The sequence below is a fragment of the Pinus tabuliformis genome, chromosome 2_1, assembly GCF_031772625.1.
Source record: "Pinus tabuliformis cultivar Carrire ecotype Pingquan chromosome 2_1, CPIR1, whole genome shotgun sequence".
Classification (NCBI taxonomy): domain Eukaryota; kingdom Viridiplantae; phylum Streptophyta; class Pinopsida; order Pinales; family Pinaceae; genus Pinus; species Pinus tabuliformis.
This window is the reverse complement of record NC_142299.1, coordinates 710,151,239-710,223,327: the sequence shown is the minus strand read 5'-3', so window position 1 is coordinate 710,223,327 and position 72,089 is coordinate 710,151,239. Positions and strand designations below refer to the sequence as shown.

Below are 72,089 nucleotides of genomic sequence, written 5' to 3'. Positions count from 1 at the left end.
TTTACTATGTGATGAGGAGGTGTTGAAGTGGAAGGTGACCTGCATCAATTACAATACATATATCATGATATTTGATTTTACATGAATCGCTGAGGGAAGGCATACCCATGCTCAACTTATAAACTTTCATTACATGTACATGAACAGTCATCTAGAGATATAGACGCATGATCAGAATGACCATTATTGTAAAGCCATTGTACATATGATTTAGTACTCCTGAAATCGCAACCCCGATGGATGAAACTAGATTGGTGTCTTCTATCTCGTTCAATCATTTGCTCAAGTACGAGTCTAACCATGTGAATATGTGATCTGAAGTCGAAAATGGGAAGACACCATCTAATTACAAGCCAATGATGTAAGTTGTTAACAAATGCGAGAGAAATCATCGATAATGATAATGATTCTCAAGGTACTGTAGTACATTATTCATGGTGTGAATGGATGATTTGATGTCGAAAACCATACAAAGTCTTTTGGTCAAAGGCCATTGGTGTTAATCTATCACCGAAAGCGAGAAACTTGCCATTGATGCATGCAAGCCTCAAAGTACTGGAAGGGTGTTTCTAGGTCAACTTCTTGGATAATGTGCTAATGTCGACAAGAAGCGACTCATCACAAGAGGGCCTTGATGTATCCCACATCAACGACACAAAATGAGTGTAGTGATTTTAGAGATGGAATTTGACTGACGACACAAGGTTTAGGAATGGCGGTCATGAAAATGAAGGTTTATGGTATTGCAAAGGATGAATTTTGACTGAATGACTTCTCTTGAACATGTCAGTGACACTGAAATGAATTGGTAGCATTGACCCAAAAAAAAGTGATGGATGGTATGATAGACCAACGGTGTGATAACCATCAAGCTAATAACCCAACCCAAATAGTCATGGTGATGGAGTGAAAGTGTCATGTTCAAGAGCGACCTGCTACCATAAAGTGGTTTTCCCCTTTTTCCCATTTTCCCCAGTCATTGCTAACCAGTACCTCTTTATTTTTATCAAGCTTGAGGAGGATAACATATGCTTGTTGTATAATTTCACCCTTCGGGTGAATCCATCGCTATGTGATGTTTTAACGAGTTTAACGACAAATATAACTCGGTCCTTTTCATGTTTAGAGATTTTGAAAAGGGACAAAAATAAAACTCCACAAGTTCTTTTTCGTAGATTTGTCTCTCAAGCCTGAAAAAGGGTAAAACAATACGAGCTAACCTATTGACCATGTTTGGTAAACGTATTCCTTTTTCGTAAATAATCTATCTCAACTTGAAAAAGGGTTAAACTTATACTGCGTAGATGTCATTTCCAATCCATTAATGAGCTGAAAAGGATAAGTGCTCGGCAATCTTTTCATGTTTCAAGAGTCTAAGAAGAGCTTAAAGAGGACTCCACTTTGAGGAATGAGTGGTGTCTAGGATAGCGACTAGTTCCGATGATGTTGGAACTTCTCAAAACATGTTGATTTCTGTGAATATCCTGGCTAATAAGACCACTCATTGCAATTGTTCCTAAAAAACGGTAAAACAACCAAGTGAAAGCATATGATTGGCCAAAGGGATGGTGGCGATGGGAAGAAAACAACCAAGGCTCATCTGGCGGAAGAGGCTGATAGAATGGAAATCACGAGGGTTAAAATGGAGATGGGTTCATTTTTACACAAGCTTGAACCATAGGGAACTATGCTTGGATTCAGTTTCATGTTTACACAAGCTTGAAATGACAAACTATGCTTGGATTCAGTTTAATTTTTACACAAGCTTGAAACGAAAAACTATGCTTGGATTCAGTTTCATTTTTACACAAGCTTGAAATGAAGAAATATGCTTTATATTGGTTTACATGCCCCCAACATGACGAAAGGGAGAGTCACCTGTAACCAGATGGAAGTCGCTGCGGTGAAGCAGAATGGTTATCCAACACCATTTTGGCTTCGTCCAGATAGGGACAAAGGTGAATGGCATGATTCCCTTCACATAACCTATAGGGAAACTTAACTTTACCATGAGGTGCATGCCCCCAAAGCTTCATTACATTCACCTAAGTAGACTACTTGTGTCTATCAGATGGATGGAATGAGGGTTATTTTACGAGATCAAGTGAAAGACGTGACTGGGATTTTACGAGATCTAATCAAAGACTCGACTTGGAACTTGGGACCTTATTTCATTTTTTAATGAGCTTGACACAAGACAAGGAACTCTGCTCAGATTCCTTGTTTCATTTTTTAACGAGCTTGACACAAGACAAGGAACTATGCTCATACCCTTTGTTTCATTTTTTAATGAGGTTGACACAAGACCAGGAACTATCCTCATGGACCTGTTTCATTTTTTTAAAGAGGTTGACACAGTAAAAGAACTATCCTCATGGACCCATTTCATTTTTTTAATGAGGTTGACACAGTAAAAGAACAATCCTCATATCCTTTGTTTCATTTTTTAACGAGGTTGACACAAGACAAGGAACTATCCTCATGGGAGTTGTTTCATTTTTTAATGAGGTTGACACAGTAAAATAATTATCCTCATATCCTTGGTTTCATTTTTTGACGAGGTTGAAACAAGACCAGGAACTATCCTCATATGCCTATTTCATTTTTTAACGAGGTTGGCACAATAAAAGAACTATCCTCATGACCTTTGTTTCATTTTTTAACGAGGTTGACACAAGACTAGGAACTATCCTCATATACCTGTTTCATTTTTTAACGAGGTTGACACGGTAAAAGAACTATCCTCATTTTCCTCGATCACGACCCACAAGAGGTTATTACTTCCAAGAGGTTCTCATAAGATGGGAGAACAATGCTCTGGAAGGAGATATCTGGTTCCAATGCCCCTAATACATAATGTACAACGTCACTTAATTGATCATCAATTGATGTAGGCATGGAATGGGTTGCCAAATAATTAACCCATGGCAGGGATGATACCATTGGTACAAAAGGACCATTTAGGGAAGATGGTTGACTGGAAGCCATATTTTCACTAGGAAATGAAATCTGATCAATGGTGACAATGATGCCTTCATGTGGGAAACGAATCACTCGAAAGAGTGTTGAAACAATAGCTCCCATGCCATAAACATAGTCATGCCCAAGAAGTAAATAGTAATGTAAAGGGCCTGGGACTACCATCACATTCAGATAAATGATTTTTCCTCCCAAAGTAATAGGCAATTGAGGAAGGATCCCTAATGGTTGACTAGTTCCTCTATTAAAAGCCAATAGATTCTGGGTAACTGGCACAAGTGGCGGAGAACCAAGTGCTTGCCAAGCAGTGGAGGAAAGGATACTAATAGATGCACCTTCATCTATAATAGTGCCAAATACAATGATATTACAAACCTGTACTATGATTTGGAAAGGCACATAAGAAGGAAGATGGAATCCTACTAGTCGATTCCAATCAAAGGAAGTGACCAGACTACTTGGAGGGGGTACCATAGAAATGAGAGTATTAACCCCTTGAGTTATGAGAGCGGGAGGATTTTCCTCCTGTCTTGATGGAACAAGAGGATTGCCCCCAAGCTCATTGGAATCTGAAGAAATGAAAATAACCTGGGTGGTATCATATTCACTCTCTTCGGGAAAGGTACGATTAACTGAAGGTGAAATTGGGTAAACTGTTACCTCGACCTGTTGATTTGGGTCGGTATAGACTCATAGGATTCACTTTCAGAGAGAGTGGGTTTTACAAATGTTTGATTTGATTCAGTCAATTCATTAACTAGTGAAGGATTAAGGGAGAGTCTCCTGTAACCAGATGGAAGTAGCTGCAAAGAAGCAGGACGGTTATCCAACACTTTTTTCGCTTCATCCAGATAGGAAAAAAGGTGAATGGGGTGATTCCCTTCACATAAACTATGGGGAAACTTAACTTTACCCTTCTTTCCATAAACTTTATTACCACTAGTTGATGGTGTGTCACCAGCATTATCTCTTAAAGTTGATGACACTCGATGATGTGAACAGGAAGATCATTCTTCTAGGATCTGAGGAATACCAGAACAATGTCAAAGAAGATGGTCTCCCACACAAAGTTTGCATGGATATAGAAATTTGTGAGACTTTACGGATGGTTTCTCATTAGATGTTGCATGCAAAGCAATGGTTTCTTAGTTACCCCTCTACTGAATTTGCTTCTTCTTCTTCTTCTTCTTCTTCTTCCCTTTCTTCTTCTTCTTAGCCACCTGGTTACTAGTACCAATACTTTCACTAGGCGAAGAGGAAGAAGGGGAGGAAGAAAGAACCGAGGAAGAAGGTGTTGAACATGGAATCCCCCCCAAGGCATTTTTTGGGGCTCAAAGCCTAGGTTTTGACCCAATATTGTTGTAAATACTACGTGAATTTCGAGCACAGAGTGCAAAATGTATGATAGAGTCACAGGGTTGTCTGCCCTAGTTTTGTAATGTAATTGCGGTTGGATAGACCTAACCATGGTCTGTGGAACATGGGATTATATAAATAGAGTGAGGTTCTAAGTGTAAAGAGACATGGAATAGAAGAACAAGTCGAAGGGATTGAGTGGCAAAGGAAAAGTGTGTTTTTGGGTCATAGAGTAGGAGAAGGCTCTGTAGCTGAGTGCGCAGAGGCCTAGTCGTCTGCATCTGAGTGCGTGGACCCTTGCAGCTGAGTGTGCGGGGCGGAGTCGAGTCTGTAACCAAGGAGGGAATTAATAAAGAGAATTTTGTTATCAATTCGTGTATTTGTTCTTGGGTTAATGCCTGTTTGATATAAATTGCAAATATACTATTTATTTACTGCGTGCACCTATATGAATGATTTATGTTGCTAAGTATAACTTAAAGTAAGCAAGTAGGTTAAAATAATCAACTAACATTGAATACCAGTAATGACTTGGGTAATAACAACATTCGACCCCCGAGTAGGGTTGTGCGAAGGAAGTATCTCAGGCTGCGAGGTACGGTAAAGTGCGCGTAGAGACGTGCGCGCAGGGTCGAACCGCGGACCACTTGAACTCATCAGACATCTCCAGGGTGCAGAAACCTGGTTCTAAGCACCCTCCCATACTACTTCAGGTGAAACCTCAGTAACTAGGATTTGTTTGGCTAAATTAACTCTAAACCTAGGTCAGGCCCCTATAAACCAACAAATGGTCCTATTTCCGGGACCGGGATCTGCATAAGAGATGTTTGATGTCGTGTCACTGGAATCCGACAAAGAAAGAAATTGAAGAGTGGTTGGATAGGAAGATTCATGAGTTCACGATGCAAGAAAACATGAATCCATAGTTATCAAAGGAAGAGTGGTTATATTGCTACTTATATACGAAAATCCATGAAATTTTCTTTGCATCCTTCACCTTTGAGCTATATGAGTGGATCATGAAGCTAGCAAACAGTCAAGGAAGGTGTAGGCTCGACAAACCTATTGTGTGGACCCCAGATTTGGTGCACTGACTAGAAGCATCCGGATATAAGATCGCGCGTGATCTAGACCATTGGCTCGATCGAATTATAGGAGTATTTATCATCGAGTTCACGGTAGATAATTTAGTCAGCTATAGCGAGACGGAATGATGCTTCCTCAAAGGACCACGAGGTAAGTACGTTAAATCTTTGAACACTCGGATTAAGATGCTACTATGTGAAAAGCAGGTTATGCAAATAAATTGATGTTTGGGGCTACGCGAAGTGGGGGATATACAAAAACGAAGTTAGCGCAGAATTAGAGACTAGTCCCTTGATTTCACCTCCACAGGAGAGCAAAGAGGAACTCACGAAAGTTTCACCAACAAGTGAGATCAGTCTGATAAGGCAGCGAATTCTGTGCATAACACCCCCATCTACACCACCACCAGTTTCACCATCTTCACCCCCATCTTCACCCTCACCACCTCTGTCACCACCACAGTTCAATATGGCAAGCATGATAAAGTTGCCAGTGTTCAAAGGAGTAGGGAACGAAGATCCGGACAAATTTTGGTTCATGGTAAAAGCTGTATGGGAAGCACAGGGAGTCATGAACAATGATATAAAGAAAGAAACGATGGTCAGTGGCCTGTAGGATCACGCACTGATGTGGTACATTAAGAATTCCAATGAAAATCCAAATGTAGGGATCATGGATATCGAAGTTGTGCTAAACAGGGAATTTAGCATGCCAAAATCAGAGACGCAGTTGATTATTGGATTTAAGGAGATCGCAATGCTTCCAGGAAAGACCCTGTTGGAGCTAGATTAGAGACTGAAGTGTATGATTCGTGAAGCCAATATGACCTTGACAAATGGGCAACACCGTGCATGGTTTTTAGCATCGCTAATGCCGCATCTAAGGAATGCATTGTCACAGCAGAAGCTATCCACCCAGGTCGAGGCCTTGGAGATCACAATGAGACTGCATGAGACCTTGATACAATATCCTAACCTAGGAATCCAATAGATCCAAGCGCAGTTGAAAAACTTGTGCCTTGAAATGCAGAGTTTGAAACAAGGCAAGACGGCTCGCCTAGAAGCGCACAAGGAGGTATGGTGGATAAAGTGCAAAGGCCAAGGACATGCCAAGGACCATTGTCCAGTATTCGTGAACTACCTGGCGGCAGGAGGACCGATGCCATTGAGACTCAATGCACAAGCAGGGCCGAGCGCAGTGCCTACATTATGGTGTGTGATTTGTCAAATAGGAGGAAAGCATGCTACAAATAACCCCCATCTATTACAGAAGTATACGCAGAGTTCCCGGTAGTTGTTCTGTAATTTCTGCAAGTCTGTGGTCCACGATGAGCACACTTGTAGAAGTTATGAACTGATGATGGATCGGACTCCTACCTACAGAGTTTAGACTAAAACATGACCCCTCGATCAAAATGCAAGGATGGCGCTCACAGGATTTCAGGGGCGCAGACGCGTCGAGGTGGAATGGGACCAGGAAGGGGTCGTGGACACCTGATCTGTTACAATTCCGGAGGGCTAGGGAATTATGACCGTGATTGTACAAACCTGACAAGACCATCATGCTTATATTGTACCCAGTTTGATCATGAGATGGAGGACTGTCCCACGCTAATAGTAAGGTTGTGCGATAAAGGAACACTCCAACCTCCCCCGACTCAAAACTTGTAAATGATGAGGTCTGAGCCCCACGAGGAAGACTCGAATGTAAATATGATGCTCTGAAGTGGCATTACGATAGGAGATGACAAAGGCAAGAAGCCCGAGGAGAATTCCTGGGTTCACAAGGCTCCAACAAGGGAACCAGAATTTGATTTGGAGCACGCTAAGGAGACATTCATGGAAGCTAAGAAGAGCTTTGTAGAGGCCTCCACTTCAGGTAGTAAAAACAAACTGGAACTAGAAATGGACCTGTTAGCCTTGAGGTGCAGTGCTGCTATTTTAATGAAAATGTCCCATATTTTAGCTCCGATGGTCCACGTATCCTCTTTCTCCGCTTTGGCCATAAGACAGACTTCAAAAATTATACACCCACGCTCATAAATATCGGTGGGTCCACTCTCGGTTCATCTCCTTTCCGCTGTGACCTCCATTCTCCGATATCCCATCAGATCTATCTTCGCCATCCATTTCATTTGCCAATCCAATGGCTATCACGCATCGTTTAATCGCCCATCAGCGTATCACAATTCCATCGCACTGTCCGCCAACCCTTCACCTCTGCGATTAATGATCAGATCTTGACCATTGATCTGAACTCGATCTGATGGTTGTTGCTTAGCCGATCAAATCAACTTGCACGATGATCCTCAACCATCGATCTTCCTCCATCATATCCGACGGTTCACAACGATTTCGGGTGAGCAACGTGCACGAGGATTAACCACCTGAAAAGCAGTTTCCTCTCTCCTCCTCGCTGCCTACCTTTCGCTTTTAAATCCACCAATGCAATATCAATTCCTCTATCTCTACGATATGATCCTGTCCATTGATCATATCGATCCGACAGTTCTTGTGCACTCTCTCATCTATTCATCCTTGGCTCGATCTCCGCCGCCTAACCAACATCCCAACTGTCGATCCACACCATCCAACGGCCCCGTACCCCACTTCCCACCAGTCACCCGAGGAGGAAATTTGTTGGCTTTGTCAATGTTTTTGACAGTCGGACAGTTGAACTGAAATAACAGAATGCATGGCTGAAAGGGGAAGAAACAATAGCGCGATGCAGCCGAACCAACATAAATGATCATGGAACGCGCTGGCACGAGTGAACCACATGAAACACGGCAAAGTTACCAGAATTTCATTACCATGTTGGTTAGAAACAGAGCTCTCTGGTCTCATGTTTGTCGAGCTATGGCATCAGATAGTTAGAAGACAGAGGGGATAGATTAAGACATCTCAAGCCTCAGAGAGTTTGAGAGTATTGTAAAAAGCCTATAAATGGATGAAAGTTAGAGGGAATAAGGGTTCAACTTTTGGAGACTGTGGATACTCTGTTCCTTCTGTTAGAGTCGGTCTAGTAGCCCTCCATTAGCGATCAAAGCTCTTTGCATTTGCATAGGTAGGTGTCTCATCAGTGTCATTCTCTGCATTCCGTTAGGCATGCCATAACCCTGATGGAGGAGCTGGTGTCTTTGTCCCCCTCTTGGCACTGCTGGATCAGGTTGTTCTAGTCATTAAACTATTTCAAAGTTGTTTGTCTTGTCTTGAGGTCAAGGTCTTAGGTCTAGGGTTTAGGTTCAGTTTCTTTTCAAGGTCATGTCTCTGAAGGTCAATAAGTGCTCAGCAAGCCAGAGGGATGATTTTCAAGGTGTTTCTTCGAAAATTTCTATCTTGTACAGTTAATTTTTACCTTGGATTTAAAAACCCTGTTTTTAAAGCCAAGGTCATTTTTCAAAATTTTGTAAAAAATGGTAAAATTTCAAAAGGCTTCAAAGGACAGCATGCAACCCTGGCTCCCTTGCCAAGATCCCTCAGATGTTATCCCTGCAAAAAGTATCGAGCAAAAGCATCAAATTAGTCAATTTCAGGATAAAAGGAAACCAAAAACATCAAGTTTATAAAGTGTCAAAGAAAAACATTATAAAGTGGGTTTGGGCATGAAATTAATTCAAATCAAGGTTATAAAAGCCCAGTCTCCCTCCATCGAGCCTCATTGTGCATCTAAGTCACTTGCAAGAGAGATTGGGTGAGAAATTGGCCGAAGTTGAGAGCTGGACAAGCGCGCGACCCGTCAGACCAGGCGCATGACCCGTCAGAGGCACGCGACCCGTTGAGTGCCCTCCGACAGTGCAATTTTTTAACGGGCGCGACCCGTCAGTGGTGCGCGACCCGTTGGGTGAGGCGCGCGACCCGTCAGCGCCCTCCTTATCAAACTGCCTGCAAATTCATCCAAGGAACCACCAAAATTGCCGAATTGCCTAAGGTAGGCCCTCCAACTTAAAAATTGTTGCTTGTTATAGTCAAAGGAAATCGTGATTGCATTTTTAAAGATCTATATTTGCAAGAGAAAAGCTCCATGTGGCTGTGGTTTAAAATTGTAAAAAATGGCTAGGGTTTTATGCTGTTTTAAGGTATTCCCTTGTAATCATTTTTTCCCCATTCCCATTTCTTTTTTCTTGACATTCCATGTAAATTTCCCTTGCAAAATTAGTGAAAAGCCCTAAACCCTACCCCTCTTCCCTAACAAGTAAAAATCAAATCCTAACCCTACCTCTAATAATATCCATGTTAATAAGTTTGTATAATGGTATATGTGCAATGATTTTGCAATGATTTTTCCCAAAAATCCCTGTTTTCTATATTTATTCCCATTTTCCCTTTAAAATGTCCCTCCCCTAACATTCCCCTCGTGCTCCTTGTCCCCTTGAAACAACATTTTAATCAGCATTTTACCAAGCAGAAACAATAGTACATTTCAGCCACTTTGCTCCTTAAACAATGTCAGAAACCGAAACCAATTACGAGCAAAGTGATGACCAGGCATCAGCTTCTGAGTTTGAGGTACAGAGGAGGCCTCATAAGGGTGGAAAGGGTGGTCATCATAGGAGAGAGGAGCCCACTTCTTTGACAGATTTACAGGATTGTCCTATGGCAGTCTCATGTTTCCGGTATATGTCTTGTTATGAGTTTTGCGAGAGGGTCTCTCGGATTCAGCATCACAGAGAGTTGGCTCGCCTATTTGTTTTACATTTGCATGATGGACATGTCAACCTTGCCGGGGTGGACTTTACATTGACTCCTGAGATGATTGCATAGGCCACAGGGATACCTAATGTCGGAGAGGTATGGAATAAGCGCAAGGTGTTGGACAGTGTTCAGTTTGAGCCTTTCGTTAGACCCGCACTCATGAGACACTTGACAGGTGTGTTTCCCTTCAGATTTCTCAGGAGTGAGTATGCTCCCATGATGAGGCTTATCATGCTCTATTTTACCTGTGAGGGCAGATTTTCACAGGTATATTCGTACCATATTCGCCTATTGATGCACTTCACACGGGTATGGATGATGAACATCCCTGTTTTCTTCTGCCAGAACGTTGAGAGGAGGGTGCTTGTGATGCAACGGAAGAGCCCGGCACAGCAGTATAGGAGCCTCTACCATTATGGTTTGATTAAGCTTGTTGTCTTACATCAGTTGGCTCAGCAGGGCATCTCATGGGAGGAGTTCATCTCTCGTGAGTTCTTTACAGCACCACCACCACATCCAGAGATTGTTCATGAGGAGGGAGGACCATCACAGCAGCATGATATCCCCGGGACTAGCCATGTCAGCTCTCCTCCGCTTGTCACTTATCAGAGAGGCCAAAGGGCCTTATTTGCAATAGCTCGGCGAGTATTTTCTCCACATCAGGTGGAAGGGGTCTCGCCTTCTTCATCAGCTCAGCGAGTGTTATCTCCACAGCAGGTGGAAGGGGCCTCGCTTTCTTCAACAACACAGGCAACACAGAGGGGAAAGCAGCCCAAGATTGATGAGGGGCCATCAGGTGTTCTAGATATAGAGCTTATTGATCTTGATGTCAGTTCTCCTAGCCTAGAGTCGAAGGAGATCATTCAGCACCTTAGAGCTGAAAATGATGCATTGCAGAGGAGATTAAAGGGGGCACAATGGAAAATCTCATATCTAGAGCAGCGCAAAAAACAGTTGGAGGATGAGCAAGCTCTTGATGAGTTGTGGAGGATTCGTAGTGACCGCAACTTGAATCGAAGAAGACCTGGTGATCTATTGCCCGCTGAGCGAGAGTCTATGCTTATCCAGCTCAATGCTCACTTGGAGAGGTTGTTGGCTAAGGCCAACCAAGATAAGAAATTTTTGAGAAACATGAAGAACCATTATTGGGCGCGGATGCACGTGTGCAAGGCGAAGATGAAGATGTCCCAAAGGCAGTTGGCCAAGGCACAAAAAGGGAGAAAAAGGCCCGATCCCCTCCACATCTTGGCTGAGGCTTCCTTGAAGGAGCAAGGCACTAAATAGCTCAGTCACAGCACAAATCCCAAGAAATTTTGAACATTTTGGGTCAATTTTGGTTTTTTCAGGCAATTTACAGGTTTTCTCCTTTTAACGGGTCTCACCCCCCGCGCGACCCTTTCACTTGGCAACTCCATTTTGAAAAAACTCAGCATTTCCAGATTTTTCATGAAAATTTACACATACTCATCCATTTCCAAGAGATTTTATGAAGTTTTGGGCTTCCAGAAGGTCAAAAAACAAGCAAAAAATGACTTTCTGCCACATTTTTGAGACACAGAAGGCAGTCTTGGGAGATTGCAATTTTGGAGGGGCAAATGACTACCAAATTCAGAAATTCCAGTTGGGTTGGAAATTAGACTCAGAGACCTTTCTAACAAGCCTACTCTTGCCCCATTTGGACACCTGGAAGTGCCCCAAAATTGCCCTCAAAGGCGCGCGACCTATCAGGCAAGTTTCTCAAAATTTCACTGTACAACTCAGAAAAGCGCAGTTTTGACCATGTTTGACTTTTTGGAGTGGATTGCTATCCTCATTGATGTAAATAATGTAATTTTTTGACACTTTTACACTTATGTATCTCTTCTAGAAGATTCATTCATGAAATAGGTGAAAATTAAATGAATGAATTGGTTTCCTAGTTTATAGAGGCAAGTTGTTTTGACTGCCTAGTTTTCAGTGCTTAGTTTAGAAGTGGTTGAAATAGCTCCTAGGATAGTGAGCTCGACCCCTAGAGGCAGGGAAAGGTGTTAGATGATCTATATTATGTACTCTCTTTCTCATTTTCATGGTTGGACTCTTGAGGGAGAAGCTATCATTGTATTATTCACTGTATCTCTGCAATTTTTGGCTAAGGAAGACCAGGGTTTTGCAGTCCTTTTTGGGATTCTTGTGGTTACATGTATTGATGGTGTGTTTCTCTATGTACTTGTAAGTGTGTGATGTGAATCATTTCCTTTCTTTCCTTCTGCACATTAAGCAAATGAAGTGTTAAAGTAGAACTCATGACTGTCATGCTCTGCTTTTAAGTTTGTTTAATTTCAATGTTTTCTACTATTTAAGGAGAATTCAAAGTTATTGTTTGCTCTCCTTAACTCCTCATATATCATTCTTAATCATCCACCTCAATCAAAGGCATCAATATTGTCTCCTGCCTCACCCCAAAGAACCCCCTGCAGAAACTGTGTCCAATCCCCGCACCCAAAATTGCCACCTCCTCAATTTGCCACCAAAAACCCTAAAAACCCCAAATCAACCCTTTTGATCAGTTTACTAGCCTAAAATCAGTGTTACCCTATTGGTTATATCTCCTTTTGAAGATCTTTATTGAGATAGACCGGAGAGAGCCCTTTCCTGCCCCGTAGGGCTAGCTACGAGGCTAAGTGGTTTGATGTTGCCTTGAGGTTTACCTTTCTCAGCCTGAGGTGAAATTTCAAGCGCTAACATATTGGCAACCATACTGGGGAGAACATACTTGTTTGTTGATTGATGTGTTTGTTTCATAAGTCTTAGACAGAGGCTGAAGTTATGCCAGGTAGCCTTCGAAACGCTTTTCCTTTGCATTAGCGGAAGTAGATAAACGCTGCTTCAGTCAATCTCCGTGAGCTTGTGAATACGGCCACTTCGATTATATTTTACCCCAGTTCATTTGTAAACTCTGAACTTTTGGATGATAAGTTGAGAGTTTTCACAAGCTGAAATCATTCATTTGGCGACTCCTTCATTGAAAACTCCAGAGATCAATGCTTCATGGTGACTTCACTGCAGAGAGATCAGTGGCTTTGAGATTGTCAAGATGGATCGGATCGCAAGAAGATATGCTCCCTTGAGCCGAGATCACATCCCTGGTTTTCCAAATAAAATTCCAAAGGTAGATTGGTCAAGGAATCTGCCTATATTTAATGATGATGGTAAGAAGGATGCCGCTTTACATCTAGTTAGATTTCATATGCATATTCGCAAATTGAAGGTGGAATTTCCTGAAGATTGTTTGATGAAGATATTCTTGGCCACTCTAGAAGGTAAAGCTCAATCTTGGTATGAAAATTTGCCGTAGGCCTGTATTTACTGTTTAAAGGATTTTCATGCCTTGTTTATTAAAAGATATCAAGCATCTTATCCATCATTAAATTTGGTTCATGACAGTTGCAAACATGCTTCTACTTTTATTGAAAGCCTTGAGAAAGATTATGAAGATGATAATTTTATGGATGTTGAAATCATGGAGGCCCTGTACGAAAATCCATTTCAGCAGCATAAAGAAAACTTAGAGAATTCCCATCAAGATGATCAGGACATTTTGCAGCAGAATCAAGATCAGCAGGCTGAAGATGGTCATATAGTGGAAGATGATGAAAGAGAAGAGCTTGTTTCAGATATGCCCACAGAAGAAGACCAGATTGCAGAATGTGATAATGTTAGGACAACAACTTCATAACAACATTTAGATTATGATGACCAGGAATATCTTGTGCTAAAGCCCATCAAAGAGAGCTCTATTGTTGAGATCATAGACAAAGTTTTGGATTCAGATGTTCATGAACAGTAAGGTGAGATCTTTGTGCAAGTAAGTGATGAATCGCCTTTCAATAACTCAGTAATAAATGATAGTTTGAGTGCCCTATCATATGAAGATAATTATTGTTTAAGCATAAGAGAACAAAAGGCATTGTCTCCTTTTTCTGAAGAGGATCAGCTTTTGAAAGGTCTTGTTACAGCCCAAGCTACAGCAGATTTGCAATGCACACATAGTCCGGAATGTGTTGGGGAAACTTCTTCCTCTATTGAAGAACATGATTGTCTTGTAGATCAGCAAACATATAATGTTTTCCTTCACAAAGATGATAATCCGGCTGTGATATCATATGAAGATGACCTGCCATATTGTCAGACTGCATAAGATCATAGCGTACAGGATTACCTTTCATATTCTTCTTATGTCTCATGTGTTGAAATGTTTTTACAAGAGGAGATCTGCTCATCTACCTGTTCAGAGTTTTTTGAAGCCCATGAGAATACTTTTACCGAAGCACATGATGAAGGCAGATTAGAATTTGAAGCAAAAGACACCTTGTTCTTTCAGCAGGAGGTGGCAGTGGCAAAAATTTAAGTTTTTCAAGATCCAATGGCAGATCTCTTGCAGTCAACAGTGAAGGTGATTATTGCAGTATTCAGTGATGAAGGAGAATATGGTCAACTATGTTTTTGGATGCCCAGTGATAGGTTTGTACTGTTGACCAGAAGATCTGATCAGGAGAATCAATCAAGAAGGCATCTGCTTGATTGGTTGCATTGGCATTTTGATATAGTTTGATGTATATTGTCTTGTAAGAAACACAGGTGGTTGTCATCATGATTTCAAATCTTGATGGACTGCTACCATTCAATAAGCTTTGTAAGATCTTGTTTTAGTTAAGTCAGTCATGAGTCATTTGTGAGTCAGTTTTCAGTCATGTAGGTTTCATAATTGTGTCGGCTTGAATCAAGTTTCAGTCAATAAATGAGTCAAGGTCTTGTATTGTTTGTAAAATAATGACTCCATCGCCCAATGGTTGAAAGCACTGGTCTGCTCTCCCAGAGGTCTGAGGTTCTTGGCACCTCCAAGGAGCTACCATCCCCATTGGAGCCAATGTTAGAGTCGGTCTAGTAGCCCTCCATCAGCGATCAAAGCTCTTTGCATTTGCATAAGTAGGTGTCTCATCAGTGTCATTCTCTGCATTCCGTTAGGCATGCCATAACCCTGATGGAGGAGCTGGTGTCTTTGTCCCCCTCTTGGCACTGCTGGATCAGGTTGTTCTAGTCATTAAACTATTTCAAAGTTGTTTGTCTTGTCTTGAGGTCAAGGTCTTAGGTCTAGGGTTTAGGTTCAGTTTGTTTTCAAGGTCATGTCTCTGAAGGTCAATAAGTGCTCAGCAAGCCAGAGGGATGATTTTCAAGGTGTTTCTTCGAAAATTTCTATCTTGTACAGTTAATTTTTACCTTGGATTTAAAAACCCTATTTTTAAAGCCAAGGTCATTTTTCAAAATTTTGTAAAAAATGGTAAAATTTCAAAAGGCTTCAAAGGACAGCATGTAACCCTGGCTTCCTTGCCAAGATCCCTGAGATGTAATCCCTGCAAAAAGTATCGAGCAAAAGCATCAAATTAGTCAATTTCAGGATAAAAGGAAACCAAAAACATCAAGTTTATAAAGTGTCAAAGAAAAACATTATAAAGTGGGTTTGGGCATGAAATTAATTCAAATCAAGGTTATAAAAGCCCAATCTCCCTCCATCGAGCCTCATTGTGCATCTAAGTCACTTGCAAGAGAGATTGGGTGAGAAATTGGCCGAAGTTGAGAGCTGGACAGGCGCGCGACCCATCAGACCAGGCGCGCGACCCGTCAGAGGCGCGTGACCCGTTGAGTGCCCTCTGATAGTGCAATTTTTTAACGGGTGCGACCCGTCAGTGGCGCGCGACCCGTTGGGTGAGGCGCGCGACCCGTCAGCACCCTCCTTATCAAACTGCCTGCAAATTCATCCAAGGAACCACCAAAATCGCCGAATTACCTAAGGTAGGCCCTCCAACTTAAAAATTGTTGCTTGTTATGGTCAAAGGAAATCGTGATTGCATTTTTAAAGATCTATATTTGCAAGAGAAAAGCTCCATGTGGCTGTGGTTTAAAATTGTAAAAAATGGCTAGGGTTTTATGCTGTTTTAAGGTATTCCCTTGTAATCATTTTTTCCCCATTCCCATTTCTTTTTTCTTGACATTCCATGTAAATTTCCCTTGCAAAATTAGCGAAAAGACCTAAACCCTACCCCTCTTCCCTAACAAGTAAAAATCAAACCCTAACCCTACCTCTAATAATATCCATGTTAATAAGTTTGTATAATGGTATATGTGCAATGATTTTGCAATGATTTTTCCCAAAAATCCCTGTTTTATATATTTATTCCCATTTTCCCTTTAAAATTTCCCTCCCCTAACATTCCCCTCGTGCTCCTTGTCCCCTTGAAACAACATTTTAATCATCATTTTACCAAGTAGAAACAGCAGTACATTTCAGCCACTTTGCTCCTTAAACAATGTCAGAAATCGAAACCAATTACGAGCAAAGTGATGACCAGGCATCAGCTTCTGAGTTTGAGGTACAGAGGAGGCCTCATAAGGGTGGAAAGGGTGGTCATCATAGGAGAGAGGAAACCACTTCTTTGACAGATTTACAGGCTTGTCCTATGGCAGTCTCATGTTTCCGGTATATGTCTTGTTATGAGTTTTGCGAGAGGGTCTCTCGGATTCAGCATCACAGAGAGTTGGCTCGCCTATTTGTTGTACATTTGCATGATGGACATGTCAACCTTGCCGAGGTGGACTTTACATTGACACCCGAGATGATTGCATAGGCCACAGGGATACCTAATGTCGGAGAGGCATGGAATAAGCGCAAGGTGTTGGAAAGTGTTCAGTTTGAGCCTTTCGTTAGACCCGCACTCATGAGACACTTGACAGGTGTGTTTCCCTTCAGATTTCTCAGGAGTGAGTATGCTCCCATGATGAGGCTTATCATGCTCTATTTTACCTGTGAGGGTAGATTTTCACAGGTATATTCGTACCATATTCGCCTATTGATGCACTTCACACGGGTACGGATGATGAACATCCCTGTTTTCTTCTGCCAGAACATTGAGAGGATGGTGCCTGTGATGCAGCAGAAGAGCCCGACACAGCAGTATAGGAGCCTCTACCATTATGGTTTGATTCAGCTTGTGGTCTTACATCAGTTGGCTCAGCAGGGCATCTCATGGGAGAAGTTCATCTCTCGTGAGTTCTTTACAGCACCACCACCACATCCGGAGATTGTTCATGAGGAGGGAGGACCATCACAGCAGCATGATATCCCCGGGACTAGCCATGTCAGCTCTCCTCCGCTTGTCACTTATTAGAGAGGCCAAAGGGCCTTATTTACAGCAACTCGGCGAGTATTTTCTCCACATCAGGTGGAAGGGGTCTCGCCTTCTTCATCAGCTCAGCGAGTGTTATCTCCACAACAGGTGGAAGGGGCCTCGCTTTCTTCAGCAGCACAGGCAGCATAGTGGGGCAAGCAGCCCAATATTGATGAGGGGCCATCAGGTGTTCCAGATATAGAGCTTATTGATCTTGATGTCAGTTCTCCTAGCCTAGAGTCGAAGGAGATCATTCAACACCTTAGAGCTGAAAATGATGCATTGTAGAGGAGATTAGAGGGGGCACAATGGACAATCTCATATCTAGAGCAGCGCAACAAACAGTTGGAGGATGAGCAAGCTCTTGATGAGTTGTGGAGGATTCGTAGTGACCGCAACTTGAATCGAAGAAGACCCGGTGATCTATTGCCCGTTGAGCGAGAGTCAATGCTTATCTAGCTCAATGCTCACTTGGAGAGGTTGTTGGCTAAGGCCAACCAAGATAAGAAATTGTTGAGAAACATGAAGAACCATTATTGGGCGCGGATGCACGTGTGCAAGGCGAAGATGAAGATGTTCCAAAGGCGGTTGGCCAAGGCACAAAAAGGGAGAAAAAGGCCCGATCCCCTCCACATCTTGGCCGAGGCTTCCTTGAAGGAGCAAGGCACTAAATAGCTCAATCACAGCACAAATCCCAAGAAATTTTGAACATTTTGGGTCAATTTTGGTTTTTTCAGGCAATTTACAGGTTTTGTCCTTTTAACGGGTCTCACCCCCCGCGCGACCCTTTCACTTGACAACTCCATTTTGCAAAAACTCAGCATTTCCAGATTTGTCATGAAAAGTTACACATTCTCATCCATTTCCAAGAGATTTTATGAAGTTTTGGGCCTCCAGAAGGTCAAAAAACAAGCAAAAAATGACTTTCTGCCACATTTTTGAGACACAGAAATCAGTGTTGGGAGATTGCAATTTTGGAGGGGCAAATGACCACCAAATTCAGAAATTCTAGTTGGGTTGGAAAGTAGACTCGGAGACCTTTCCAACAAGCCTACTATGGCCCCATTTGGACACCTGGAAGTGCCCCAAAAGTGCCCTCAAAGGCACGTGATCCGTTAGGGAATGGCGCGCGACCTATCAGGCAAGTTTCTCAAAATTTCACTGTACAGCTCAGAAAAGCGCAGTTTTGACCATGTTTGACTTTTTGGAGTGGATTGTTATCCTCATTGATGTAAATAATGTAATTTTTTGACACTTTTACACGTATTTATCTCTTCTAGAAGATTCATTCATGAAATAGGTGAAAATTAAATGAATGAATTGGTTTCCTAGTTTATAGAGGCAAGTTGTTTTGACTGCCTAGTTTTCAGTGCTTAGTTTAGAAGTGTTTGAAACAGCTCCTAGGATAGTGAGCTCGACCCCTAGAGGCAAGGAAATGTGTTAGATGATCTATATTATGTACTCTCTTTCTCATTTTCATGGTTGGACTCTTAAGGGAGAAGCTATCATTGTATTATTAACTGTATCTCTGCAATTTTTGGCTAAGGAAGACCAGGGTTTTGCAGTCCTTTTTGGGATTCTTGTGGTTACATGTATTGATGGTGTGTTTCTCTATGTACTTGTAAGTGTGTTATGTGAATCATTTCCTTTCTTTCCTTCTGCACATTAAGCAAATGAAGTGTTAAAGTAGAACTCATGACTGTCATGCTTTGCTTTTAAGTTTGTTTAATTTCAATGTTTTCTACTGTTTAAGGAGAATTCAAAGTTATTGTTTGCTCTCCTTAACTCCTCATCTGTCATTCTTAATCATCCACCTCAATCAAAGGCATCAATACTGTCTCCTACCTCGCCCCAAAGTACCCCCTACAGAAACTGTGTCCAATCCCCGCACCCAAAGTTGCCACCTCCTCAATTTGCCACCAAAAACCCTAAAAACCCTAAATCAACCCTTTTGATCAGTTTACTAGCCTAAAATCAGTGTTACCCTATTGGTTATCTCGCCTATTGAAGATCTTTATCGAGATAGACCGGAGAGAGCCCTCTCCTGCCCCGTGGGGCTAGCTACGAGGCTAAGTGGTTTGATGTTGCCTTGAGGTTTACCTTTCTCAGCCTGAGGTGAAATTTCAAGCGCTAACACCTTCCAGCATCTCATCTTCATTCCAGTAATAAAAGATTCTTTTTTTGTTACATTTTCAATCGCCATCTTCTCATCTATTCTAATCTTGCACTTGAATAGGTTATTCATGTTTTCTTCTGTGTCTAATGCCAGATAACTGTCATCTTATCTCTACGTTGATAAATTAGATTTGCAAGCTTCATTTAGTTTCTGTATCTAGCCATTCATATGTGTTTATGTATGTATCTGCTAGTACAGTCAGGATTCTCCATCTATTCATTGAATCTATAAACTATTGAGCATTAGTGATCAAAAGCCTTGTCAAGTTGAGGGTGTTCATGCATGTATTGAATGAAAACAACGTTGAAACAGCCATCTGACTTGATCCAAACCCCAATCCATTCCAATAGTTCAGAGAGAAATATTGAATATTTATATGTTACCAGGCATCTCCAAGTTACAACCTAGGAGAGTTTCCTGGAGTGCTAACATAATTGGCGCCATTGCCGAGGAGAGGAGACTGAAGCTCAACTTCCCTGGGAGACGACACAGATCTAGCTTTTGTGATAGACAAAGTTTGGACACTATTTGGGTTGTAGTCATCTATCTGGCAACTCTACTGGAGGATGAACCTCTTGGCAACTCCACTGGGGAGTTCTGGCTTAGTTTGTGAGGCATACTCGGAGAAATCCTCAGAAGCCACAAGTTGACCCAGTACCTAACCTGAAAAAATCATCAAAGAAAGAAAGGCGTTGCAGAAAGGAGCATCAGGTTCAGGTAGATCTAAACAATATTCTATATCTCTTCAAGAAAATCCTATAATAGAACAAATACATGTTGAAAGTATAGCATCTAATACTAGCAGTGAAGAAAAAATCTCAGAGATTGATAGAGCTCCTTATTCTTTAGGTTCTCCTTTCATTGTAAGCCCAAAGGAAGCCTCTCTTCCCATCCATCATACTCCTTTAGTCATATCGGTCACTCCTCAACCCTTTGTATGGACCTCTAGTACTGCCCACTCCTTTGAATGCCATGCCTACTAGAGAATATCAGAAGCATATGCCTAAGTTCACTAGGACTGAAGGTGTCACAGCTGAGGAACATCTCGAATCATTCTATAGCTATGCTGATAACCTAGACATTAGTGAAGATGATGTATGGATGAGAGTCTATTAGATCCTAGATTTGCCTCAGGCTAAAAAGACAAGGTTCTAGGTCAACATCAAACCACGCCCAGCCTCATAGCTAGCCCTACGAGGATAGGAGAGGGCTCTCTCAGGGTCAATCTCAGCGAAAAGTGTTTCAATGGGGCTTGAGATGACTTAGAATGGGAACTGATTTTAGGCTAGTAAATAAATATGAAAGAGGTAATTTAATAAATGACTGAGTTTTCAGGGCTGTATGGGACAAAGAACAGCATGAGCTGAGAAATTAAATCAAAGACACAGAGTGTTTCATGAGGCAAGATAGGTAGGAAGTTTAGCAATCAAATTTGAAATAATATGGAGTGGAAAGACTGTTGAGAGGCTGAAAAGGGCATGTATAATGAATCCTTTTCAGACAGAAGAAGACACACAGAGGATGAATGCTTTCCAAGGCAGAGCAATAAATTGGATTCTACCTTTCTTACTTAAAAACATTCAACTAGAAATGATTATGAATGAACTATAAAACATAACAAGATACATATGAAACAGAGAAGAAACATATTGCTAAACTCACACCACAGGAATCTCATGAATCAGAGCTGCATCATTTTATTAATTTCCTGGCCAAACTGTACAGTGAAAGCACTGGGTTTTTCCTCCACCCTTTTTCAGAACTCAGACCCCTTACAAAATAACTATACAATAAATAATTTCGGAGTTGGGAAAATAAATCGCTGAAAATAGGGAGCTGTTTCAACTAAAATTATGAAAATAGAAAAAGAGTCATCCATTTATTTCTAAAGATAGAACAACGTTACATTTTAATTTCTCTGATGACCAATTAAAAGGCAAAAACTGTAGCGTGGATCCCATGAAATCATGACTGAGGACAAAATAAGAAATATGTTCCTATCTCTCTGCTGTGGTAGGTATTCTTCGTTTTAATTTTGGCTTTTGATCTTCGACTTTTGTCCTTTTACATTTGTCGTTGAATAAAAGCTAACTTTTAATAAAAATAGTTTTGAATTTTGCCTTTAATGAAAGGAACAGAATTCCGCTAATACACCCAAAACTATTTCCATAGGCAGGTTGTTTCCAAGCACACTGCGCATAGTCAGCTGGGAAATAAAGGTCCTTGGCATCTAGAGTTGGAGTACATAACTCCTTAACAAGTTCGTTATTTTTCCCAAAAAGAGATGAATCTTTATAAATTTGAACAAAGTTTATACCAAGGCGCTGCTCTGGATCCATAGAGGTGACCTTTAACATCCATGTTGCAGGATTATACGTGTCCTTAATCTTTGGCACTCCAGGAATAGCCTCAAAATAGTCAATGAGGTTCTTTGAATGGTGACCCAATGCACCAACATAAATAATTTCACCTCCCTGCTTCATTAGTAGTAACTCATCAAATGCCTCAAAAATGTCAATACTTGGCTGGTGAATATTCTGCACTGCTCGCATTACTATAGCAGCAGCACGTGCATCTAAACCTGAGGTAGGCTCAACCATGAATATGATAGAAGGATTTGTCACAAGCTCTACTACAAAGTCAATCTTTTGTGTTGCTCAGTAGATAAACCACTAACACCAGGAATGCCCACTGGAGCATCTTTCAGACCATCTAATTCGACCAGCTGCATGACTTCATATACAAAAAACTTCTTGGTTTTTAAATCTATTTCAGGTGCAAGGCACAACTATATCAGTGACGCGTGGGCAGTAACTTGTGGATAATGCATGTCATTCTGCTCACAGTAACCTGATATTCAGCAAATGTTTTTTTCACTTTTGGGAAGCCTAAAATTTGTATATCTCCCTCAGTATGGCCACCAGTCCTTTTTCCAGAGAGAACGTACATCAGTGTCGTATTTCCAAATCCACTGGTACCCATTAAAGCCGTCAAAACACCTACATACCAAGGCTGGTGTTTTGAGAAGTCAACTTTATCCAACGTGGAGCAAGGAATTCATTGACTGTAATCGCAGTTTCCCCATAATACAAAGGTGATATCCAACATCCCCATCGCCACCAGTTTGGAATTGAAAGTCGTGGAATGAGGAATCCACTGAATACTATAATAATCATTATTGCCGAAGCACCTGCAGTGTAGGAAACACCTATGCTTCGAAAAAATCCAGCCATTGCACAGAACAAAGCGGTTGCCATTTGACTCACACAAAGTAAGACAAGAAATTGACGAAAAAACCTGCAACAAAAGAATTGGATTCGTTTTGTTTTTAAATTTGATGTAGTAGTGGCACCATCCTACTTGGAGGCTATGTGCATCGCGCGCACACCCAGTGCGCCATGCTGTGTGAGTGCACCACGCTAGTTGAAAAATGAATGGTGAAATTTAGCCCAACGCGCCATGCGGCCTATGTGCGTCGTGCCTTCTCCCAATGTGCCGCGCAACACTCTAATACCCGGTTTCGGCTCCAAACTCATGATTTCATTCCTCCACATTTAAACTCGACTTCTGTGATGTCTTTGGCATGTAGATGGGTTGTAAAAACAATGGATTTACCTTACATAGTTGAGATCTTGATTTTGCTTCTTACAAACCCACTTTGTAATGTTTGACATTGGCACTTTTTCACATTTAATATAACTCTGTCTTTTGTTTCCTCTCTGATTTTCTGAGATGGCTTCTTGGTTGATTTTTGCAGGGATGGTGGCATTGAACTTCAAAAAAGGGAGACCAGAGATGCCTCTGAATTCTTCGTCACTGGAAAAACTTTTTAAAAAATTACATATTCATTACATACAATAAATTTGACGATTTCTTCTCCAAAACAGAGTTTTGGAGAAGAAACATTCTTGAGCATTATTGATCATGAAATTTCGGAATGAAAACTTACTGAAGACATCCTCATGACCTACGGGCATTACTTAACATTATAAAGACCAAACCCGACCTAGAAACTGAAAAGACTCTTTTTTTACCACAAGACCATCTATGAGTGTAAATGAATGAAATCAACTTTAATGAATTTTGATCAATTTCAACAAACCCAGCAGGTACAAACATGAGGGAAATGAGTGAAGAGACCCCTCCATCAAATAATGGCATGCTCCTAGTGGAATGCAACTAAGTGAATCAAGCGAGACGCCTAAAAATGAAATGCAACAAAAGATATTTTGATCGCTGACGAAGGGCTGAACAGACCGACTCTAACATTGGCTCCAATGGGGATGGTAGCTCCTTGGAGGTGCCAAGAACTGCAGATCTTTGGGAGAGCAGACAGTGTCTTCATCCATTGGGCTATGGAGTCCATTATTTCGAGAAATCCACACAAGACTTTCGACTTATTTATTCACTGTAACTTAATTCAAACCGACTCAATTATGAAACAAAAATGACTAAAAAAAACTGACTGAACAAACTAACTTAAAACTTAAAGCTTGATGGCAGTACGTGACCACCTGTGTTTCTTGCAAGACAATATACCATCAAACTATATCAAAATGCCAATGTAACCAATCAAGCAGATGCCTTCTTGATTGATTCTCCTGATCAGATCTTCTGGTCAACAATAAATACTGGTAACTGGGCATCCAAAAACAGAATTGACCATGATCTCCTTCATCACCGAATACTGCAATAATCACCTTCACTGCTGACTGCAACAGATTTGCCAGAGGATCTTGAAAAACATGAAGATTTACCTCCTGCTGAAGAAACAAGGTGTCTTTTTCTTTTGATTCTGATCTTCCTTCATAATGTGCTTCTGTAAAAGTATGTTCCTGGTCCTCAAATAATTCTGAACAAGTAGATGAGCAAATCTCCTCTTCAAAGAACATTTCAAAACATGAGACATATGAAAAAGAATCTGAAAGGAAGTCCTGAATGTTCTGATCTTCTGTAGTTTGAATATATTTTTGATCATCTTTGTATGATATAATAGCCAGATTATCATGTTCCTCATTAAATTCATCAATCATAAGAAAAGAAACTTCATATGGTTCTTGATACTCAAACATGACATTTCTATCATCTACCAACAATTCATCCAAGGAAACTTTTTCACTTACTTGAGCGAAGATCTCGTCTTGTTTTTCATAGAGGAAATGAACTACCTCCTCGTGAAGATGTAGTTCTGGTGAGATGAGAGCATTTAGGTCTGTAACTTTGTTTTCTGCATTTAAGGCAGCCTCAACAATACAACTCTCTTTAATGATATCTGGAACAACATGTTTTTCCATTACAATTTATCTATTGATATGGTCTATCGTCATCACTATCTGAGATTGGAACATCAATTTCCTACGTGTCATCCTTTATTTCAACCAGATCTGAAATAAAACTTCTTCTTTCATCATTTTCAGCCATATGGGAATCTTCAACCTGTTGATCTTGATAAGTGTCCTCTAAGATTTCTATGTGTTGCTGAAACAGATTTTCATACAGGACTTCCATGATCTCTTCATCCATGAAATTATCATCTTCATAATATTGTTCAAGGCTTTAAATAAAACCATAAGCATGCTTGCAATAGTCCTGGACTAAATTTAATGATGGATAAGATTTTTTATATCTTTCAATGAACATGGCATGAAAATCCTTTAAACAGTAAATACAAGTAGGCAGCAAACTTTCATACCAAGATTGGGCTTCACCTTTTAGAGTGGCCAGGAATATCTTCATCAAGAAATCTTCAGGAAAATCAACCTTCAACTTGCGAATATGCATGTGAAATCTAACCAAATGTAAAACAACATCCTTCCTACCATCATCTTTAAACGTAGGCAAATTCCTTGACCAATCTACCTTTGGAATTTTATTTCGAAAGCCTGGAATGTGATCTCGGCTCATGGGAGCGTATCTTATTGCAACCTGTTCCATCTTGAAAATATCAAAGCTACTAATCTCTTTGCAGTGGAGTCACCATGAAGCATTTATCTTTGGATTTTTCAGTGAATGAAGTCGCCAGGTGAATGATTTCAGCCTTCTGATGTCTGATCGTTGTCCACCATCAACAATCAGATCTGAACTTGATACATGTACTGGCGAAATTAACAAGTTAGATGTCACGTTTACAAGCTAGACCAGAGATTGACTAAAGCAGCGTTTATCTACTTCCGCTAATGTAAAGCAAGAGCGTTTCGAAGGCTACCTGGCTAATCTTCAGGTTCCGTCTGTAGTCTACAAAGCCAAACAATGAAAATAAACTTTCTTCCCCAGTATGGTCACCACTATGTTAGAGCCTAGATTTGCCTCAGGCTGAAAAGACAAGGTTCTAGGTCCACATCAAACCACGCTCAACCTCGTAGCTAGCCCTACGAGGACGGGAGAGGCTCTCTCCGGGTCAATCTCAGCGAAAAGTGTTTCAATGGGGCTTGAGATGACTTAGAATGGGAACTAATTTTAGGCTAGTAAATAAATATGAAAGAGGTAATTTAATAAATGACTGAGTTTTCAGGGTTGTATGGGACAAGGAACAGCATGAGCTAAGAAATTAAATAAAAAACACAGATTGTTTCATGAGGCAAGATAGGCAGGAAGTTTAGCCATCAAATTTGAAATAATATGGAGTGGAAAGACTGTTTGAGAGGCTAAAAAGGGCATGTATAATGAATCCTTTTCAGACAAAAGAAGACACACAGAGGATGAATGCCTTCCAAGGTAGAGAAATAAACTGGATTCTACCTTTCTCACTTAAAAACATTCGACTGGAAATGATTATGAATGAACTGTAAAACATATCAAGATACATATGAAACAGAGAAGAAACATATTGCTAAACTCACACCACAGGAATCTCATGAATCAAAGCTGCATCATTTTATTAATTTCCTGGTCAAACTGTACAGTGAAAGCGCTGGGTTTTTCCTCCACCCTTTTTCAGAACTCAGACCCCTTACAAAATAACTATACAATAAATAATTTCAGAGTTGGGAAAACAGATCGCTGAAAATAGGGAGTTGTTTCAACTGAAATTATGAAAATAGAAAAATATTCATCCATCTATTTCTAAAGATAGAACAACGTTACATTTTAATTTCTCTGATGACCAATTAAAAGGCAAAAACTGTAGTGTGGATCCCATGAAATCGTGACTGAGGACAAAATAAGCAATATGTTCCTATCTCTCTGTTGTGGTAGGTATTATTCGTTTTAATTTTGGCTTTTGATCTTTGACTTTTTTCCTTTTACATTTGCCGTTGAATAAAAGCTAACTTTTAATAAAAATAGTTTTGAATTTTGCCTTTAATGAAAGGAATGGAATTCCGCAAATACGCCCAAAATTGTTTCCATAGGCTGGTTGTTTTGCAAGCACACTGCGCATAGTCAACTGGGAAATAAAGGTCCTTGGCATTTGGAGCTGGAGTACAGAACTCCTTAACAAGTTCGTTATTTTGCCCAAAAAGAGTTGACTCTTTATAAATCTGAATAAAGTTTATACCAAGGCACTACTCTGCATCCATAGAGGTGACCTTTAACATCCATGTTGCAGGATTATACGTGTCCTTAATCTTTGGCACTCTAGGAATAGCCTCAAAATAGTCAATGAGGTTCTTTGAATGGCGACCCAATGCACCAGCATAAATAATTTCACCTCCCTGCTTCATTAGTAGTAACTCATCAAATGCCTCAAAAATGTCAATACTTGGCTGGTGAATATTCCGCACTACTCGCGTTACTATAGTAGCAGCACGTGCATCTAAACCTGAGGTAGGCTCATCCATGAATATGATAGAAGGATTTGTCACAAGCTCTACTGCAATAGTCAATCTTTTGCGTTGCTCAGTAGATAAACCACTAACACCAGGAATGCCCACTAGAGCATCTTTCAGACCATCTAATTCGACCAGCTGCATGACTTCACATACAAAAAGCTTCTTGGTTTTTGAATCTATTTCAGGTGCAAGGCGCAACCAACATGAAAATATCAGTGACTCGTGGACAGTAACTTGTGGAGAATGTATGTCATTCTGCTCACAGTAACCTGATATTCGGGCAAATGTTTTTTGCACTTTTGGGAAGCCTGAAATTCGTATATCTCCCTCAGTATGGCCACAAGTCTTTCTTCCAGAGAGAACGTCCATCAGTGTCGTCTTTCCAGCTCCACTGACACCCATTAAAGCCATCAAAACACCTGCGTACCAAGGCTGGTGTTTTGAAAAGTCAACTTTCTCCAACGTGGAGCAAGGAATTCATTGACTGTAATCTCAGTTTCCCCATAATGCAAAGGTGATATCCAGCATCCCCATCGCCACCAGTTTGGAATTGAAAGTCGTGGAATGAGGAATCCACTGAATACTATAATAACCAATATTGCCGAAGCACCTCCAGTGTAGGCAACACCTATGCTTTGACAAACTCCAACCATTGCACAGAACAAAGCGGTCGCCATTTGACTCACACAAAATAAGACAAGAAATTGACGAAAAAACCTGCAGCAAAAAAAATTGGATTCGTTTTTTTTTTTTAATTTGATGTAGTAGTGGCACCATCCTGCTTGGAGGCTATGTGCATCGCGCGCACACCCAGTGCGCCACGCTGTGTGAGTGCACTGCGCCAATTGAAAAATTTAAGGTGATATTTAGCCCAATGCGTCGCACGGCCTATGTGCGTCGCGCCTTCTCCCAATGCACCGCGCAACACTCTAATACCAAGTTTCGGCTCCAAACTCATGATTTCATTCCTCCAAATTTAAACTCGACTTCTGTGATGTCTTTGGCATGTAGATGGGTTGTAAAAACAATGGATTTACCTTACATAGTTGAGATCTTGATTTTGCTTCTTACAAACCCACTTTGTAATGTTTGACATTGGCACTTTTTCACATTTAATATAACTCTGTCTTTTGTTTCCTCTCTGATTTTCTGAGCTTGAATGATGGCTTCTTGGTTGAGTTTTGCAGGGATGGTGGCATTGAACTTCCGCAAAGGGAGACCAGAGCTGCCTCTGAATTCTTCGTGACTGAAAAACCTTTTTAAAAAATTACATATTCATTACATACAATAAATTTGATGATTTCTTCTCCAAAACAGAGTTTTGGAGAAGAAACATTCTTGAGCATTATTGATGATGAAATTTCGGAATGAAAACTTATTGAAGACATCCTCATGACCTGCAGGCATTACTTGACATTCTAAAGACCAAACCCGACCTAGAAACTGAAAAGACTCTTTTTTTACCACAAGACCATCTATGACTGTAAATGACTGAAATCAACTTTAATGAATTTTGATAAATTTTGACCAACCCAGCAGGTACAAACATGAGGGAAATGAGTGAAGAGACCCTTCCGTCAGATAATGGCATGCTCCTAGCAGAATGCAACTGAGTGAATCAAGCGAGACACCTACAAATGAAATGCAACAAAAGAGATTTTGATCGCTGACGGAGGGCTGAACAGACCGACTCTAACGGAGTCTTTGTCCAAAGTCTAGATGGAGAGGCTAGAAAATGGTTCAGAGAACTGACCCCAAGGTCTATAGCAGATATTGAGGCTTTAAATGATGCATTACTAAAGCATTGGGGGGATAAGAAGGATCTACTCTACTACCACACCGAGTTTGGGAACTTAAAGAGGGAAAATGGTGAGTTGTTGTCTGATTTTAATAAGAGGTTTAACTGCATGTACAACAAGATACCAGCTGAAGTAAAACCCACCACTACCTCTGCTAAACTCACCTATGCCAGTGCCTTTGATTCTGACTTCTATCTATTGTTGAGGGAGAGACGATGTGCTACCTTGGCTGATATGTAGGATGTAGCCTTGGAAGTAGAATCAAACATCATGGCTGCAGAGAAGCTCAAGGGGAATGTTGATAGAAGGAGACAGAGGGGAAAATCTTCATCATCTTCAAATCCCAAGATAGATAAAATGACCAAGATGATAGAGTCATTAGCCTCTGAAATCTCCAAATTAAAGGTTGAGCAGCACCCTAGGAAAGGAAGAGTTCCTAATACCTTTTCTCCTAGAAATCCAAATCCATATAGAAGAGCTAATGAGCAGTTGTAGATTCTGCAAAGAAGCAAAGATGCCAATGAAGACCAAAGGGTGAAGACCCCTTTCCAGAATGTAGTCATGGAAGAAGAGCAGTTTGAAGAAGATGATGAGATCCATTGTCTGGAAGACAAAGGCAGTGCCTCCTTTTTTACCTCAGCTGCCTATGAAAAGTCATTATTCAATGACCAGATCAGCCAAGAGTGGGATGGTGAAGTTGTTCTGCAAACTAATGATCGGCACAGATATGATTTGAGGTCGAAGATGAATAATGACAAGGAAACTCTTGTTCAGATAGCTACTTTCCCTACAATACATCAAGCTAAAAAGCAGAAACGACCGGCAGTTGATCCCATCATCCTCAAAGCTCCAACTCACGAGGTAAGAGGCCTTGACAAGTCTCCTTCTCCTTTCAGTTTTGAATCAGAAATTCAGAAGCTAAGAATACCTATACCTCTGATTGAACTAGTGAAGAATGATTCCTTCAAGAGATATATCCTCGAGGCCCTTTATCCTAAATCCATACAAGACTCCACTGACTATGTAAACCTGCAAGATGACAAACCAGTTGTTTTTCTCAGCCCAATGATTGAAAATTGTGATGACAGCTCCCCATGATTCTATTTCTCTTTTACTATTCATGAAAAAATCCTTCACAAATACCTTCTGGACATAGGAGCTAACCATAATCTAATGCCCAAGGCTATCATGGATGAGTTGGGTCTTGACATTACCAAGTCTTATCATGACCTGTTTTCTTTTGACTCTAGAAAATTGAAATGTTTGGGATTAATCAAGGACCTAGCTATCACCTTGTCTCATCTGCCCATGAAGAGCATGATGATGGATATTGTGGTAGCAGATGTACCCCTAAAGTCTAGCATGTTGCTCTCCAGAGGTTGGATCAAGAGATTAGGTGGAACATTGCAAAATGATTTGTCCTATGCTACTGTCCCAGTTTTTGGAGGTGAGAGCAGGAGATTATACAAAGAAGCTCAGTTGGCTTATATCATCAGTGATGAAAGGAATCCCACTAATCATCCCATCTATGCTGTCGACACTGATTTTAGAGCCTGTATTCTTCAAATTGAAGAATCCCAGTTGGCCTCCATGCAGATTAAGAAACCGGTTTGCCAGATCACAGAGGAAGAAGGCCCACAAATTTGGGACATGTTCTTTGATGGAGCTTGCTCTAAGGAAGCTGCAGGGACAAGTGTAGTCCTTGTTTCCCCCACACAAGAATGCATTCATTTATCTTTCAAGTTAACTTTTCAAGTCACAAATAACATAGCAGAGTATGAAGCCTTGATATTGGGCTTAAATGCTGCTAAAGAAATGGGCATCAAAGGTCTGAAGGTGTTTGGAGATGCAGACCTTATCATTCAGTAGGTGAACAAAACTTTCCAAGAAAAGCATCCAAGGCTGAAATCATACAGAGATGAGGTATAGAGGCTCAAGGGTTCTTTTAATAGTTTCAACATTTCTTACATCCCCAGAATGAAGAACCAGTGTGTTGATTCCCTTGTTGTGTCTGCTAGCATGTTTATTACTCCTTTGCCTCCTAAATTGACTTATGAAGTTCAAGTGAAATATAGACCATCTCTGCCTGAAAATGTCAAATACTGGAAAGTTTTTGAAGATGATGACAAAATTAATATGTTTTTACAAGTCATTGATGAATTTTCTGAAATGCACATTGACCAAGAAAACGAAACCATTGAAGAATGCAACCAACCATATACCCAAAGGATTGGTGCCCCTAGAGAAGCTGTTTGATCATAATGATGTACCTTATAAGCCTGTGAAAAAAGAAAATGAGTATGTTGTTCATAGACATAATGTAGGGAGTCCAGCCCATCCAAAGTACATAAATCTATCCACTCACTTGTCTTCTGCCCAAAGTTCTGAGTATTGCACCCTGATGAAACAATTTGCTGATATTTTTGCTTGGGAGTACAATGATCTTAGGACCTATGACATCAACATCATTCAACATAAGATTCCACTAGAGAATAACACCATCCCTTTTAAGCAGAAATTAAGACCTATCAACTCTCTCTTATTGCCTTTGATTGAAAAGGAAATCAAGAAGCTGTTGGATACCAAGATCATAGTTCCCCTAAGGTATTCAAAGTGGATAGCTAACCTTGTGGTAGTAAGAAAGAAGAATGGAGAAATCAGGCTTTGTGCTGACTTTAGGAATCTGAACAAATGCTCTAAAAAAGACAACTACCCCCTACCTAAGATGGAACACTTACTGGAAAGAGTTTCAGGGGCTAGAGTCATGTCTTTCTTAGATGGATTTTTAGGTTACAATCAGATTGTTGTACATCCAGAAGATCGGGAAAAGATCACCTTCACTACTCCTTGGGGCACTTTCATGTACTCCAAGATGCCTTTTGGACTGATGAATGTTGGGGCTACTTTTCAGAGGACCATGGACATAGCCTTTGTGGGAGAGAAGGACAAGTTTGTCCTTATTTACCTTGATGACATAACAGTCTTTTCCAGTAGTCACAAGGACCATTTGCAGCATTTGAAGAAGGTGTTTCTAAAGTGCAGACGGTTTGGAATTTCTATGAACCCAAAGAAGTCACAGTTTTCTCTAGAAGAAGGCAAACTTCTGGGACATATTGTTTTTGCTGAAGGTGTGAAGATCGATCCAACAAGAGTTCAAGCAATTTAGACATTGTCCATCCCAAGGTCAAAAAGGGACATTCAATCTTTCCTGGGTAAGATTAACTTTGTCAGGAGGTTTATTCCAAACTTTGCAGAGCTAGTGAAGCACATCACTTCCATGTTGAAGAAAGGATCAGAAATAAAATGGACAGATGGTGCAAGAAGCTCTTTTGAAGCCATAAAACAAGCTATCATGGAAGCTCCCACTCTAATCAGTCCAAATTATACCAGGGAGTTTTATATCTTCTCTTTTGCCTCTTATGATACACTTGCAATAGTTCTATTGCAGAAAAATGATGAAGGTGTAGAGCACCCTGTGGCCTTTTTCAGCAAAACTCTAAGGGAGGCTGAACTAAGGTATGACCTTATTGAAAAACAAGCTTATGCTCTCATAAAATATTTAAAGGCATTCAGAATTTATATTCTGCATTCTAAAGTGGTTGCGTATGTACCTTCAGCCTCAATAAAAGATGTCCTAACTCAGCCAGATATTGATGGAAAGAGAGCTAAATGGATTATAAAATTCATAGAGTTCAACATAGAGGTGAAGCCCACCAAGCTTGTCAAAGGCTAGGGCTTGGCTAAGATTATGGCTGAGGAAAATTGCAGTTTGTTAGACATCAATTGCATAGGTTCAAATTCAGGTGGTGAGCGGACAGAGGAAGCAATAGAAGAGCAAGAGCAGGACCAGTCTTTGGTTGAAAATCTAGCCACCTGTGATGGTATTCTAGTGTACTTCATTTTTTGTAGAAGCTAGAAGTCCCTCCAGGGAATAGCTCAAGTCAAGCCTGAGCCATTAAGCTCAGATCAGCCAAATTTTGCATTAATAAAAACCTACTTTATTGGAAAGACCCATCATGGATCCTCTTAAGATGTCTAGACAAAGGACAATTTGTGGAAGTCCTGCACCAGTTCCATTCTAGCAACTTTGGAGGGCATCATTATTGGAAAACCACAACCCACAAGATCCTGAGAGCTGGGTATTATTGGCCTACTCTGTTCTCTGATGTGTTTTCCTTTGTGAAGTCTTGTGACAAATGTCAGAGGTTTGCAGGAATACAACAACTAAAATCTCTGCCCTTGAATCCAGTACACACCAATGGTCCCTTCCAACAGTGGGGCTTGGACTTCATAGGTGAGATCAATCCACATTCCAGTGGCCATCACAAATGGATCTTGGTAGCCACTGATTATTTCACCAAATGGATTGAGGCTATACCCACTAAAAATTATAATCATCAGGTTATCATAAAGTTCTTGAATGAGAATATTTTCACTAGATTTGGTTGCCGAACCAAACTAGTCACTAATAATGCAGCAGCTTTCAGGGTAGAAGAATTGTTGGACATGTGTGAATCCATGGGCATTCAATTTGTGCATTCTACCTCATATTATCCTCAAGGCAATGGCCTGGCAGAATCATCTAACAAGAGTCTTGTAAGGATAATCAAAAAAACTACTGGAGGACAACAAAAAGAACTGGGATTCCAAGTTGAAGTTTGCACTGTGGGCTGACAGAGTTACCAACAAGAATTCCATAGGAAATTCTCCATTTAAGCTGGTTTATGGCACTGATGTTGTTTTTCCTATCCAGCTGATTCTCCCTGTGGCCAAATTCTTGCAAGAAGAATAGGATGAAGAGAATGACATGGCGAGGAGAATGAGTAACTTGGTTGAATTACAGCAGATCAGAGAACAACTGGTTGAGAAGTCAAGAATTCATCAGAAGAAGATCAAAGAAACCTTTGATAGAAAGGCAAAAATGGACAGTTTTCAGGTTGGTGACTGGGTTCTCAAATGGGATGCATTGAAGGAAAAGAAGGGAAACCATGGTAAATTTGATGCCTTATGGACGGGACCATTTGTCATTGCTCAAGTTCAGATGAACAATACTTTCATTCTGCACAATTTGGAGGGGGAAGGTGTTTTTGATGGCCCAGTCAATGGGCAGTTTTTGAAACTTTACTTCATATGAGGCTTTAAGGCCTTAATATTGTAATAGGTTTTTTTAGTTTTTGTTTTCTATGCAAATAAAATCCATGCCCAATGGAACACTAGGAGATAAGTTTGTTTTGGTTGTTACTGGAAAGGTAGTAGTCTGCAGTTCTTGAAACCTCACAGGGAGGCTTTCATCCCCAGAAGGAGCCAGTGTTAGCCCTGAGGTGTAGTGCTACTATTTTAATGGAAATGTCCCCTATTTTAGCTCTGATGGTCCACGTCTCCTCTTGCTCCGCTTTGGCCATAAGCCAGACTTCAAAAATTATACACCCACGCTCATAAATATCGGCGGGTCCACTCTCGGTTCATCTCCTTTCCACTGCGCTCTCCATTCTCTGATTTCTACCATCCATTTCATTCGTCGATCCAATGGCTATTGCGCATCGCTTAATCGCCCATCAGCGTATCGCAATTCCATCGCACTGTCCGCCAACCCTTCACCTCCGCGATTAACGATTAGATCTTGACCGTTGATCTGAACTCGATCCGACGGCTGTCGCTTAGCCTATCAAATCAACTTGCACGACGATCCTCAACCGTCGATATTCCTCCTTCATATCCGACGGTTCACAATGATTTTGGGTGATCAACGTGCACGAGGATTAACCACCCAAAAAGAGGTTTCCTCTCTCCTCCTTGCTACTACATGTCACTTGATGAGTGGAATCGGGTTCCAATTCGAATTACCACTTACTTCTTTTGATCTCGCCTAAAATACCATCTTTCACTTTTAAATCCTATCCATTGATCATATCGATCTGACGACTCCTGTGCACTTTCTCATCTATTCGTGCTTGGCTCGATCTCCGCCACCTGACCAACATCCCAACCATCGATCCACACCATCTAACGGCCCCATACCCCACTTCCCACCAGTCACCCGGGGAGGAAATTTGTTGGCTTTGTCAGTGTTTTTGACAGTCAGATAGTTGAACTAAAATAATAGAATGCATGGTCGAAAGCGGAAAAAATAATAGCACGATGTAGCCAAACCAACAGAAATGATCATGGAATGCGCTAGCATGAGTGAACCACCTAACAGAACGGCGAAACTACTAGAATTTGATTACCATATTGGTTAGAAACAGAGCTCTCTGAGCTCATGTTTGTCAAGTTATGGCATCAGGTAGTTAGAAGACAGAGGGGATAGATTAAGACATCTCGAGCCTCAGAGAGTTCGAGAGTATTGTAAAAATCCTATAAATGGCTGAAAGTTGGAGGGAATAAGGGTTCAACTTTTGGAGACTGTGGATACTCTATTCCTTCCAGTGTCTCATCTTCATTCCAGTAATATATGCTTCTTTTGTTGTTACATGTTCAATCACCATCTTCTCCTCTGTTCTAAGCTTGCACTTGAATAGGTTATTCATGTTTTCTTCTGTGTCTAATGCTAGATAATTGTCATCTTATCTCTACATTGATAAATTAGATTTGCAAGCTTCATTTACTTTCTATAGCTAGCCGTTCATATGTGTTTATGTATGTATCTGCTGGTATAGTCAAGATTCTCCATCTATTCATTGAGTCTATAAAATATTGAGCATTAGTGGTCGAAAGCCTTGTCAAGCTGAGGGTGTTCATGCATGTCTTGAGTGAAAACAACGTTGAAACAGTCATCTGAATTGATCCAAACCCCAATCCATTCCAATAGTTCAGAGAACGATATTGAAGATTTATATGTTACCAGGCATCTCCGAGTTACAACCTACGAGAGTTTCCTTGAGTGCTAACGGAACCCATCAATGCTTACTACCTTTTTGGAGACATGCATGAAGCTGTTGCGCTGATCTAAAAATGGAATGTACTTGTTTAAGGGTGCAAGGTATCCATTTTCATTTATGTAAATGAGTGCACAAATACTCCAAGTTTAAATCTGCAAATATGTGCACTTCTTATTTCTAATACAGAGATCGACTGTAGGGGCATTTACTGGATATGTCACCTCTAAATACAGGATGAGATCCAGAAGCTACCTGGCCCTCTACAGACTTTGCCTAAAGAAATAAAAAGTAAACACTCAGATTCAATTAAAAACAAGACCTTGCTTGAACTTGAAATTATGCGGAATTTTAGCTTGAAAGAGGTGTATGTCTTTTCTTCTGTTTATGTGTTTTAACTTGATTTGTTTCAGCTGACATTAAACATATATATCAGACATATAATGCAGCAAATAAACATCACACATAACAACAAATTTAATAAGGAGTTCACCCCAATCTCGTGGGCTACGTCTCTTGTGAGCTCTAGTCAACCAGACTTGGATCTTTGGGATTATGGCTTGAATTATTTTACAAGTTCCACACTCAACTCCAAAAGGTTACTGACTAAACCTATGGGTTTAGAAAAACCATATACATCCCTATCATGGCTGTCCACTTTGTGCAGGAAGATCTAGGCTCCCTTGGACTTGATTCCTTCAGTAGGTGCACTAAGCTTCCCTGAGCTTCTTAATGGCACAAACTCCTTCAGAATACTTCAAATGTCTCTAAAACCTCTGCTACTGTCTCCATCACATATCTGACATAAACAAATGACTGTTAATTTTCTCAAAATGAGCACTGCATCCCCAATCTAGGCCTTCTCCCATGGATGGCTCTAGGCTGCCTGAACCTTCTCTTGAGAATCTTGACCTTTAGAAGTCTCCAAATGATTCTGAAAACACCTTCATTAGATTTAGAAGGTTCCTTACAATAGAAATAGGCTTTTGTTTCACCTCCAACTGATGAACCTAGCCCAACACAGCTCAATCACTGAAATGGCCCTAGTGGCCCTGAAAGCTTCCCTGAAGCTAAACAGTGAGAAGAATGCCTCATTAGGAAAAACGAGCTGTAGAAATGGATTCAAAATGTTTAAAAACTTCAAGAATGACCTTCGTTCCACATTCACTGGCTACGTAATTCCCAATGCAACTCCCAAACTGATTTGGCCCTAATGGCTCCTGGAACTTCCACGAAGCAAAAACACCTGTAAACGACATCAGATGGTTGTGAAACCTATGCCAATGACTTCAGAAGGTCGAAGAGACCAAAAATAAAAAAACAATTCGTCCAAAAAGGACTTTCCTAGCCAAATTTATGGCTCATTGAAGATTTCCTCTAGTTTGGCCTAGAATCACTCTAGCTAACTGTAGTTGGGGCCAGTTAGGGCCGCCAAATATGGCGAGACTGCCCAAATTTGGCGGTCCGCCAAAAATCCCGCCAGTCTAACTGCCTTAACTAGTGTTGGTTTTTTTTTGCATGTGAACGGTTTATGGGTCGGCGGTTTTACATAGGAGTTAGCGCCAGAACATTCGGGTTAACTGGCCATTTGATTTAATACAAACCCGCCAAACCTGCAATGTGAACACAATAAACGATGACCGTTTATTTTTTTGGGCACACGGTTAGGAGTTAGGCCTCGGTTCTGCGCACTGTGGTCATATGCATGGGGGTTGGGCCCCACCCTTAACCAAATTCAAACTTTAACAAAAGTTTGTTCCGCACCTTAAACAAGCCCGGTGCTCATGGTTCAACGGTAAAGCGTGGCAGTGTTATAAGGCAGGTCGCGTGTTTAAACCTCTACGTTGCTAACTTTTTAATGCATGCCAAAAAACTGATCTGATGTCATGATGATGTCACCTGGGCTACGTGGCAGCCTCTGGGCCTGCCACGTGGCAGCCTACCATTCGCTGCCAAAAACAGAATATTCCATGGAATATTTTATTTTTTATTTTTTTTTGAACAAATTCAAAATTTCAATGTTATTGGGCAATTCTTCTTTTTAGCATAACTTTCTCATACAGCGATTGTTTTCCGAACCGTTCATGGCACCGGAATCAGGAAGATGAGCTCTATCTGGTCGTTCAGGTTCAAACTAGTTTTGAACACTTTCATTTTTGACCATTTTACGACACTTGGTCCTGAGCTCCTGATCACACCTCCCAAATGAGAAGGCTTTTGGTCCCCAAAAGCTTACTGAATCTCTGAACTGAACTGTACAACACTTGAGGAACAGAAATATCCTCTTCCATTCAGCCAAAAGAGCATACTGATGTCAAAATGTCCTGCCTTGCCAACTGTCGTCATGGTGACTTTTTGCTGCAAAACTAGTGAGTATCATACTCAGCTTTTCCATCCTGCAACTTCCATTCCCTTAACAAAGAAATGCATTCAATCAAAAGACATGCAACTTTAATTGGATAAGAATTCTAACCATTTCTTACCAATCCATTTCAAAGGTGCTTCCTTTAATTGCACATCGATATCAACATGCGTATCATCTTGACACATATCAATGATGGAAACTTCCTTCCCATTCTTGCCATACTCTTTCTCCAATTTATTCAACTTTCGTGGACGCTTTGTTGGATTCAGAGTCCAACACCTTTCAGCAGTATGTCCATGCTTATGGAAATAAGTGCAACACATGTTCATCTTCTTGACAGCATGATTTGCATTGTTCAATGGAACTTTGGCTTCTTGCCTCCTTTCCTTCAAAATTTTCTTGTATGTTGCCGTTCTTTTCCAACATCTATAAACACTATGGTTAAACAAACCACAAAAATAACATGCAATTATTTTCCAATACTTGTGTGGAAATTTTCCATGCTTTACATGATCAAAGGAAGTGTGATGGAAATCAGATTTATACCTTTCTCTTTCACCTTCATTACCTTCATAAGGAGGTGAATCGAAAAAGGAAGAAGCTCCCTTTAGAACAATGTCAATCCCTTCAATGGTTTTAGAGCTTTCACCACTTTCTTGTTCAAGTGCATGCTTATGCACACCTTCTTCTTGCAAAGCATGTTTCAAACTATTGCATTCCTTAAGGATACAACCTTTACAACCTTGAGATAGAGAACCTGAAATGAAACTCCTTCTAGGAACTGTTTCAATTGCCTTCATGGCTTCTTTGGAACTTTCTCCATAAGATTGTCCATAGCCAAGACCCAAATACTTAGGCCTTACCTCAACCATTATTGGCTCAACTATACCCTATGCATGTTTTCCCAATCCTTTTCCTTCATATCCCATTTTGGACATCAACTTGGACCCTATGCCTCTGGTATGTTTCTCAAAAGAACCAACATAAACATTCTTATAAGAATTTGAAGACAAACTAGAATTGTTTACCTCTTCTTCAAGTTGATACTTGGCTAAGGCTTCTTTGGAAACAAGGAGTTGTGTCTCCAACTCATGCATCCTTTCCAGATTCATGTTTTCAATATGAATTTGGCCTTCCATTTCCTGCAATTGGTCAGAAAGCAACTGCTTCTCTTCCCTCGTGGAATTCAACTGCTCTTGAAGTCTAGAGCTCTTTCTTTCATCCTCATACATTTCTCTCACCATATTCATCATGATGAAAAATTATTGCTTCAAGCCTTCATCAAAGAATCTTGTGAAGGAGGATGATTTTGAGAACTCACTTATGGAAGTTGTCATTATAATGTCAATGAACAAATTAACTTCAACAATCTGCTTAAAGCTTTTCAAAACAAGTGACAAAGCTTTCTACCCAAATGTCTTTACAGACATCACATTCAAGTAGCCAACAACAAATCAACTCAAGAAAAATTCTTGGAGTGATTTTAAGGTCCTTTTGGGGTAAGGAAAATACCTTCTATTCCTTTTTGTCTTCTCCAAGACTTAGCTAATCAGTAGCTATCCCCAAACTTCAGCAAACTCAAACAACATGCAGTTTGCAAAATAGTAAAGCAGTCAATCTTCAACACTGCTTTAAAACACCTTTCAAGATATACAATCAAGCTACTGTGATGTCAATCAAGAAAACCAAGTGCTCTGATACCAACCTGATCTGAAAATGGAATGTACTTGTTTAAGGGTGCAAGGTATCCATTTTCATTTATGTAAATGAGTGCACAAATACTCCAAGTTTAAATCTGCAAATATGTGCACTTCTTATTTCTAATACAGAGATCGACTATAGGGGCATTTACTGGATATGTCACCTCTAAATACAGGATGAGATCCAGAAGCTACCTGGCCCTCTACAGACTTTGCCTAAAGAAATAAAAAGTAAACACTCAGATTCAATTAAAAACAAGACCTTGCTTGAACTTGAAATTATGCGGAATTTTAGCTTGAAAGAGGTGTATGTCTTTTCTTCTGTTTATGTGTTTTAACTTGATTTGTTTCAGCTGATATTAAACATATATATCAGACATATAATGCAGCAAATAAACATCACACATAACAGAAAATTTAATAAGGAGTTCACCCCAATCTCGTGGGCTACGTCTCTTGTGAGCTCTAGTCAACTAGACTTGGCTCTTTGGGATTATGGCTTGAATTATTTTACAAGTTCCACACTCAACTCCAAAAGGTTACTGACTGAACCTATGGGCTTAGAAAAACCATATACATCCTTGTCATGGTTGTCCACTTTGTGCAGGCAGATCTAGGCTGCCTTGGACTTGATTCCTTCAGTAGGTGCACTAAGCTTCCCTGAGCTTCTTAATGGCACAAACTCCTTCAGAATACTTCAAATGTCTCTAAAACCTCTTCTACTATCTCCATCACATATCTGACATAAACAAATGACTGTTAATTTTCTCAAAATGAGCACTGCATCCCCAATCTAGGCCTTCTCCCATGGATGGCTCTGGGCTGCCTGAAACTTCTCTTCAGCATCTCAGCCTTTAGAAGACTCCAAATGATTATGAAAACACCTTCATTGGATTCAGAAGGTTCCTTACAGCAGAAATGGGCTTTTGTTTCACCTCCAACTGATGAACCTAGCCCAACACAGCTCAATCACTGAAATGGCCCTAGTGGCCCTGAAAGCTTCCCTGAAGCTAAACAGTGAGAAGAATGCCTCATTCGGAAAAACGAGCTGTAGAAATGTATTCAAAATGCTGAAAAACTTCAGGAATGACCTTCGTTCCACATTCACTGGCTACACAATTCCCAATGCAACTCCCAAACTAATTTGTCCCTAATGGCTCCTTGAACTTCCACGAAGCAAAAACACCTGCAAACGACCTCAGATGGCTATGAAACCTATGCCAATGACTTCAGAAGGTCGAAGAGACCAAAAATAAAAAAACAATTCATCCAAAAAGGACTTTCCTAGCCAAAGTTATGGCTCATTGAAGATTTCCTCCAGTTTGGCCTAGAATCACTCCAGCTAACTGTAGTTGGGGCCAGTTAGGGCCGCCAAATATGGCGGGACCGCCCAAATTTGGTGGTCCGCCAAAAATCCCGCCAGTCTAACTGCCTTAACTGCTGTTGGTTTTATGGCGCATGTGAACGGTTAATGGGTCGGCAGTTTTACATAAGAGTTAGCGCCAGAACATTCGAGTTAACTGGCCGTTTGATTTAATACAAACCTGCCAAACGTGCAATGTGACCACAATACACGGTGACCGTTTAGTTTTTTGGGTGCACGGTTAGGAGTTAGGCCCCGGTTCTATGCATTGTGGTCATATGCATGGTGGCTGGGCCCCTTGGACCCCACCCTTAACCAAATTCAAACTTTAACGAAAACTTGTTCCCCACCTTAAACAAGCCCGGTGCTCATGGTTCAACGGTAAAGCGTGGGAGTGTTATAAGGCAGGTCACGTGTTCAAACCTCTCTGTTGCCAACTTTTTAATGCATGCCAAAAAACTGAGCTGACGTCATGATGATGTCACCTGGGCCACGTGGCAGCCTTCGGGCCTGCCACGTGGCAGCCTACCATTCGCTGCCCAAAACAAAATATTCCATGGAATATTTTATTTTAATTTTTTTTTTGAACAAATTCAAAATTTCAATGTTATTGGGCAATTCTTCTTTTTAGCATAACTTTCTCATACGACGATTGTTTTCCGAACCGTTCATGGCACTGGATTCAGGGAAACGAGCTCTATCCGGTCGTTCAGGTTCAAACTAGTTTTGAGCACTTTCATTTTTGACCATTTTATGACACTTGGTCTTGAGCTCCTGATCATGTGCGACAACAAAGTTGTGAAGGGACTGCAAGAACTCATCACTAGATGTGCTGGGACTGCGCTAGGAGAATCGCGCATAGTCCAAAAGCTCGGGAAGCACACAACGCGAATAGGAAGTGAGATGAGATTGACTGCGCAGATCGGGGAATATGAAATGGATCAAGTGATTTTGGATATAGGATTAGATGAGAACGTCTTGCCAAAGCAGACATGGGAACAAATGGGCATGCCCACATTTCAATGGTATTTGATTCAATTGAGAATGGCAAACCAACAAAATATCCTACCCATGGGAAGATTGAAGGGAATAATGGTGGATATTGAAGGTGCGAGCGCGCTTGTATATTTCGAAGTGATAGAGATTGTTGATGACAGAAACCCCTATCCCGCGCTACTGGGAATAGATTGGGCCACTAACATGAATGGAGTGATAAATCTAAAGAAGTGCAAGATGATTTTCGAGAAAACGTCACTGCGCGTAGTGGTACCTTTAGACCTTGTGGAAGGATCGTGCTACAAAAATCCAGTGCACGACTACGAGAGCGACGATGATCTAGATTGTATCTACAAGATAACCGCTTGGGAGCAGGACTGGGTGAATCCAACAGCGGAAGGTAGGATTTCGTGGGAGCACAAAAGCTCCTGCACCTCAGATTCAAATGAGGAGATAGAACGATGGTAGAATTGGTTACACGAGGTAACCACACTCAACTACACATGATGACAAGGTCGATGTGCTACATGACAACAAAGGTAAGAGATCTACCTATGTATGACAGATTGACCGAGGTGGATGATTTCCTGAATAAATTTGAAAGCGAAGTACCGTAATAGCATCGTTTTGAAGCTCTGAAATGGGCACTGCGTGCTACACCCGCAAGATGGTGGGGTACGCATCAAAGAAGTTTTGAGAAGTGGCGCGACTACAGAAGAATGATGCGCATGCGGTTTGGAAAGCCTTAGATACAGCTAACAGAAAAGTATTATGGAAGGGCTGATCCACGTGCACATCTCGCGAAATGGACCAAGGTCTACGGGGGAGAGCCGCAACCTGAGTGGGTGCACCTATTTTATCATACCCTGGATATCATACCCATGAATTGGTATACTGAGAAGGAGCTCTGCCATGGCACGAGCGAATGGGATCTCTTGCGCAAAGAATTCCTATTAACCTTCACGTTTGAGGATCGTTGGTGGGATACTGTTGATGATGCGCTACAAACAGCAACAGCAACTATCTTCAAAATACCTCAGGAGCCAATGGAAGTGTTGTAGCTGGAATGGGTGACCCAGCTGAGCTACGCACTGGAATGTTACAATGTAAACATTGAGGAGGATGATGAAGATCCACGAAAAATCAACATTCCAGAAACTGAAGGATATCGCGAGGTTCAAGGACCAATGATTTAAGATCCTGACATCACCGCGCCGGTAAAAACAAAGTAGGTAAACATTGGGATGGAGGCTGAACCGAAGTATGCAATGCTTGGTGACTACTGGGACGATGCCATGGTAGATAAGGTCACTGAGTTACTTCGTGAGTACCAAGACTTATTCTCGACCAAGATCACAGACTTAAAAGGGATCATTGGCAATTTAGGGATGATGAGGATCACCCTGAAACCCGACGTGAAGCCAGTTAAGCAGAGGCCTTACCACTTGAATCTGAAGTACAAGGAAAATGTCCACGTAGAATTAGACAAAATTCTCGTGGCTGGAATTATTGAACCAATGGAAGAATCCAACTCGGTAAGCCCTATGGTAGTACAGGAAAAGAAGCAGAAGGGTGAGATAAGAATATGTGTGGACCTTAGGAAATTGAATGATGCCTGTGTGCACGACCCATTCCCGACCCCATTCACAGATGAAGTATTGGAAAATGTTGGCAGACAAGAAGCATACTCTTTCACGTACGGGTTCTCAACGTACCACCAGATCAAGATCACGCCGGAAGATAGGAGCAAGACCACCTTCGCAACTGAATGGGGCTGCTTTCAATACACCGTTATGCCATTTGGGTTGAAGAACGTGCCAACCATCTTTTCGTGCATAGTTGTTGCCACATTCAAAGAATACATCCACAAGTTCCTGGAGGTCTATCTGGATGATTGGACTGTCTTTGGATTGGTTAAGCACCACGTAGCAAGCTTACGCTTGATGTTGGATACTTGCTGACGACACCAGATTGCATTGAACCTTAAGAAGTGTACATTCCTCATTCCCTTTGGGAACCTATTGGGGCATGTGGTCTGCAAACAGGGACTAATGGTAGATCCCGCGAAGATTGTAGTAATTCTGAATTTGGAAGCACCACAAAGTGTGAAACAATTACGTGCTACCTTGGGACACATAGGATACTATAGGAAGTTCATCAAAAGCTATGCCCAGATCACCGTGCCAATGGAGAAACTGTTGAAAAAGGATGTCATGTTCTGCTGGAATGATGATTGAATGAAGAGCTTGGATGTACTAAAAGAGAAATTGGCCTCTACGCCAATCTTGGTCTTCCCAAAATGGGATGTGGAGTTTCATGTCCATGTTGATGCATCGTGTATAGCGCTGGGAGTAGTACTAACACAGGAGGGTGGAGAGGACTTGGATCACCCTATCATTTTTGCGAGTCATAGGTTGTCTAAAGTAGAAAAGAACTATTCCACAACCGAACATGAGGGGTTGGCTATGGTGTACGTGCTCCAAAAATACCGGCACTATTTACTGGGAGGACATTTCAAGATGTATACAAACCATTCCGCGCTAAAATACTTGGTCAATAAGCCTATGTTAGGGGGGCGCATCTGTAGGTGGCTCTTATTGTTCCAAGAATATGACTTTGAGGTCAAGGTAAAGCCTGGATGACTGAACGCAGGACCGGATCACTTGTTACGTATTGAGACAGGCAAGGAACCTACTAGTCTGGAGGAAGGATTACTTGATGCACAAATCTTTGTTGTGCACATCGCGGATGGACATTTCGAAGATACAATCCACTTTTTGACAACAAGGACTGTACCGAAGGAATACTCTGTTCAACAGAAGAAGGAATTGGTGGTGCGTGCGACATATTTTTCTGTCATCGCGGGGCACCTATACAAAATAGGAAATGATGAGATATTGTGAAGGTACGTACTTGAATTTGAACGAAGTCAGATCCTCATGGAAGCGCATGGGGGAATTGTAGGAGGACACTATGCAGGACAAGCAACATCACATTAGATTCTCCGCGTAGGGTTGTGGTGGCCAACCCTTCATCAAGATTCAAAAGCACACTATAAGGCCTGCGATATCTGTCAAAGGACTGGTAAACCATCGCGAAGGGAAAAGATGCCTTTGCATCCACAAATGACGTTACAACCCTTTGAAAAGTGGGCAATTTACTTTCTGGGACCTATCAAACCCCAGGGAAAAACGAGTGTGTGCTACATCATCACCGCGACGAAGTACCTAACACACGTTAGAAAAATTATATATATGACAGAGAAATGCAAGACATAAAATATGCGGAAAAACAAAAACACATAAAACCAGAGAGACACAGATATACGTGGTTCACCTAGTTTGGGCTACATCCACCCCGAACAGCGAGTCCTTCCTTTCTATTATCCAGCAAAATGAAGAGACACAACCTACAGCAGATCCGCTGTAATATCCTCTGTTTTCTCTCACAGTCTCACCTCTCTGTTTCTCGCTCAGAGAATACACATCTATTACATAACCTCAATACAATGCCCTCATACAAAGAGAGGGGGTTTCCTCCTAGGGAAAAAAACCCTAAACTAAACATAAATTCTACCCTCAAATCATCTGCCTAATGAACGACCCAGATTGACTAGAAATTACTATACTTTTACAAGTCAATTTACATCTGTTTTTCGCTTCGAGGGCACTGCCCACAAAACCCCCCCGGGACCGCTGGCCCCCGGACCCCCCCGCACCACCCCATGTGGAGGGGTGTACAATATTCCTGGGATATACATCTGGCTGAAACAAAGACCTCTAAATAATCATGCTCCGTGCCCAACAACGTGTTGGGCAGAAGCACAGCTGGTCAAAGACTGCATGGCTGCTACGGCTGTGAAGTTTTTGTTTGAACACATGTTGACCAAATTTGGCTATTTGAATATCTTAATGAGTGATCACAGTACACATTTCCTAAATGAAGCCATTAGCACTCTTACAGAAGAGTTCCAGGTGTATCATCAGAAAAGCACACCATATCACCCACAAGCCAATGGAACAGTAGAAGCGTTTAACAAAATACTGGAGACTGCGCTAACCAAAGTGTGCAACGTGTAGTGGAATGATTGGGACCTGCGCGTACCTATAGCACTATGGGCTTATAGGACAACGTGCAAGAAACTGACGGGACAAACACCTTCCGGTTAGTTTATGGCGTGGAAGTTTTCATGCGATGGAGTATATTGTACCTAGTCTACAAATAGTCGAGCTCACAAGTATGACAGATCATGAAGCTCTGGAAGAAAGGCTCACACAATTGGAATAACATGAGGAGGAATGGTTCCTGGCTGGTTTTCATCTGCAGGTACAAAAGCAGCATGAAAAGGCTTGGCACAATCGCCATATTAAGTTGCGATCCTTCAAGGTAAATGACTTAGTGCTACTATATGATAGTAAGTTTGAAAAATTCTCGAGAAAGTTCAAAATGCATTGGCTAGGACCATACATGGTTAAGGAGGTCACAAACAGAGGCGCGGAGCGCGAAATGTATTATAGAGTCACAGGGTTGTCCGCTCTATTTTTGTAATGTAATTTCGGTTGGATAGACCAAACCATGGTTCGCGGACCATGGGATTGTATAAATAGAGCGAGGCTCTAAGTGTAAAGAAACATGGAATAGAAGAACAAGTCGAAGGGATTGATTGGCAAGGGAAAAGTGTGTTTTTGGGTCGTAGAGTAGGAGAAGCCTCTGAAGCTAAGTGCACAGAGGCCTAGTCATCGGCAGTTGAGTGCACAAACCCCTACAACTGAGTGCACAGGGTGGAGTCGAGTCTTTAACTGAGGAAGGAATTAATAAAGAGAATTTTGTCATCAATTTGTGTATTTTTTCTTGGGTTAATGCATGTTTGATATAAATTGCAAATATATTGTTTATTTACTGTGCGCACCTATATGAATGATTTATGTTTTTAAGTATAACTTAAAGCACACAAGTAGGCTAAAATAATCAACTAACATTGAATACTAGTAAGGACTTGGGTAATAACAGTGTTCGACTCCCTAGTGTTGATCGAAGGTAGTATCTCAGGCTACGAGGTACAGGAAAGTGCGCGTAGCAACATGTGCACAGGGTCAAACGCAGACCACTTGAACTCATCAGACATCTCCAGGGTGCGGAAACATGGTTCTAAGCACCCTCCCATACGACTTTGAGTGAGACCTCAGTCCGCGCTCCATGGACTATTGCCGAAAGGGCCAGTAGTACCGGGATTTGTTTGGCTAAATTAACACTGAACCTAGGTCAAGCCCCTATAAACCAACAGAAGGCAAAGGGTCAACTTTAGGATCAACTGGAGGTTGATTTTGTCAAGTTGGAGGAGTACTCAATTGCAGAGAAATCACAACGTTGTGAACCAAGGAGGTTGAAAACAACCATATTGGAAAGCCAATGGTAAGTTCCAGTAAGGATAATGTAGCCATATAAGGAGCATCAATATTTCCGAAAGGAGGAAAAGGACTAGGATTCCCTTCAACAGGAATTCCTTGATCGGTGGACTTCAGATTTGTCGCCATATGTTTCAACCTAAGATAAAATAATGAGTGATCATGGAGGATGTTATCCGCGGTCGATTAATTTTATTTTAATCAAAGTAACATAACAAAACAAATGAGGGATAATCTCGGTAAAAGGTTTACCAAGCAACTGTGAACTGTAGAATACCTCCCGGCAAACTGAGAAGTATGGGCAGGCAATCTCCCCAAATGTTGTGCTTGGTGTATCACAGTGTACAAGGTGGTTAACTCGGTTACCTAAGGATGGATAGAAACCTAGTGTTGTCCTCCCATATATACCCGAAAGTACATGGAGGCCCAATCCTTATTAGCGTTGTCTAGTGAAAAACCGCATAGTAAGAGCATTCCCATATAGTTTACATACTATAACACCACCCTATATACCCAAAGGTACGTGGACAAGCTACAATATACTCACGTACATGGAATGAGGTATCACACTCGGGATGTATTGTAGACAAGTTAGCGACAACTGTTATGTTTTACGACGCTGGAACACGTCTCTAGCCTACAACCACTAAATGTTTTTCGTTAGGTGACAATGCTCCATTAGGTAAATTCAGATAAATTTTAAGTTGATCTTCTTTAGAATTTTCCTTTCAAGTTTCACCACGTGATGTATGTTTGAAATTCCTAAAATGAAATGAATATGATAAGCATTATTCACATTCAATTGAACAATGAAAACCTTAGCTAGTAGGGATAGAGCAATCAAATCTTTGACAAAGAGAAAAGAGCACGACTAATGCAATTTCCCTAGCTATTCCTTTCAAGCATTCACAAACTAAAATATGAATGATGCAAGTTTTTCTTTTCAATTTCCTTAATGTGAATATGAGCAAAAGGAAATATGCACATACAATCAATCAATCTTTAATAAGAACGGAGACTTTGACGACAATTATGTTTCGAAGGAAAAGAAGACTTTACGATACTTTCTTTCGAACAAAGATTAATAAACTATATTCTAACTTTGACTATAGCATGATAATGACAAAGAAAACATTTAAGAAACATTAATCAATCAAGTCAAAGTAGGGCTAGACAAGGAGATAAAAACTTGTTTTCTGAGACATGACATTCATTGATCAATCAACAAGCAATCAAACAAAAGAAATTTGGAAAAAAACTCAATCCAAAGGTGGGAATTTGACCTAAGGTGGATCAGTGCAGGTCAAAGAGAGCCTAACTGCACTGCAAAGCACTGTCTCTCACTCAAGGGTGCTCTGCAAAGCACTGACCCCTGACCAAGCCTGCGCTGATTCCTGAGAGGCCACTCAAGAGTCATATAACCTCAATTTTTTACCAAATTTTCAATGCAAAAGAGCTAAATTACAATCTATGAACACAAGTAGGGTCTGCAAGGATGTCCTAGGAGGTGGATGAGATACTAGGAAAGAGGATCTTCCCCATTGGAGTCGCCAATTTGTTTTGGAGAATTTGGTATCTACAGATAAATACTAATTCCCTAGATAAGTAGCCATATCTAGAACAACAGTTTAAAGTATTTTAGTCTTTCCCTATAAGAAATAGATAAGATGAGAAGATGAGAAGACCTACTTGTAGTTCCACTTTCCTCTCGTCTCCTTTGTATCAATCCTGTCGCTCCTTCCCGTACTTAATATGCTTAAGAAGTACTTGTAAACACAACAGAAAACAAAGAATCAATCAAAGAAAAACATCTATTGAATATAAGTGAATGGAATCAGATACATTTCACACATATAAGCATTATAAAACAATAAAAACATATGGGAGAAGGGTTCAAACACTTTATTGAATAGAAGAAGGAATTCAAACCATTTGTGTCTAATTCAAAGTCATTCCTCCAACTTGGATCCCATCCCCATCACATCAAAAGCATGACAAACTTGTAGCATTACAATACTTGCTTCAAAGCCAAATCTCATAGCAACATTATCTCCTTACAATTCAACATAATCCAGCCCGTGATCACTTAGCTAAGTGTTCAATTTATAGGGAGATGAAGGAGGTTTTGTCATAAATGGTGGCATTGAATGGCCTTCCATACTTAGAATTAGTTCCATGGAGGAAGGGATGAGAGGATGGGATGCATCTTAACTCATTCCTCATCCATTTTCGAGCTCATAGGAGTTGATAAGTGAGGGAACCTTCTATATGACTCCAAAAGATAAGAATATTCCCCAAACCCTATGTGAATTTCGCTCAAAATCACCCAGTATAGGTGAAAGGAAGCCTAAGTGCTTTGCAGAGCACCCTGGCATGGACTTAACTACTCTGCATTGCACCTTTACATGGGCCTACCTGAGTTGGTCCCTCTGGAGGCCATTTGTGGATGTCCTCAAGTCATGAAACTATCTGGGAAGGAGCCATTCAAAGGGGTGACTTGTTTAGGGCATGTAGCAAATGAAATTAGGGTTTGATGAACCCTAAAACACTGATCTAGATGATGGGATTGATGTGCCCAAATGGATCTGTAACATAGGGTGAGTTGGTTCATCCAGAATAAATGCAACTTGGACCATATTTCCAGATGAAATAGCACCATGACAGGGGGAGTAACATACCCATGAAGAACTACTATTGATGAAGGAATGAAGTAGCTTGACAGGGGGAGTACTTGGGCACCCCCTTTTCCATTGAAGTCAAAGGGGAAGAGAATGTTGGAAGGGAAAGAATATTGCAATCAATGAAAAAGGGGGAGATTGTTAATAAAGGTTATCATTGGTGTCAATGTGGCATTGGCCGAGATGGAAAATATTCTTGAGATTCCTAATGAACATCATGAAACCCTAGAATGTGATGGTAAGTTTGAAGGCAATATATGTGTAGCTCCAAATGATGATGTCATAAGGTATATGTTGAAAAAAATATTGTTTAAGGATGCCATCAATGAAGATGTCAAGATGTCAAGCCTATGATGGAGTCATGCCCTAAGAAGTCCTTGAACTAACTATGATGTTTCCAAGTACCAATCATGTGCCTTGATTGATGATCTAGACCAATGATGTATCTAATATAGAAGCTCTTGATGACATATGGAGGACTATACTTGATGATGATCTTGATGACATGGTTGGAAGACTTTATGATGACATGGAAGATATCATTTGATGATTGGAAGACTACTGGATGAGCTCTCCTGAAGGAAAATTAGTGGATGTTGCACTATGACATATCACTACACTAGTATATAATGACACTGATACATAATGCTATTACGATGACATGGATGCTACATTATGACACTATTATCCTATGATTGGTGACACTATGGTACTACGATGAAACAATGGAGAAGTCATGCTGTCCCAAACATTTCATGCACAGAAATTTAATGACAGTCACAAGAAAATATTTTTTTACCACCTGTTACACAAAATTTTGTCACTATCCCTGTACTCCCCGTTCCATGATCCTAGAGGACCTCTACAGTGAACCCTACATTCTTTCCCATCATGAAGAAACTCCCATTATGTCCCTCTTCATGGACATAACAATTCCCTTTTACATCATTTCCCAACAATCTTTTGTTTATTCTAGTTTACAAGACCGACGCTAATGACCTGTGTCCTCCTCACCCCGATATGCGGGGATTAAAACTATCCCTAGCGCCGATCGGATCGACTGAGCCCTTTCTCATTCGCGCCGATCTTCTTTTGGAAAGTTTTTTAAATATGGAGCCAAAGCTTCCAGCTCTAGAAGCTTCATAACGAAAGTCTGGTAAATGGTTAGGGTGGATGGAGTTGAGGAGGTCAGTTTGGGCTCCTTTCCCCTATTAGTATGGAACTTCCTCAAGAGATAAGACCTTCTCCCATGAGAATAGGAACCACCTCCCCTCTATCAAAGCTATATAAACCTATCTTCTTCCCAAGCACAAGCTAGTTCTAATTAAGTTCTAGTTGGAGTTTTGATTTTGGAGTAATCAACAAGTTATCCATAGTTTGTAGCTCTCTAGTTTGTGTAAGGGATAATTGTGAGTTTGGTTTGGTGTGAAGACTAAAGGGAAGAGACTTGAGACTACCATTGTTGGGGCCATCCATGGAATGCTAGCGGAAGTGTGTGGGAACCCGAATATGTTGGAGGAGAACAACAACGTCAAGACATTGGTCGTAATCTCTTCTTGAACTAATAAAGATGCAACTATCAATCGATTTCCTACATGAAATGTCATCTCACATGTTTATGGATTAATGTTTCTTGACTTGTTAAGTAGTATAAATACAATTCGTATATTATCACATTTGTTGTTTTTTGTTGTTTACTTGTTTCAAGTGTTCGAAAGAAGGAAACGGAAGATAGCTGGAGCAAGGAAGCAAGATCATCACCAAGCAGGATAGCGTACTAAGAGGTAGGCCTTCTTATTTGGTTCTAGCTTAAGGAAATCTTCCATAGATTGTTTGTTTGTAGCTAGTCCCACTCTCTTGGGCTACAGGAATTGTTTGTGTCCGCACTTAGAATTTACTTGCACCACAAATTGGCGACTCCACTGGGGATCCAATCCTTCTGTTTGCCTGCTTGTAATTTCATGGTTTTGTGTGAACTTTTCTAGTTTCACCATTTCCCTTTAGTCCTGTCTGCTTTGCCTGGTTTACTGATCTGAGTCTGAAATTTATAGTAGCAAGTCTGGTCTCAGCCTTAGGAAAATTTTTATTTTTTCCTTGCATTCTCATTTGGTACACTTGTTTGCTTAACAATTATGTCGATTAGTGTGAATTGCTCAAAAACAGTCGTGTCCACCTCCTCCTGGCACTTGTTTTGAGTTAGGGAGTCACACCGATGCTTTTAGGTAAAGATTAGGGTTCAGCCTAGATCTCGACCAGTGTGTCTTTCTCTCTTGATTTCTGCCTCTAAGCTTGTTTAGACTATGTTCTCCCTAACTAGATAGCGTCATTTGACTTGGTTCATTTGCTTGTTGATTTGCCTTACTTTTACTTGATTTCTTGGGTCCTTCAATGGTTTGTGGCCCTAGGGCATCTAGGTTTTCATCCATTCAACTGATTGTGAACTCAGTGAGTCAAGTTGTTGGTGAATTTACTCCTTGCATTTTGTTTGTAGTCCTTTTATTTCTTTGATCTCCATCACACAAGTTTGAAAAGTTTCGTTTGCTTGCTTAAGCATCTATTTTCCACCGCAGATCACATTTCTTATCTTGTTTTTGGTAGACTCATTGTGTCATTGGTTTGGAAGAAAATATTTTTTTCTGCCTTTTCATTTGCTTGAGGATTGATTGTCTCGAAAACTTTTTCATTGAAGTGTTTTATGAAAAATTCATTTTGTCATTTCATGAAAAGTACATAATTCTAGTTTGCTACATCAATATGTTACGTTAGTTAGCATCATTGAAGACTATAATTGCATTTTCATTTGAAAAGAAAATTGAATTCTCTTTACTTGTGAAAGGACTGCTTGAAGTGCACTTATTAGGAAAATAGGAATTGGAAAGAGTTTTTCATTAGTTTATTTTCAAAAAGTAAAGTAGTGAAAAAATCATTTTGCTTTCAGTTGCTTGATTGTTTGCATTTGATTGTGTTTTCTACTCTCTCTAGTGTAAACAATTCATCGAATTGAAATATTCTTGTGTCATTTAGCCGCATATAGGATCTTTCGAGTCACATCACTAAGGCCTAAAAACCAAGACATAATTCAAGATAAAATTTAAAATGAACTCAATTAACCTAAGGCACATTTGAAACCTAACGATCACATATAGAAGGTCTAGGCTAGAGACGTGTTCTACCATCTTTAAACCTAGAAGTTGTCAATAGCTTCGGCACTAGACAACACTAGTACGGACTTGTGCTCCCCGTACCATCATGTATATAAAGGGAGACCCCACTAGGTGATCTAGGAGGATCTCGTCAGATTAGTTGCACAGGTTCATCATCAGTGTTTAGTGTCGTCGTCAGTGTTCAGTGTCTTCATCAACAATTTAGTCCAATGTCATTCAGTCTCGACAGTATTGTTATGGTTCAGGGTTTTCATTGTGATGGTTTTGTATCTGGTTGTCGAAAAGTTCTCATCGATAGTTCCACCAGGGATGATCGTCGACATGGGTGTTTCTTACATTCCAGGGGTTCGATATGGTTTGTCGTCATGTGATGTCGTCGCAAAAGAAGCTTTGTCGACGATATATATTTGGGTTTTATGTCACATTGTGACAATGTGTTGTACATGGGATTTTAAAAACAAAATAATGTAATCCTAAAACCTAATACACATAACCCTAAACCTATCAAACCTATTGGACATGGTATATCACATTACATTACAACTATGTATAAAACCTAAACCTAGAACCGAAATGCAACATTCAAAATGCATTAAGACCTAAACCCTATGTTCATACCTATCGCACTTCAATGTATTGAAAACATGTTTCAAAACCTAATGTGACCCTAAACCTAACCCTAACTAATACTCTCAAACTTGTTTGAAACATTAAAAAACAATATAAAACATTGCAAATTAAAAAACAGGCCCTAACCGCCACCTCTCACTGCAGCGAAGTAACACCACATGTGAACGGAGATCAGCCAGCGGGTTAGCAATTGACTATTGGATTATGAAATTGCATCGAAGAACATTGGTCATGTGAATGGAGCTCACCAAAACGTTAATGTAACCATAGCGGAGTATGTTAACCTCTAGGTTTGGAAACCGCAGAGGTTGGGATATGTGAGCAGACAAGGAGTTAACCGTCGGCATCAACCTAGACCGTGTCGAAACTGCCAAGATTAGCTGCAACGGTCGGAGAAACGTGGGCACGTGCAAACATTTAGCGCGATGGTAGCCGGAACCGCTGAGGAAGACCGCGGAGGTGGCAGATGGTGGTTAGACCACCACCTATTCACATGGGTGGTCAACCTCCTCCACTCGGTCAGTAAGCCACCAGCGGCTAGGCCTTATCCAAAGTGTATTTTGGGTTTTGTATGGTTTTTTTCATTCTAAATTAATTCCTCCACCATGTAACCTCTTCATTAGGTGTCATGGTATGATTAGACCGAGACCAAACCACCCCAGATTGCAGCATTTTCATCCCAAACTTAGCCTAAGGAGTTTGAATGCACCTGGTGGATGTTAAAAAGGCAATTTTTGTTCATTGAAGGGATATTGGAGATTTTGGTTTTTGTATGTAGATTCTAGAGGTTAGAGGCCGTTTTTTTGTTTTTGATGTAACAGGAGCATCCAGAGTCAGAATTGGGAACCGTGACAGGCATTGGAAAGCTAGTTCAGAGAGCTTCCTTTTGACAATGACTAGAAGTGCCTACATGCACATTCAGCTTGGTAAAATCTCTCTGTAATCGACCTCTACTATTTAAATCTGAATAAAGCGGTGACCCGTCTTGAAAGCGGACCTGGAGACGTAGTCCATCAAAGACGAACTCTGTAATCAACTTTACTGTCTAGTATTGTTGTGTTTTTATTGTTTTCACTTCTGTTATGCATATTTCTTATGTTTAATCAGTTGTCGTAAAGTCTTTCTTCTCACGCTATTCTCTTGATTTCCGCACTTTCAACTGACATTCAATTCATTAATGGCTAATCAATTATACATCAGTTTTAACATATGATCATTTTAGATCATATAATTTGGTATCAGAGCAGGTTGTGTTTGTAGAATTTTCCATTGAATGTTAACTAGGTCAAAGTCGCAACGAGCAGAAGGAATCCTTGAGCAGATTGATTCAGAGATTGGAAAGCGATGAGTCGTTCATAAGTCGACCATGACAGGATTTGATGTAGGTGAAAACATTGAAACTAAGATGAGTGATGAACAGTTTCAGCAAGCATTCTTGACTATGCAGTAGATGTTGGGAGAACTGTACGAAGACAAGAAGGTGAGAGATGCAGCTTCTTCTTCAAAGACATCGAAAAAGGATAAAGGTAAAGGAAAGGATGATAAACCACCTTCACCTCCATCATCTCCATCATCTTCTTCTTCTTCTTCTAGTGCTGAATCTGAAATAGAAAAGAAACCTAAGAAAACATCTCTTTTGAAACTTGATATGAAATTTGAGTTACCTATTTATGATGGCAAAATGAATCCTGAATAGCTAGATAACTGGATTAAGTAGTTAGAAGTGTATTGTCATATTCATAACATTTCTGATGATAAAACTAAAATTCAGCTAGCTACACTTAGAATGGGGGGAACAACTTTAATCTGGTGGGAAAGTAAAACTCATATAGATGTAAAGCGTAAAGGAAAATTCATCTCTTCATGGTCTAAGTTTTTAAAATCTCTTAGGAAACAATTATATCCTTTAGGATACATGCAGCAAGTTGTTATTGATTGGTAGCATTTGAGGCAAGCTAAAGGGTAGAATTTTTAGGAGTTTACTCAGGAATTTAGAAAGAAAGCATTGTCTCTTGGTATTTCATTGGATACATGTGAAACTTTATTAAATACATCGGCAGTTTACATTCATATTTGCAGCATACATTGTTGATGTTTAATCCTGATGATTTTGATGAGGTGTGTGTTTAGGCCATACATATTGAATCAGGTGGCAGACCATTCAAGTTTTCATCACAATCATCCAAAGAGTTGGAAATCAAATATTCCAATGATAGTAAGGGAAGGAATAATTCGAAGAGAAAGAAATCAGCGATAGCTCAGAAGGAAAGGCCTACTTGTTCTCATTACCAAAGAATCGGTCATGATGAATCTAAGTGTTGGAAACTTCATCCAAAACTTAAGCCCAAAAAGTTCCTTAAGGAGAAGGATGAAAAGAAGGCAATTGCAACAGTCTAGCAGCATCTAGGTTCAGATTGAGGTGATGAAAGGAGGATAACTGCCATGGTTACGACAGGTAAAACTTCTAACACTAATTCAAGTTCGAAAACTATTGCATCTTCATCAAAAATAAATCCTTCAAATGAGGATAAAAGACTTGAATTGTTTAACATAATGATAACTTCTAAGCATACAAAGATAGATACAATGTTTGACAGTGGATCACAGGGGAATTTAATATCTGAATATTTAGTTAAAATTTTGGGTTTGGAAACACGGGATCATCCAAGACCTTACCCATTAGGATGGTTAAATAAATCAACTTAGATAAAAGTCACCAAACAGTGTCGATTAAGATTTTCCATTACAGCTAATTACATTGATGAAGTGGAATTAGATGTGGTTCCAGTAGACACATGTGGAGTTGTCTTAGGAAGTCCTTATCTTTATGATCGTGATGCAATGTTTTACAGGAGAGAGAATACATATCACCTTAAGAAAGATTGCGTTGAATTTATTGTTAGGGCACATCAAAACAAAAATCACTTGAATTTAGTTGTTGCTAATCAGATGAAGCGATTAATAATCTCAAATAAGAGATTTGTAATCATGTGTGTAAAGGAAAAACATAAAAATCAACATGATGTTTGTTCAGATTATGAGACTTAGCTTAATGATGGTTTGATTAAATAAATAGAAACTATTCTAGTTCTATGTAAAACCAAACATCTTACTCATAAGCAGGGAATACAACATGAATTACAGTTTGTGCCTAAAGCTCCTCTTCCTAATGTCGGAATGAATCAATTCAGTCCAAGTTTGGAAATTAACAGTTCCAGGGATACAGGTCAGTATTGGGGAAAGTCAGTGTTAAATTTCTCTTATATTGTGTCACCATTTCATGTTTCGAATAGTTTCGAAACCTCTTTTCAAGTGGAGAGGAAACCTCTTTGTTTTCATATCAAAGCCTTTTCTAAAGCAGTGTCAAAGTGTCTAAGGGAAACGTATGCATTAGGGGAAAGTGATAATCAATGGAAAAATCATTTAATGAATAAGGAAAAAGTGATTCAAACAAATCAACAGCTAATTCAATACTTATAAGGACAAACTAAGTTCCAGCAAATTTCACCTTACAGTTTGATGGGTTATTTGCAACAAGTTCACTTAGTAATCAGGAAGTAGGAAAGTATGTCAAGTCAAGTAGCTAGTTTGATGTCAAGAATATCTTTGATTGTGTCTGTCGTTCTGCAAAATAAATTTTTAATACATGTTAATGGTATTGAACAATCTCCTATAGAAACTTTTTTCAAAGATTATTATGAATCACTAACTCATGGTTCTTCATGGAAAGAAATCAATTTCCATGTCCATAATAGGTTGTTTGACCATCATCGCAAGTTGTTCATAATACAAATGGATGGAATAGGTCACCGAATCAAAAATTTCCATGGTCAACATCATCAAGGTCATCACTTGCAGATGATTGATCGAATGTATTGGTACATCATCAGAATAGGTGGAAAGTGAGGGAGCTCTACCCTCATTGACTATTTATTTAGTCAAACTTTTGTGGTCCAAAAGCTTTCAAGTGGAGAGGATTGATCCAGGAGGATCTCGTCAGATCAGTTGCATAGGTCCATCGTCAATGTTCAGTGTCATCGTCAGCAATTCATTCCGGTGTCATTCAGTCTCGACAGTATTGTTATGGTTCAGGGTTTTCATGGTGATGGTTTTGTATCTGGTTGTCGACAAGTTCTCATCGACAGTTCCGCCAAGGATGATCATTGACATGGGTGTGTCGTCTGTTGCAAGGGTTCGATATGGTTCATCGTCATGTGATGTCGTCGCAAAAGAAGCTTTGTCGACGATATGTATTTGGGTTTTATGTCACATTGTGACAATGTGTTGTACATGGGTTTTTAAAAACAAAATAATGCTATCCTAAAACCTAATACACATAACCCGAAACATATCAAACCTATCAGACATGGTATATCACATTACATTACAACTATGTATAAAACCTAAACCTATAACCTAAATGAAACATTCAAAATGCATTAAGACCTAAACCCTATGTTCATACCTATCAGACTTGAATGTATTGAAAACATGTTTCAAAACCTAATGTGACCCTAAAACTAACCCTAACTAATACTCTCGGCCTTGTTTAAAACATTACAAAACAATATAAAACTTTTCAAATTAAAAAACAGGCCCTAACTGACACCTCTCTCCGCAGCAGAGTAACACCACATGTGAACGGAGATCGGCCGGCGAGTTAGCAATTGACTATCAAGTTATGAAACTGCGTCAGAGAAGATTGGTCATGTGAATGGAGCTCACCGCAATTTTAATGTAACCACAACAAAGTATGTTAACCTCTAGGTTTGGAAACCATGCAGGTTGGGATATGTGAGCAGACAAGGAGTTAACCATCGGCATCAACCTAGATCGCATCAGAACCACCAGGGTGAGCTATGATGAGAGGAGAAACGTGGGCACATGCAAAAAGTCAGCGTGATCGTAGCCGGAACCGTCAGGGAAGACCGTGGAGATAGAAGATGGTGGTTAGTCCTTCACCTATTCACATGGGCCATCAACCTCCTCCACCTGATTAGTAAGCCGCCAGCAGCTAGGGCCTTATCCAAAGTGTATTTTGGGTTTTATATGGTTTTTTTTGTTCTAAATTAATTCCTCCACCTTGTAACCTCTTTGTTAGGTGTCATGGTATGACTAGACCGAGACAAAACCACCCCAGATTGCAGCATGTTCATCCCAAACTCATCCTAAGGGGTTCGAATGCACCTGGTGGATGTTAAAAAGGCAGTTTTGGTTCATTGATGGGATATTGGAGATTTTGGTTTTTGTATGTAGATTCTGGAGGTTAGAGGTTGTTATTTTGTTTTCGATGTAACAGGACCATCCGGAGTCAGAATTGGGAACCGTGACAGACATTGGAAACCTGGTTCAGAGAGCTTCCTTTTTACAGTGACTAGAAGTGCTTACATGCACATTCAACTTGGTCAAATCTCTGTGTAATCGACCTCTACTATTTCAATCCTAATAAAGTGGTCGCCCATCTTGAAAGCGGACTCAGAGACATAGTCCATCACAGACGAACTCCATAATCAACTTTTTTGCCTGGTATCGCTGTGTTTTTACTGTTTTCACTTCTATTATGCATCTTTCTTATGCTTAATCAGTTGTCATAAAGTCTTTCTTCTCAAGAAATTCTCTCGATTTCCTCACTTTCAACTAACATTCAATTCATTAATGGCTAATCAATTCTACATCAGTTTTAACATATGATCATTTCAGATCACTAGGCTACAATCCTTTATCCATAGGAATCTTAGTTTGCTGACATATAAATGTGATACACCGAACACAGCATTCGGGGAGATTGCCTACCCGTACTTCTCGATTCGCCGAGAGGTATTCTGCAGTTCACAGTTACCTGGTAATCCTTTTTACCTAGATCATCCTGAGTAGTCATTTGATATTTTTGACTCATTAAACTTAAAATATCATCCGAGCGCTTGTCCTTTCGAGCTCGTTTCAAATCGAAAGTGATAGAGTCATCTTTGTTTCTTTCTCGACTCTTAAAACATGAAAGAGCACCAGTTTGTTTATGCGTCTTAAAAAATTGTTGCCCATGATCTCATAACATCCCTGTTAGTCTTTTCTAGACCAAATCATGAGTATTCCTTAAAGTACATTTTAAAGCCTTGAAATTTATCTCTCTTTTCCTGTTATTTGAGATGAAGTCATCGTGGCTGAACCATCTGGTTCACCTAGTTCCTCTTCCTCTCCTCCATCTGAAAGATTGTCTGAGGAGCCATTTCCTGAATTACCGCAATCACTTGAGGACCAAGGTGTTGAACTCGGAATTGTTCTAAGCATTCAACCTTTGTCATCTCATCCTCCACCTCCCTCAGATACTGGGTCACTTTCTGATATTGTCCTGGAATCTCAGACAATCCTGTCCAGACTCTTGAGAGTTTACCACCTACTAAAGGTCATCTTGAATTGGTTGTTTATCCTCAGAATCCTTTGTTCGATCCTATTGTGATATCATCATAGCATTTGTACAGTCCTGTTGGCTTATATGGGCCTGACCTAGGTTCGGAAGAATTATTTAGCCAAGAAAATCCCGCAACTACCAGCCCTTTTGGAAATAGCTCGCGAAGCGCGGACTGAGGTCTCACCTGAGGTAGCAGGGGAGGGTTCTGGAACCAGGTTTCTGCACCCTTGGGATGCCTTGATGTGGTTTGGAGGTTTCGCGCCCCGTTCTGCAGCTTCGCGCTGCATTGTATTTGCGCAGATCCCGAATATCTCTTATTGTCTATTAGTGTGCAATCTACAGGTCTAATCTATTGGAGGAATTATTGCAACTCGGATCCACTTTAGAATGATCTTTAAGCAAACATTTATCAGATTTATTCAGTTCACGTATTAAGATTAAACCTAGATTCAAAAGTATTCAATAAGCAATCATATGCGCATAGATCAAAACAGTCTTATTATTCATACAAAATGCCATATTCGTGATAATTTAGATTTGACACGGAATTTTCAGAAGGAACTTATCTTTATTTCCACTTATCACTAGTACATCCAGATCCGCCCTGTGCACTCAGATACAAGGGTCTACGCACACAGTTGTAGACTCTCCCAAGCCTCTGCGCACACAGCTACAGAGCCTCTATCCACTACCCATACCCTTGACTCGGACTTACACACGCTTTTAGAATGCTTTTCTTAAAAAACAATTACATGTCAGATCCAAAACCATACAACAAAACTTAGCTACTCTACCCATAGAGCCTCACTCTATTTATACCTTTCCATGGACTGTGATTCATGGGCGGGCCGACTTGACTTACATTTATTTACATTATTTTTGGGCGGAGTACCCCTTTGACTTTGACTTATCGCGCTCTGCTCATCCCGCAGAGACTTTACCCTGTCTTTTCCCAAAAATGTGGGCTTCGCGCCCCATGACTGTTGCGCGGGGCTTCTGCTACCCAATAGTCCCCCAACACAATCATCGTGACTCGTGCCTAGTCACTAAGCTGGTGTGGGAATCTTTGCACGGAGGTCGGTCAGAAACTTTTGTATCTCACCTGTCTCTGCAACAAATTCGACTGGAACCTCTATACCTTTTCCAAGTGAGCCACTGAGGCATCCATATCATTCGCAGCTGCTTGCTCCGTCACACATACTGCCTGCATCTGCATGACCTTGCCTTCAATGGTTGTAGATACACTAAACGCTTCGTTAAGCCAGGGCTAGATACGGTCTTTAAGTGCTGCCTCCTATTGTCACACTGTGTCAACTTGGGATTTGAGCACCTAGACCTCCTTCATCTTGGCCAACCGCTGTGTGATAATGACCACCTGGGCAGCGCCACGGGTGGTGTCATAAGCCTGTTGCAACTCGTGCACCTCGGTTTCTACTCACTGTATGGTTGGATCCTCCTGAAGGGCGGTGAGTATCCTGAGCGACTGACCGAGTAGTCCTGAGCATTCACGAACAACACTACGCATTGTTTCTAGTCTACCTGCAAATTCGCCACCGCGACATTCCCGCTCAGCTGGAGGTGTGGGAGGCCAAGCCTTGAGACGAAGCTCTGCAACCTTTAACGTTAGCTCTTCCTGGTTCCTTGCGGCCTCTGCTTCGCCCATACGAAAGCCAGCTGTGATGTGTTGAATCTTGGTAGCTAGGGGGAGGTCCCCGGTGATGGCTAGCTCGAGGATCGTATGACATGCCTCTGTCACAGCTTGTTCTACCTCTCAATGTTTTACAGCCAGGTCATCATGCGAGAGAGTGATCTGTTCTATCTTTGCCTTTTATCCTATCAAGATGTGGAACGTGCGACCTTCCCTGGCACGAAATTCCTGAGTTACTCCCTCTTGCAGTAGGTATAGTACGTCTCTAGATAGAGCGGCTAGATTTAATTCCCAACTACCTTCGTCGCTTGGGGTTGTGGCTTGGACAACCTCAGCTCACAATGAGAGGATGTGTGGTGTGTGCGTGTTGACCATCTGCGCGGTGGCGGCTGTGTCTTCTGCAGGCTCGCGAGTGACCCAACCGGGGGGTCGCTCTTATAAGGCTTGTAACTGCACTCTGATCTCTCCCAACACAGTTGTTTGTGTAGTGATTAGTTCGGGCAATGCACTGGTGGTAACATTGCCTGCGGGCTGGGTACTGTCCATGAAGTCCTTTTCCAGAGCCTTCGCTATTTAGGACGTTTTCCAGGTGGTCAGTGATTCCTTGGTCCACGACCGCTTGAGGTGGTCCTGCATCTCTGTTTCGTGTTGTGGATCCTGTTCCAAATCTGTTCCCTGATCTGTCTGGTTCCCCATTGTTATCGGGCTCGTGGTCGCCCCCTGCTGCAAAGCGGCTTGTTGTTCCTGTCATGTTTTTTCTACCAGTTGGATGAGTCTCTGCTAGCATTCCTTCTTCTGCGGTTGTGCGGCCACTCAGTCGAGAATGGTCTTGTATGGGGCGTGCCACTCCAAGGGCCATACTGCTAGTACTACATAAATGGCATAATCCATTGCAAGGAACGGAAGTGTGACCCAAGAGCACTCTAGATCCTTCCACGCACAGATATACACATGATGCATGTTTGCTTTGAACTCGGTCGTGCTTTGAAAATTGTTGTAAATTGTGGGGGACATGCGCAGTCTTCGAGCAATTCGCGTTCGTATCTTTCCTTTGATGGAGGTCAAAAATGCCCGGATTACGAAAACCCTTGCTGCATCCTTTGCAGCCCAGAGTGAAATATATTGTACTGCTTCGGGTAGACTATCCTCAATGCTGGGAAACTGGCTCTCCTGTGGTAGGTCACCTGTAACTAGAAGGATTGGTAAGAGCAACCATGCATAATGAAAGGTCTTACCTTTGTCATGTGCTTCTTGACAATTGGTCAGAAAATCGTCACATAAAAATTGTGCCCAATTGAACTAAACCCCCTCGGCACACTGTCCTGACAATGCAATGACAGTGGTGGGCACTGTTGGGTGTGGAGCATCATTATTTAGAGGTCTTTGTTTCAGCTGGATATATACCCTAGGAAAGTTGCAGCGCCCCCGAAGCTAAAAACAGATGTAAAATTGCCTTGTAAAAGTATAGTAATTTCTAGTCAATCTGGGCCGTTCATTAAGCGAATGATCTGACGGTAGAACTTACGTTTAGTTTAGGGTCTTTTTCCCTAGAAGGCAACCTTTCTCTTTGTATGAGTTCATTGTATTGAGGTTGTGTGATAGATGTGTATTCTCAGAGCGAGAAATAGAGAGGCGAGACTGTGAGATAAAATAGAGGATATTACAGCGAATCTGTTGTAGGTTGTGTCTCTTCATTTTGTTGGATAATAGAAAGGAAGGGATGGCTGTTCGGGGTGGACGTAGCCCAAACTGGGTGAACCACATATATCTGTGTCTCTCTAGTTTTATGTGTTTGTGTTTTTCCACATATTATATGTCTTGCATTTCTCTGTCATATATAATATTTTTCTAACAGGCACCTCATCTGCACGACATTTTCACATAAGTTTACTGGCTAGGATCTGAGTGGTGACTCGTACTGCGTGGTTGCTGATGCTTGCTATGACATACCCCCACTTTCCTTTATCCAAATGGTACTTTTCCTTCACTGTTTCGGTGAGGCCTCCCTCGCTACTGGTTCTGGCTATGTCTGCAGGGTTATTCCCTTTATATGGCAGGTGCGTAATCCAGTGGATTAGGTCAACTATGATTGGGATTGGTTCTTCCAACTAGAGATATTCATCATGGATGAGACCTAGCAGTTGTCGAATCACAAAGATGGTGACGGTCATGCAGTGATAGTGAGGTATCCACCTGAGATTTAGTAGTCCGGCCCTCTCCATGCATAGTAACCACTTCTGCGGCAATAGCGTGCCTTCGACTAGTTTGGGGAACTTGTCGTTGTTTGCAAGGTCCCAATCTTCAAATTTGGTGCTTGGAACATGCCCCATTGGCAACCCTTTGAACCTTATATCGTCCGGAAGAAGCAGGCTCTGGAGCATAGTTTTTGAAGCGTTTACGTCTTTCACTAGCTTGGTCGTCCCGATCCATGGAGAAAGATACGGGGGTAACGACGGGAACTAGAACGCAATTTCTTCTTCCTCCGCCTATGCATCAATTTGATCGATCAGGTCTTGCAAGTTGTCATCCTCCTCTGCGGGTTCGGTGGTCACTGCTTTGCCATTGTCAACTGCCGAGCGTTTGTTGAATCTTGCGGAGGCCTGGAATGGACTCATCTTTTGCTTGCTCCTCCTAGGTCGCAGGGTGCGTGGGGGCTTAGGAACTTCAAGAACTTGAGTCACCTCTTCGATCTCTTCTTGATTCATTTGGATTTCTTCGGCGACTCATGCTCAGGTTCTTGCCATAGTACTCATGGAGTGCCTGGTAGCCACGTACTTGCTGCTTTTTGCTGGCTCAAAGTGCCCAAAATCCAGTACCTACCACATACTATGAGCTTTGAAAAAATCTCTTCCCCCCATTTTCAATTCATTCGTGGTGCCGAGTTGGAAAATATTTGCATATCTCATCTGGAACTTTCACCTTAATGTCCCGCCACATGCTCCTTTCTGACGTGATCTGACCTGCTTGTCAGGGCCCAAGTGACTAACGGTTATCTTTTGACTTTTCCCCATGGTAGTGCTATCCTTGAGGTGCAGCTGCGAACTTGAGAATTTCCTAGTTTGGTGAAGACTCCTTTTTCCCCACCGGATTTTCACAGACTGGTTTATGGTCCCATGCCTTCTTTCAATTGTGTGAGGTGCTGAGACTGTAGCTTCAAATGCTAGTGAGGTGTTCGCACCCTTGGTGCAAGTTCGGCTCGTCCCGTCCTAGCCCGGGCTGCGAGAACCTTTGAAGCATCTGGGTTATCAGTTTGGGGTTTATATTCTTCCTTAAGTGTGGGTGCAACCACGATAGTAGTGTCGCAGCACATTCCGGGGCCCCTCTGCTTCGCAGCACACTTTGCTTCTTTGGTCATAACCCTCGTTTATTGGTGCCGGAGGGCCCACAACCACTTTGTCTTTTCTGAGCTTCCTTCTGTCGTCTATTGCAAGCCCAGCGAACCCGTGGTATCTGCAACTTCCCTGAGCCCCTGCTAACCTTGGGACTAGTCTGTTGAGGTAGCTTCGGGCTACTACTTCTAAGCGGGGTGGATGTCCACACATTAGACATGCTTCAAGTCAAAGTTTGGTTGTTTTGGGGGGGCCTTACGGACCCATGCATCCTTTTCTGGATGTTTCCCCTTATCTTCTCCAGTGGTCGCGCCACTCCAGAGCATCATATTTACGTTTGGCTCCTCCACACGGGGTTCAACCTTCATCTGGACATTCTAAGTGGGGTTGGCTAGAAGCACCCCCTTTTCTCGCATTTGAGCGATAAACGTGGGGCAATTGACTGCTTCATGGTCAAATTGGTAGCAGTAAGGACAACAGGCTTTGGTCGGGTTCATGCAATCCTGCACGTAATGCCCCGGCCCTCCACAATTGTAGCAAATTAATTGCCCTCGGGCCCGTCCAGGTCCCATACCTCCGCGGTCACATCCGTGCCCCTGGTACCCTCCCCGCATGAATGGTGCGGTGGGATCCTACCCACGTGCCTCCGTTTTCATCCTATAAGCAGGTGTTTGATCCATCAACATTTGGTAACTGCGGCAATTTCTTTCCTCATGGCCCACCGTTCTGCAGAAGTTACAAAATAAGTGTTGAGGAGGGGGTTGTTGTAAGCTTGGCAATAGGTGACAATTGTCTGTGGCATGCTTTCCTCCCACTTCACAGATTGCGTACCAGAGTGTGAGCGTCATGCTTGGCCCAGCCTGTACCTCTGGGCGCAACATTATTGGCCCCCCTCCTATCACATGGTTTGCAAAAATTGGACAGTGGTGTTTGTCATGTACTGGTCCCTTGCATTTGATACACCATACTTCTTCCTATACCTCGGTCCTAGGCACTTGTCCATGTTTCAAGCTTCGCATATCCAGACATAAGTTTTGTATTTGCGCTTGGATTTGTTGTACTCCCAACCCTGGGTCCTGTATTGGGGTTTCGTGCAGCCGCATTGATGCCTCCAGTGCTTCAGCTTGGGTTGAGATCTTTTGCTGTGACAAAGCCGATCTCAGATATGGCATTAATGATGTGATAAACCAAGTGTGGTGTTGCTCATCTATCAATGTCATGTTGGCCTCGCGGATGGTACTTTTCAACCTCTGATCTAAATCCCATGGGGTTTCACCAGGCATCATTACAATTTCCTTGAACCCAATAACTGACTGTACTTCCGACTTGGGTTGCCCAAATTCCTTATTTAGTTCCTTCTGGATCGCTACCAGTCCTTCATTTGGATGGTCACTTGAATATTTCATGTACCAGGTCAATGCGCAATCCTGCAGTGCGCTAACTAGGGTAGCCTTCTTGATGTTATCATCAGTGATGCCCTAAGCGTCCCATACAGATTTTATCACAAACAAGAATTGGCCCGGTTCCTCATTTCCCATCCCCTTAAACGTTGGTAGTTGGACTATGATTGCCATCTCGACTTTTGGTGGTGGTGGTGGAGGAGGTGGGGTCGGGGTTGGTGTGGACGGATTCGATGTAGGTGAAGTGGGTGGTGGCGTGGACGAAGGTGGTATCAATGGGAAGTGCTCCCTGATCAACTGGACCGTACTTCCTTGTGAGAACATCACGAGCTCGCTTTCCCGGGAAATGGAAACTAAAGGACTGTTCTCTACTCCTCATGTTCTGTGGTAAACTCTTCTGCTCCCCGTTACTCCAGACATCAATAAACATGCATAATCTATTTTTCACATAACAGCATCTTAATCCAAGTATTCAATGATTTGATATATCTACCCCGAGGTCCTTGAAGAAACTTCCTTTCTACTTCGCTATAGCTCATAGTTGTATCAATCGCAAACTCAATGATAAATCCTCCTATTACCCAATCCAGCCAATGATCTACTGTGTGCGTGATTTTATCCTCAGTGGCTTCTAGCCTGCGCACCAGTTCTAGGCTCCACAAGATAGGTTGGTCCAATCTCCACCTTCCCACGCTATCAGCTAGCCTTGCAATCCACTCATACATCTCTACCAAAAATGACGCAAAGAAGGTTTCGTGAATATCTGTGAATATATACCGGTCCAGCCAATCTGCTTCTAATACTCGTGGGTTCCTGTTTTCCTGAACTACGAACTCGTGGAGTTTCATATCCCACCACTCTTCAATCTATTTCTTTGTAGGGTTCCAGTGTTCCCACATCATACACCCCTTAGGCAGATCCCAATCCTAGAAACAGAACCGTTTGTTGGGTTATATGGGCTTGACGAATTATTTAGTGAAGCAAATCGCGCAGCTATCGGCCCTTTCGGCAATAGCCCATGAAGCGCGGACTAAGGTCTCACTCAAGGTAGCAGGGCATGGTGCTGGAACAAGGTTTCCACACCCTCTGGGATGCCTAGATGGGGTTTGGAGGTTTCGCACCCTGTTCTGTAGCTTCGCGCTGCGCTGTATTCGTGCAGATCCCGAATATCTCTTACTGTCTATTAGCACGCAGTCTACAGGTCTAATCTATCAGAGGAAGTATTGCAACTCGGATCTACTTTAGAAGGGTCTTTAAGCAAACATTTATCATATTTATTCAGTTCGCGTATTAAGATTAAACCCAGATTCACAAGTATTCAATAAGCAATCATATGCGCATAGATCAAAATAGTCTTATTAATCATACAAAATGCCAGATTCACGATAATTCAGATTTGACACCGAATTTTCAGAAGGAACTTATCTTTATTTCCACTTATCACCAATACATTTAGATCTCCCCTATGCACTCAGATGCAGGGGTCCGTGCATGATTTGAAATCACCCCTGGGTGACCTCAGGAAATTAATGAAGGTATTATAGACTCATGTGCTAGTGTGTGTGTCTATGTTATCTTAGGCAATGGATCGATAAGATTGCAAAATACACAGACACTTGAAACAATAAGAGATCATAGTAAGAAAAACATAAACACAACAAAATTTAATAAGGATTTCACCCAGTCCTCCTGGGCTACGTCTCCTGGTCCAGCGTTTAGTGGTGGCCTTCTTATTATGTCTTTAAAGTAGATTCTTACAATAAGGAGCTCAATAGGAGTCTCACTTGAAAGAGGATAATCAGTAGGATGGCACTTGGAATTCCCAAGTCCTTAGAGTTCACAGACACCCCTCACTGAATTTCGACCTCAATTGGTCTCTGTCTGCTCAATGCTTCTCTTACTCTGATGGTCAGCTTGGCTTCTCTGTTCTCTGCAATTTTTCCTATCTTTCTGTGTCTTTCGGCCTTCAGCTTCTTCACTGCTCTCTTTGTCTGTCATGTCTCTGTCAGCTCGTGGCCTTAAATCCAGTTCATTCCCCGACTGTTCGTTTCGGCTTCCTGGCTCTCTGGATCGCCTGCCACGGTCCGCTGGGACTCCTCTTGCCCTGCATCATCATTACTACGTAATGCTTCGCAGAGGGTTCACCACCTGTCTCCTTGCGAACTAAGTGTCAGTTCTTCCTGAACGGTCATTTTTTCCGTTATTTCCCAGATGCCTGCAAAATGGATCCTTCTGTCGATTCATTGGTCAAATCGGACTTCAAATCTTATGCACCATAGTTTATTTCTCCCTCGGGTCTGGTCATCCATCAGGTTGAACCTCCACCGTTGATCTGGAACCCCCAGATCCTACGGTCTTCGCTTATATCGCACGGTTGAGTTGCTCGACCATTAGTCTGCGATGTAAGCGGTTTTTCTCTCTCCCCATCGGACACGTGTCACTTGGTGTATGGAATCACTGGGTCCTCGGCCAAACCCGCTTACGGCCCGAAATGCCCCTGATATTCTACCGGTTTTGAGCCCGGGACCCACCTTGTCAGTTTTAGCGCTTTCCCACGGTTTTCGGCTTTCCCTTGTGACCGAGCGCTCGGGGCTTTTCCTCTTCAAGGGGTTTTGCCCAACGATACGCGATTAGCACTTTTTCAGAAACAACCTCCGTTTCTGGTTTGGAGCTTCCCAATTGTCATTTTTTCACCATGCGTAGTCTCCATGGTCCAACGGTCAGTGTGCTTTGACCGAAGGTCCTCGTTGCTCCGTGCTAGCTGCAAATTGCCATTATTCAGAGGTTATTTCTAATAGCTATAATATTTCTTTAAGTCTGTCATTCATTCTTAACAATCATGGAATTTTTTGAGGATCCAATTCGGATCATGGCCTTCCCACTAAAAAAGCTTTTGGACCACGAAAAGTTGGTTTTCAAGCATCGACTAAGTGAGATTACAACTTTCTCACTTGTCCAATCTCTATCCATTTTTCACTACTTGGCTTTGAACCCCTGAGCCCAATTTTGAGGTACTCAACATCTCCCCTGCGCGTCGTTCTCACCTTCCTGTCCAGAACTATGTCTTCCTGTAATTCATTAAGATATTCAGGTAGCAATTCATCAATAGAAGGTGATTGACTCTGCTCTTTAGGATCTTCAATTAACGAAGGTTCAAATAGTCTCAAGCTATCTGCATTAACGACTAAGTAGATGTGCATATAATCGAGCAAATCAAGGTGAAAAGAAATCTCACCAATTTTCTCAAGGATCCTGAAAGTTCCATACCTTATTGGTTTTAGCTTTTTACCTTCACCTTGCATCCTATCCTTGCTGATATACAACCAGACTTGATCACCAACTTGGAAACTATGCTCTATCCAATGCTTGTCATGCCTAGCCTTGTATTTGGCCTGACTCTTTTCCAGTTGTTCCTGTACTACTTGATGGATCTCTTGGATTTGTTCAATTAACCTAGTTGCCTTGTCCACATCACTATGTCCCCCAACTGTTATGTCCTTACCAAAGATAAAATCTAAGGGAGACCTTGGTGTGAAACTAAAACAGGTCTCAAAAGGAGATCTTTATGTGGAAGAATGTTTGGCTCGGTTGTAAGCATGCTGCACATATAACACAAATGTTCATCCCAAAACTTGGGATGCTTGCTGCAATATCCTTTGAGCAACTGGATCACTGTCCTGTTGGCCACTTCTGTCTGGCCATCGGTTTGTGGATGGAAAGTTGTTCTTTTCTTCAGTTTGGTGTCCATCAGTTCCCACAGACTTGACCAAAACTTTCCCACAAATCTGGTGTCTTGATCAGATATAATGGAAGTGGTTAATCCAAAATGAACCCATACATGTTGAAAGAATACTTTTGCAGTTTGTTCAGCTGTAATCTGTTTATTACAAGGTATCAAAATACACATTTTGCTGAACCTATCCACAACAACATACAGATAATCATGACCTTTCCTAGATTTGGGCAGTCCTCCAACAAAGTTCATGGAAACACTTTCCCAAGGATGAGAAGGAACTGATAGTGGAGTGTACAAGCCTAGTTTCCTATTGCTGGGCTTGCTTTTAGCACACATAGTACACCCTCTTACATATCTAGAAACTGTCTCATTCCTTTTTTGCCAATAACAAAATCTTTGCAGCTGTGCAACTGTTTTTCTTACCCCAAAGTGACCCGATATTAGAGAAGTGTGTGCTTCTTAAATGATCTTTACTCTTTCAGTTTTTGGAATTCATAGCTTCCCACAATGATACAAGAGTTGGTCCTTAATGTGATAATCCAATTCTTCTACTCGTTTTCCTTGACTTAAAGTTGCATATACATCTTTAAAGTCCATATCTTGAGCATATTTTTCAATGTAGCTTTCATGTAATACAGAATTATACTTAAGTATAGTAGATGCATTTATAATGGGTCTAGATAACATATCTGCTACTTTATTATGTATGCCATTTTATATCTGATGACTAAATGAAACTGTTGTAGAAAACCCATCCATCTATGGTGTCTTGATTGTTGCAACTTAGTTTGGGAGTGTAGATATTGAAGTGGTTGATGATCAGTATGTATAACTATCTCTTTGCCCACTAAGTAATGTTTCCACTTTTTCACACTCTGTACTAATGCATACAATTCTTTATCATATGTGGGATAGTTAACTATTGCATAATTAAATGTCTCATAATGATAACATATGGGTTTACTGTGCTGTATCAACACTGCTCCCATGGCATAGTCACTGGCATCCGTTTGGATCTCAAATGGTCTTTGAATATCAGGCAGTGCTAGTACTGGTGTTGTACTAATCTTTTCTTTCAAGGTGTCGAAGGCTTTTTGCTGTTTTCCTCCCCACTGAAAGACCTTGTTCAATCATGTTAAAGCATGTAAGGGAGCTACAATTAAGGAAAAGTTAGAAATGAACTTTCTCCAATATTGTGCTGCTCCTAAGAAGCTCCTAACTTCTGTAGCAGATTTGGGTTTAGGCCAGTTTACAATGACAGCCACCTTAGAGGGATCCATCTTCAATTCACCACCCCCTACTATATGTCCCAAATAATTCAAGGATGTTTTGC

The 72,089-nt window shown here is 41.2% G+C and overlaps 2 pseudogenes; both read right to left on the bottom strand.

The window, feature by feature from the left end:
- Nucleotides 1–21,580: 21,580 nt before the first annotated feature.
- On the bottom strand, nucleotides 21,581–22,093 carry LOC149202565 (ABC transporter G family member 36 pseudogene; annotated as a pseudogene).
- A 32-nt stretch (nucleotides 22,094–22,125) lies between these two features.
- Nucleotides 22,126–62,306, bottom strand: LOC149202564 (ABC transporter G family member 36-like; annotated as a pseudogene).
- Between the last annotated feature and the right edge of the window lie 9,783 nt (nucleotides 62,307–72,089).